The sequence below is a fragment of the Sinohyriopsis cumingii genome, chromosome 18, assembly GCF_028554795.1.
Source record: "Sinohyriopsis cumingii isolate HCF-2022 chromosome 18, ASM2855479v2, whole genome shotgun sequence".
NCBI lineage: Eukaryota > Metazoa > Mollusca > Bivalvia > Unionida > Unionidae > Sinohyriopsis > Sinohyriopsis cumingii.
The window spans coordinates 85,493,886-85,565,974 of NC_142978.1; the positions used below are offsets into that span (position 1 = coordinate 85,493,886).

The 72,089-nt window shown below is 37.2% G+C and overlaps 1 protein-coding gene and 1 long non-coding RNA gene across 3 annotated transcripts; one reads left to right on the top strand and one right to left on the bottom strand.

Annotated features, from left to right (window-relative positions):
* Positions 1–1,609: 1,609 nt before the first annotated feature.
* Positions 1,610–4,812, bottom strand: LOC149777209 (uncharacterized). The gene is made up of 2 exons (XR_016416165.1): positions 4,357–4,812; positions 1,610–2,908 (listed from the first exon to the last, which is right to left on the bottom strand). It is a non-coding gene; the product is annotated as an uncharacterized LOC149777209 (long non-coding RNA).
* A 5,458-nt stretch (positions 4,813–10,270) lies between these two features.
* Positions 10,271–28,551, top strand: LOC149777210 (protein PIF-like). Of its 2 annotated transcripts, none has more exons than XM_089942824.1 (9): positions 10,271–10,451; positions 10,961–11,045; positions 20,286–20,501; positions 21,369–21,575; positions 22,133–22,285; positions 24,327–24,706; positions 25,403–25,478; positions 27,557–27,645; positions 28,373–28,551. In XM_089942824.1, the coding sequence occupies exons 2-9, from the start codon at positions 10,961–10,963 to the stop codon at positions 28,427–28,429; spliced, it is 1,263 nt and encodes a 420-aa protein (XP_089798950.1). In that variant the 5' UTR covers positions 10,271–10,451; the 3' UTR covers positions 28,430–28,551. The 2 variants fall into 2 exon arrangements, with proteins under 2 accessions (XP_089798950.1, XP_089798949.1); XM_089942823.1 differs by having other exon boundaries at positions 10,272–10,451; positions 25,403–25,502.
* The last annotated feature ends 43,538 nt before the right edge of the window (positions 28,552–72,089 follow it).

Sequence of the window (72,089 nt, forward strand, 5' to 3'; positions counted from 1 at the left end):
TTTTTCAAGCTTGAATGTTCATCTTGTCACAAACATTAGGTCGAAAACAGGTTAGACTGAAGGCTGTGTGCTGAATTTGGTGTTACAAGGACAATGAGACTGCTTGTGAGTAGCGGACTTGAATATGTTTTTCCTGGTGATGAGACAACCTGAAAAAATACCAAACCAGAAGGCAGGGGTCTCTGTTGTAATAGATCACAATCTAGTTGTGGGGCAGTATGAGAACGCTCTCTCTAGATAACGTCTTCTGCCACTATAGAAAGATATTTACTTTGCGCTTGGTCTCGATGAGACTGATGTGCAAGGAGCGCTCTAAAGTCAAGCTTATTGTTTTAAACTTGGATAGAATGCGAGATCCTCTCTTCGGTTGTACTGGCGTCGATGCGTATAATGATTTCCTGATCCTGCAGAGAGATATCAGCCGTATGAGTCCTGCCATTAGCTGAAATGAGGCCTCCTGCAATTGATACGTGTTTAGGCTCTTATGAAAGGTGCCAAGAAAAAAGTGAAGACAAAAAGTTTTATAAAATTTAACAGATAATTTATTTCCCTAGAAAAACAAGGTAAAATGAAAAAAAGAACTCACGGTTTTACCAATCAAATCCAAAATTAATCCAAGAATTAAAAAAAAAGAGGTCCTATTATTAAAACGTACTAAATGAAACTGAGTTCAAATCCCGATGAAATCCGATATGGAAGAAGACGACGTCTGTTGTAACCTGTGATGTGCTGCAGTGTCGACAGTTTCTTGTTGAACCACAGAAAACATTATTCCAGTTTTTGAATTCTATATAAATTTCGATAAATGTCCTTGTCCAGGATTTAATTTAGAGCACTAGTATTTCCAGGGTAAAGAATCACTTTTCTTTAAAATAATTTGAAGAAAATAATATAATTAGCCCAAACTGGTCACAACATAAAACATCTGGTTGTCTCCATTGTTAAGGGACGAATGGCAATTCCTTCTCAAAACATTAGTAATAAGTCTAACTACAACACGAAACAAATTCCCGGACGGAGGTCAAGAGTTTATCCTTCTGGGAAAATCAAACGTTTGTAACAATAAACACATGTTATTTGTCACATACTCCCAGTATGGCTTTAACTGAAATCAATGGTTTTGCTCTTGGGGAAAAAAAATGTAAATTTGCGAGCAGAAATTTGACTCTCTGAGCGTATGGTAAATGTTCAAGGAGCGCTTTTGAGGCATACGTCTAGACAAGGTTCAAGAAGATTTTGAACTCCATGTCCCGGTGAATGACATGCTGAGATCGAATGAGACCTGATCTGTTCTTGTTGTCAATGAATCCAGGGTGATGCAAGCCATTGCTCAAGAAATACAACTGCATGATAAAAAGATCAGGACTAATAATAGAACAGAAGGGCATACTGTTTCTGCCAACATACATGTACTAAAGGTATTCGGAGGTAGTGAATGGCAAACAGTAGACGAGTATGAAGCTCATCCATAATCATTACCCTTCCCATTATTTCATAAGTTTACAATTATTACCTATCGTTTAACTTTTTCTTACGTTATTGCAATATTATCTGAGTAATTACCGACTCTATGACCTCGTCCATATAGGAAAAACAGAAGGCGATATCATCCACTTTGATTATTTTATTGAGGAATGCACAGTATACTACTTGATTTACATATGTTGTATCTCTTTCCAAAAATAAAGTGAAAAAATCGTTTTTATATTGTTATTGTACTTTTCAAATCTTGATTAATGATGAATTTAGCTTTTGTTTACAAAATGTTTGATTGCGAGTCTGTCTAAATAACGAGCCTTTTTTTCTTGTATATACGGGGACTTTTTATTAAACAATCAAATACAAAACTAGGATTCTGGCCATTCTCATATTAGGCAAACGTTGTTACAATTCATGTGAGTTTTTGGAAAAATATTCAATACACATTGAAACGTTATCAGGTTCGATGATCTTATTAAAAATATACTTTTTTGAAAATTTCTTCCCTATTCACGTGAAAAAATTCCATCATATTAAAACTGTCGGACTCTCCATCGCGTACTTGACGAAGTAAACGACATAACAGTGATCACTGTAGTACTTGTACATACAAAGTCCGAATATCTTCGGTTGTGTGCCTTCCTACTTCAATGACTACGAAACACCTTGGAAGTGATCTGGAGCCACATCAATATTGCAGTGAGGAATGGGACACTAATGCTTAAGTTGTTGTATTCTCCCATGCAAAAAACCTTAAAGGGCATCGTCAAGAAAAGGGAATGGGACAATGGTGTTATATTATTGTATTTCCCATGCAAAATACCTTAAAGCGCATCGTCAAAAAAAGGGAATGGGGCAATGGTGTTATATTATTGTATTTCCCATGTAAGATATCTTGTTATATTATTGTATTTCCCATGTAAGATATCTTGCAGTGTATCCTCGAAAATGGGGAATAAAATGGATATGTAAGTGTAACCTCCGCGATATATTCGTCACAAACAACCCTTTTCAGTGAATCGTTCTCTACCATGTCATAGCCCTGTTCCGCAGATTGATCTCCGTCCTTCGTAAGGTACACAAATGTTTTGTAACTTCCTATGAGAGGATTTTCGAAACCCAGGTACATATATACATCTTTTCCAACCACTTTAAACTTCCATCCACCTGATACACCTGCCAAAACACTTTTATTGGCTAAAAAATAAACGCAGCCCGAATGAGGCTGGACGTCACGGGGTTTCTCATTGCTGGCAAACATGCCTCCGGTGAAAAAGTAACTCTCAAGAAATACCAGGGCCTCAGAAGTTTGGTTGTTTATATATATTTCCAAAGATCTTAACTGACTTTTGAATTTCTGTATTGATGACGTGGAAAGGTCAGGAACATACAGTTGAAGATATCTCATCGCCATGTTCCTTGTCTCTACCTAAAAGAGATAATTTATGTACAGTATTTTGCAAATATTTCATATACAGAATGTGATTTTACTTTCTAAAATGTAATTCCATTTCTATATAAATGAAACATTAAACACCGAAATATTTAAGTCACGAAGTTAGTTTGTTTCGTTACGTTTTCAGCCTAACCTGGAAAAAGGAAAATCCCACGTGGTTTCGTTCTTGCATGTCCTGGCATAAAAGAACCCTTTGCTAAAGTTGTGTCTCCTTAGTTATCGAGCATACCAATTGGTATACACCATTATCTATACTTCCATAAACTCGTTTAAAATCATGCTATTTTCAAGATGACTTTTTAACAACATAAATATATTATACTTTCGACTAGTATTATGCTTTAGTAACCGTGGGTCTGATTTAATGTGCTATTGCGGATTTGTTATAATACTATTCACGTTCAAATCTCGCGCAATTTGCTTGAAAAATCGATTTTTAAATCACGCGAGATTTGGGCATCCTTATAGAACAACTATTTGTAATAAGAAAAGTCTGCACATTAACTCGCGCACCGGATGGAGTTAATATGATACAAAAGAAAACTAAAGGTGTTAATACGACAGAATAATATTATAAATGCACGGCCTGAAAGCGGTAATAAACTATAGCAAAGTCAAATGTAAGATTAGAAGAGAATGGAATAAAAATTTGTTTTTGACTCAGACCGTAAATAAGGACTACGAAGTAATTTCTTCAAACTGCTTGAGATAGTAGCTCAAAACCCGGTATACAGTCGTTTTCCACTTTAATCGAATAGATATGTGCGCAGTTTTCTTCCTATGTCAATATTCCTACTGTTCCTATAAAACCAAGGCCAATTAAATAAATGATCATACTGACTGGCAACAGCTTTCGTCCCCTCAAGTTATTGTTCTTCCTCATGGCCTCCCCCCACCTCTGGTCATACCGCCTCGGAAGGGAGAGGTCGTGGGTTCAAACCCCGGCCGAGTCATACCAAAGACTTACAAAAATGGTACTAACAGCTGCCTCGCCAGGAGCTCAGCATTAAGAGGTTAGTGTTAAGACTGGTTGGTCTCGTGTCAAGATAATGTGACTGGGTGGGACATCATGCTACATGTCTGCGGCATGATGCCCCATTGCTAGACATCACTATAAATTGTGACACTGCAGACATCTTAGCGATATGACTGAAAAATTGTTAAAGCTACGTTAAAAATCCAAAACATACACACACACACAGACACCCGGTCAACTTTTAAACAAGATTATCACTCTTTTTGTATTAAATCCGGCATTCAAAATTTTAAGAGATTACAGCCAAAGTGAGCGAGGAAAATCTGTACTAAACATCATCACAGATTACTCCCTTACCTATAAAATGTCATATTTTAATGATTTTCTTTCGCAGTGTGTAGTTTCATTGTAGAAACCGAAAAGTAAAGCTAAGACAATTACATACCTGTACTCAACAGTTTAGTATATTATCAACTAGACACAGATATAATGGTATAGTCATGGTCTCCACAACTTCTGCATACTTGCATTGTCGCAAGCGACCGGCAGACTATCTGCTTCGCTAGTATACTTAACAGCCTTGTCAAATCAATCGATATTGGACCAGACAACTTTATGTGTGTGGGATGTAAAATCACAGCTTTGTCCTCGAAAGGGAAACAGAATGGTATCTCACTTTAATCCTCTTTGAAATAAGTAAAAACATTACAGATTCACTTTTGGAACAAGCAGTTAATGTAACTTTCTCAGTCCAAAATGAGAGAAAATGGCATGCTAATGCTCGCAATGCCCCTACCGCTGATGTGCGTCAAACTTAAAAAGAAATGATGCATGTCTTGGTAAATGATATTTTTAAACACATCATATCCGTGTTCATTATACTTTATTTACGCGGTTAGGCCAACACGTACTTAAACATACCTGACAGGTAGAAGGTACATGTTTGTGAGATACCTACTCTTATAACGACCAGCAATCTCAATGTCAAGGTCATGCTGTCTCAAGAAGCCGACAGAGTTGATTTATGTTATACATTAGAGGGATCACGAATGATTGTTGTTGTTGTTGTGGGGTTTAACGCCATTTTTCAGCACTTGATTGGCTATACATGGCGGCCAGTATTAATGGTGGAGGAAGAACCTGGGAAAACCCAGGAAAGAACCACCGACCCACGAGAAGCTACTGGCAGATCACGAATGAAGACGACACGCTGGTTCATCCAATAAGACGGCCATTTGGTTTTTTGTATGAAGTTTCCAAATCTAAGAATATGATTTCCATCGTTGTTACAGTCCTTTTTCTATCTCGGGTCAGATTTGTCGAAATATTAAGATTTGGGGCTGCTATATCATGTGAACTGAAGCCATATCATTGTTCAAATTTCTTCTAGCTGATTATGCCATAGTTCGCAATTTAAGATACCTAACTTGGGGCACTCCATCCACTTTCCCATCTACAAAACCTACACGTGTATGTGTGTGCGTGTGTGTTTGTGCGTGCGTGCATCATGTGGACATCTCGAATGAGGAATCTAGTTACAGATCTCTTGAATGCTCACATTTTGTTACCTTGGCTATGGGCTGGTAGATTTGGTCTCTACGAATATGATGTATATATGAGCTTGGTAAAAGTATGTGAGACGACTAGGACATATTTGACCAAATGTGATTGTATCAGACACTGTAGTACGAGTTTTGTTTGTACATAAGTTTCATGTATAGTTTTAATATTCTCTCTTTTGAGATTGAAATATTTGATTGGTTGATTCTGAATCAAATGTATTATCCCCAGAAAAAGATTAGTAGTAGTAGTGGTGGTGGTATTAATAGTGGTAGTATAGAATATGCATAATCTATAATAGACCTATCTATAACACCTGAACTCTCGTATTTTATATCATATTTGATGTTTCACCACCGACACTGACACCATTCTTCGTATGTATAATTTGTTTCCGATGTAACGAAAGACGTGTGATGAACAGAACGAAGTACATTCCTAATATTTAAAAAAATTACATGCATACGAAACGTCCGTTTTATTTCGACAACCCGCTGTAAAGTATGCTTTCCTGATAGCTCTCGTGCATAACATTGCGCTATCCATGCGTGAGATTGGTGGACGAGTTCGAGAAATAAACTGAAGGTAGCAGCCAAACCCCCTTTGACTAAATATAGCAAAGTTAGAATGTGTTTTGATGCCTGTTACTATAAATATACTTCGGCCTAAAGCACCACCAAGGTTTTGGGTAATCTTGGTTCAGGTAGGGTCTAAAAATGAACCAGTTTGTTCTCATACGAACTGAGTTCGTAAACGCAATCGAACAATAATTACAGGTCAAACCATTTTGTTATCACAGCGTGAAAGCATATCTTTAGGTAACCTGACCTGAATCTATGAGGATTTGTCTGGTACAAGTTACTTTTGAAGTGGGCAGATGTTCAGAAAGATCCAATCATACATATACAACCCTCAAGAGCACTGTACTTTGTATGTGAGTGTGTGTATGATTTTGATTTTTAACGTAGCTTTAACAATTTTTCAGTCATATCGCTACGATGTCTGCAATGTGGCAGTTTATAGTGATGTCTAGCACTGGGGCATCATGCTGCAAACATGTAGCATGATGTCCCACCCAGTCACATTATCCCGACACTAGGCACACCAGTCCTAACACTAACCTCTTAATGCTGAACGCCAAGCAAGGCAGCTGTTAGTACCATTTTTGTAAGTCTCTGGTATGACTCGGCCGGGGATCGAACCCACGAGACTTTGTGTCGATGCTAAGCAGTGCATATTGAACTGATCGAGAACCATATCTTCTTTCTTTGTAATTATTGTTATGCATTTTAAATTTGTATTGTATGATTGACCTTTATTCGTAATTAAGGGTAGGAGATTGAACTTACCTGACTAATGTAATTTTTAGTGAACTTGTTTTTTTAACCTGAGTTCGAACATTCGTTTTCCCCTTGGAAATTCCTGGTCTAGCTGATATTTGACATGTTCTTTACAAAACTGTTTAATTATTCATTCCTATATTAACATATGCAGTGGAATCAGTCTTTTAGTTGCGTTCAGTTATTAATTGAGAGGGTTTATTTATTTAAATTATTCACTGAGCATACAATGTGTTTTTTGACGTTAAGATTAAGTCATTATTCTGCGAATAAAAGTGAATTCATTCAACGGCATTCTGGATTATATCATTGTGAGACAATAATATTGTTAGCACATAAGCACATCTAAGAATATTGGCACATTAGCACATTCAAGACTGGAATTCATTCCGTACATCACTGGAATTCATTTGGAACACTTAATCCTAAATCCTAAATTGACTACTCCGGTTGTTTAAGTGACTAGAACGTCTGCCTCGGATACGAGGTGAGTGGGCGCTGCTTCAAACCCCGGTCAAGTCATACCGAAACTTTTATTAAAAAATCTGGTTAAAGCAATTGCGTCGCTTTGGGCTCGTTATAAAGAGGTTAGAATTAGAACTGGTCGGCCTGATGTCAGGATAATGTTACTGGAAAGGAATAAGATAATCATTTTGGGGTTGGCACCAAGACAACGAAATCCCAGTTAAGTAGGTTACATTATTTATCAATCCCAGTCAAGTAGGTTACATAATTTATCTCCCCACGAGGCTGTGTCGAGTGGAGAGACAAATAATGTAATCCCGCGACTGGTGACATCCTTGTCTTGGTAAAACACCGATATAGATTATTTTTCTCACCCATTTTTTTCTTCTAGTTAAAATAAAATTACCCTGCACTTTTGCAATTTAGTTAACAGATGCGAAACACAGTATTATTCATCAGGTACTATTATTGCTCTCACTCTGTATAAAAGATCATCAGGTTTTGTACTCTTTTTATAAAATTTGAATAATTATCCAGGTAGAATCTAGCTATATATGCCTTCTTAGAAGTGGAAATAAATCAAGGAAAAAAGTTATAATTGTTAGGTGTTCGAAGTATTGCGCAACAAGCGCATCAATCCACGTACTATTGTTGTTCAAAATGTAGTACTACGCATTTATACGAATATGTTAATGAGGGCAATGGGGCGACATGTCGTCCCTAAGTAAACAAGTTCTCCGCATGAGAAAATAGTACATGAAAACCATCTGAAATTATTACTGTATTAACACATTGAATCGATGGGTGTCATGAAAATAGCAATAAGTACGTCATATATTTTATTCGGATAACTTTTAACTTTCATCAGTTCTGATTTGGAACAAAAAAGGTCTAGGGTAGGCAGCGGTTCGATGCATTACAATAGTGGGTACAGACAACCGTATTGATCTAAATATCTAATAACGGGGAGGTTTCTAATTCATAATATTTTTGGAAAATTAATATCTTCTTTCGTGGAAATATGGCAAGTGTTGCTATTACTAGTACAGTGATACGCTACCTGGAGATGTTCTTGTGGTATAGCGTGTGAACCGATTAATGAACCACTCTGATTGGCAACTGCAGGAATTTCTTTTATTTATAATGTTTAATTCAACTGGAGCTGTTGGGGGATTGTCAAAGTTTGAAGAAGGCAGTCTAATATAACATTTTTTATCTGTTGCGGTCTTTGCGGTAGCTCTTGAGAGAGTTTGGATTTTTCAATTTTGTAGTCAGTAATGTGTGTAGTCTGTGTGCCTGGAACAGTGCTTTCTGTCAAAGTTCGTTCCACACAGCATCGCTAAGTTTATCCTATCTGTTGCCCAGTAAAGTTTTATGTCAGCGTCGTTAAATGTAGCTAACAGAGTCTAATTCGTTTCACACGAAGTATTTGAAATTAATAAGGTAATTCTAGTTCAATTTAACGGCGCTGATCTAAACATTTGTTGAGTTAGGCCTTCATATAGAATAAAATTTACCTTGCTATGTGGAATGAACTATAGCTTCCAGCGTGATACCAAATAGCTCGACTTTGTGGGTGTGTGTGTGTCTGTCTCTCTCAAAATGTTTTATATGGTGTGTTCGCAAAGTTGGAAAGACCTTAAGTTACCATATGGATTGTCTGTGTTATACATGTGGTGTTGCAGTTGTTTTTTTTTTGTTTTAGTTTAGAACAAGTCTGTCAGGCACAGCAGAAGAAAATAAGGGTTTCTTGTTTTTAAAATTAGTTCCAAGCGAGTGGACGCCCATGTTCACTAGCTAAGGTTCTCATATGATGTCTCTATCTACACCTTGGCAGATCGAGCAGATATGTATCTGTACTTCGGGTCGGTGAATTTCATTGCAAGCGGCGGCACGCCACCGCAACCAATAAAATTTAAGTCGTTCAAATTTGAACACTGTTCCTACATGATCGAGACAAGGGGAGCACACAACTTGAATGGACTGATAAATAAGCAATTTTTCACTGCCGGTCCAAGTTTGTACAAATACCTTTCACTCAAACACACCTGTAATAGTTGTTCTCTAGTACGATGTCATTCTTTCGATGTTGAACTTATAAAGTATCCTTTTGAAGTCAACTGCCTCCAGTATTTTCGGCCGATTTACAATGCACAGCTTTACTACCTGTTGGTTTGCTGGCATTACCTTCTAAGGGAGGCAACTCATTAAATCCAATAGATGTAGTTAGGACAAAGCACTAAAATATCTTCTCGATCCGCCGAGAGAGGGCTAAAATATCGGAAGCTTGGATAGCGAAGATAGTGAACACCATGACTGAAAAGACTTGACCGAGACAACCATACTGAGACAAGAAAAGTAAGGTTAGTAAACAGCTAGATTTCTCTGACGCATGGGTGAGACATGATGCTACATGTCTGCGGCATGATGCCCTAGTGCTAGACATCACTATAAACTGCCACACGGCAGACATAGTAGCGAAATGACTAAAATTATCAAAGCTGCGATTTAAATATAAATCACACACACACACACACACACACACACACACACACACACTTAACATGAAAGATAAACGTGCTCTTTCTCATTTGTAACTTAGTATCATCATTACCTGCTCATTTTGCACTTAGAAACAAATCAAATCCCCAGGTTTTTGTTCCGTCCAAAGTTATTGTTATTCACTTTGAACATACCAGTCATAATGAGGAAAAGAGCAATTACGATAATAACATCCTTTTTTAAACGTCTTTTTAAAACACACACACTCTCTCTCTCTCTCTCTCTCTCTCGCGCGCGCGGGCGCGCGCGCTATCTATTTATCTGTCTGTATGTCTCATTGGATGGATGGAATTGGCAACATTTTCAAGGCCAGATCAGAACCGTACAATTTTTTATGATATTTATAATCGCATGCTACTTAATGCAGCCACGTATTGCTCGTGCAGCAAATAGAGGCTTACCTTAGTAAAAGCGATACGTAGTATTTGTACCTTGGGTTATTTTCCCCATCTTCACCCAGAAGACTTAAGGTATTGCAACGTATTTTATCATTCTTCGACATTGCATTTTCTATGTACACAGTGACTAGCAAATATTAATTTTCGGACATAATCTTGTTTATTCAGCGTATTCCAGATTATTGGGAGCTGTTGTGACCATAAAAAGGCTGAATGTAAGTAATATTATTTTACTGCATGCAAAAAAGTGCATATATTATTCTTTGCGTTAAAAACGTCACAATTCATGATGGAGAAGGCTGGACTTTCTTTCTAGTTTTATGGGGTAGAGTATTTAATGTCAGATTGATAACCTAATGTGTCATGCAGAATATGACGAAAAAAATAACGTCAACACGTCTTTAAATAAATGTTCGCCAGTACTTGACAGCAAATACGTGCATGTGTAGAGTTACTTTAGTAAAAGCGAGACGTACTATTATTGTTTATATTATTGTATACGTTTATTGCTCTAGATTACTTGAAGATAAATTGTACGCTGAAAATGTTTCTTTGTGACCACCAAGGAAAGGTGAGAGTGGGGGAACTATATTATCTATGAAAATAGCACTCAGTGATGAACTGCTTCGCATCAAAATATTGTTCCGATTAATCGGTCACGTGCTGTCTACCAAATCTGCATAATTTTGCAATCATTGATGTATATTTGTTTCTCTTTATACAGATGGAGACTGTGGCGCTCATTATAACCTTGACCTCGCTTTGTCTAGAAAGTAAAATCGGTTATTCTATAGGCACAGAAGAAGCAGGTATGGCTGGTTTACAAACGAGCTTAAATCAAATGTTCTATTAAATTTAATATCAACATGCTTGTATTGTTTTTCAACTGCAGTTATTTTGGCATATGTTAATTTTGCATAGGTAGAGAAACATAATTAGAAAATGGGATATAATTACTATAAGTATATTCAGATCTGATGGACGACATGCATGTGGAAGATGGGTTACAAAATGTCAATCTACATCGTCTTCAGATCTGATGGGCGATATATATGTGGATGATGGGTTACAAAATATTCCATCCTCTACATCGTCTTCAGATCTGATGGGCGATATATATGTGGATGATGAGTTATAAAATATCCATCCTCTACATCGTCTTCAGATCTGATGGGCGATATATATGTGGATGATGGGTTACAAAATATTCCATCCTCTACATCGTCTTCACATCAGATGGGCGATATATATATGGATGATGAGTTATAAAATATCCATCCTCTACATGTCTTCACATCTGATGGGCGATATATATGTGGATGATGGGTTACAAAATATTCCATCCTCTACATCGTCTTCTGATCTGATGGGCGATATATATGTGGATGATGGGTTACAAAATATTCCATCCTCTACATCGTCTTCAGATCTGATGGGTGATATATATGTGGATGATGAGTTATAAAATATCCATCCTCTACATCGTCTTCAGATCTGATGGGCGATATATATGTAGATGATGGGTTACAAAATATTCCATCCTCTACATCGTCTTCACATCTGATGGGCGATATATATGTGGATGATGAGTTATAAAATATCCAACCTCTACATCTTCTTCACATCTGATGGGCGATATATATGTGGATGATGGGTTACAAAATATTCCATCCTCTACATCGTCTTCACATCTGATGGGCGATATATATATGGATGATGAGTTATAAAATATCCATCCTCTACATGTCTTCACATCTGATGGGCGATATATATGTGGATGATGGGTTACAAAATATTCCATCCTCTACATCGTCTTCTGATCTGATGGGCGATATATATATGTGGATGATGGGTTACAAAATATTCCATCCTCTACATGTCTTCAGATCTGATGGGTGATATATATGTGGATGATGGGTTACAAAATATTCCATCCTCTACATCGTCTTCTGATCTGATGGGCGATATATATGTGGATGATGGGTTACAAAATATTCCATCCTCTACATCGTCTTCAGATCTGATGGGTGATATATATGTGGATGATGAGTTATAAAATATCCATCCTCTACATCGTCTTCAGATATGATGGGCGATATATATGTGGATGATGGGTTACAAAATATTCCATCCTCTACATCGTCTTCAGATCTGATGGGCGATATATATGTGGATGATGAGTTATAAAATATCCAACCTCTACATCGTCTTCACATCTGATGGGCGATATATATGTGGATGATGGGTTACAAAATATTCCATCCTCTACATCGTCTTCAGATCTGATGGGCGATATATATGTGGATGATGAGTTATAAAATATCCATCCTCTACATCGTCTTCAGATCTGATGGGCGATATATATGTGGATGATGAGTTATAAAATATCCATCCTCTACATCGTCTTCAGATCTGATGGGCGATATATATATGTGGATGATGGGTTACAAAATATTCCATCCTCTACATCGTCTTCAGATCTGATGGGCGATATATATGTGGATGATGAGTTATAAAATATCCAACCTCTACATCGTCTTCACATCTGATGGGCGATATATATGTGGATGATGGGTTACAAAATATTCCATCCTCTACATTGTCTTCAGGTCTGATGGGCGATATATATGTGGATGATGAGTTATAAAATATCCATCCTCTACATCGTCTTCACATCTGATGGGCGATATATATGTGGATGATGGGTTACAAAATATTCCATCCTCTACATCGTCTTCACATCTGATGGGCGATATATATGTGGATGATGGGTTACAAAATATTCCATCCTCTACATCGTCTTCATCTGATGGGTGATGTGCGTGTTGATGATGGGTTACACATATCTCCATCCGAGACATCGTATTTTAACATCCTCAACAACATATAAAGGTAATGTCTGTTAAGGTATATGTTCCAACTTAGTTCATTACACCATGTATAGTATCGATACGACTTTAACTGATCAATGCAAAGCTGTATGGGGCCCCGAGTGGCCGAGTGGTCTAAAGCGCTCTTCGTTACGGATCACTGCCATCTCACCTCTGTCTGCGGCGGTTCGAGTCTAAGATTCAGCTAATGTGGGCATGTGAGAAAGCTTGCCAGTAGCTTCTCGTGGGTCGGTGGTTCTTTCCGGGGTTTTTCGGGTTCTTCCTCCACCATTAATACTGGCCGCCATGTATAGCCTATCGTGCTGAAAAATGGCGTTAAACCCCACAACAACAACAACAACAACAGCAAAGCTGTATAAGACTAGGGTCGATTCTGACTGTTAGAAATACATCGATTACATTTTAATAATTACAATAAGGTAGAAATATGGAATTAACTACCATTATAACAAACAATTCATTTTTGTTTGATTTTAGTTTATAAAACTTCATAAACAATTGACTAGGTGCAAAACATTTACGTTCACCCAAAATATGTAGTTGTACAGTTGAGGTTGCTCACCCGCAGTATCAATTGCAATAAGTATGGTGTAAATCCGTATGATGTGATGAAACTTTATTTTCCGCATGTACTCTCCGCACATAGGCAAGGGTTGTTTTGAAAATGACTATCAAATGTTGTTAAGTTCCTTATTTTTAATGAAGTCTGAGAAACTAACAAAAAGTGAATTGTTTTTTTTCAGTGGCATTTTAGCAAATATTTCTACCTGTTATCAATACGACACCGTAATTTGCGTGCTGCTAGGAACCCAGGACCGGATCACCCACTGAGCAAACTAAACACCTGCTTAGGGCACAACCCAATAGGGGCACAAGGGAAAATTAAAATTAATTGTTGATGATAAAATTAAATGAATTATATATAACCATTTCGATCTGCATGTACAAGCAGTTTGATTTGGAATGAAGACAACACTTATTTTTCCACCTTTTTAGCCTTCAATAGTCTTTTTTTTTAGTTTCTCATTTGTAGCTTGGGGGGGGGGATACTATTTTCATTGCTTATGACCCTGAAAGGCCTTAATCCAGCGATGTAAGAATCAAAATGAATTATTATTATTATTAGTAGTAGTAGTAGTAGTAGTAATATTGTGTACGGGCAAGTTCATGAAGTTGGGTGTATGAAGCACACACTAATAAAAATAGGCTAGTTCACGTGTTACGTAAACAACATACTGTCGTTTACTCGTTGTTTTCTTTCACAAAATTTTCTGTTTCTGAGAAGAGTTTGGGCAATCTGTTAGGTCACTCGCCCCGAGGGGTCCCAAGTGGCCCTGAGTGGTCTAAAGCGCTCTCCGTTACGGATCACTGCCATCTCATCTCTGTCTGCATGGGTTCTAGTCTCGGAGTCTGTGAGTATGTGAGAAAGCTTGCCAGTAGCTTCTCGTGAGTCGGTGGTTCTTTCCGGGGTTTTCCCGCGTTCTTCCTCCACCATTAATACTGGCCGCCATGTATAGCCTATCGTGTCCTGAAAAATGGCGTTAAACCCTACAACAACAACAACAACAATACTCGCCCCGACTGACTCGCTTGTCCAAAATGCACACGAATATATTTGTGGGTTTTGCAAACAATGTACTAAGGAAACTGAAATCTGGCTGATTCCAGACGTACTTATAGAGAGGGAATGAATCGTAAATCCCCCTCATTTTTTAATTTTTCAGGTTTTCTTTTGCAGAACCCCAAAGGGACCCACTGCAAGATGACTAGTTCTTCAGTTTTGAAAGATCTTTCCCGGATCCCATGAGCTTATGGGACCAGTCTCGAGTCTCATCCTTTTAAACAGAAGCTGACTTTTAGTCGGCATAGATTCTTATGCTGACATCTTGTTGGTTACTCCATTCAGTATGCCGAAAGACACCCTACTGAATTCAACCGCTTTTCTCCCCGTTCTAGACATCCCGGTATTCACTTTCTGTCGCAATAGCTTTATTGTCGGAACGTCTGCATATCTGCTGTAACGTTGTGCTGAACTCGTCGAAAATCTTTATTAACCACATAATCCGAGACCCTCTTTGAATTGTTCGTCCCTACCGTGGCTTCATAAGGTTGGAATGATCATCTACATGTATCTCTAATACGCTTCTCGTCAATTGCAATAGGAGACATCCGCAAACTTCTTCAAGCAGATGCAGTTTCAATCCATCACGCAACATCAAATTAGACCTCATCGTCAGTCAGGTCCATGGCGCGAAAATTGAAGAGCAACTTAGATCAACCTCCCCAACCAGTCTTCATTTCCTAAGGAAGGATTTGGGACTGCCCTGTGGACTTGCATCCTCTCCTGCTGTGCATTCCTTTCCCAAACTTCACCGAAGGTACACGATTATGCCACTTTTCGGTGGCTTAGGCAGCTATCACGAACGAAGGGTGGGTCCTTCCTATCGTGAGTGTGAGTCACTGACTTCAGTTTCGGGAACAACCCCTTCAATCAATGACCCCTCGTGTTCTTTGACTAGTCCAATCTGGGAAAATTAAGGGAAGAGGTGTATACCCTTTGCAGAAAAGGGCAGTCGAGGGGGTTTTGAACTACCAGTTTAAAGCATTATACTCTTGGATATTCCTGGTCACCTAGAAACGCGGGATATTCGTATCTTAATCGATACATCTCCCCATTCAACCGTTTCTTCTGGACGAACATTCCAAGATGGAGACCACTTCCTCAATCCGAAACGCAATACATCTCACATATTGGGAGGTCTTTGTTGACCCTCAGGATACCTATTTGCTCATCCAGATATATCCTCCTGATCTAAAATAGCCAAGGTTTTGCTTGAACAAGGAAGTTTTTCGGATTCGTCTCCAGATCCAGAGTTCTCACCAGAGTTAGGCAAATATTATCGTCTTACTCCGATTACTTGTTTAGTCATTTGATTCCATATATCCAGATTCAAATACATTACCTTCATTTTGGAACAGAAAGAATTTTGTATAAAGGATATGTGTAAAAAGGATGTGATCCATTTTTGGCCAATTTGATCCATGTTCCGATACGTACATGTCAGTCTTAATTTCTTTATTAGACTCTAAGAACGAAGCCATGAAAACTTCATAAAACACAAAATGTCAATATCCTCTCGCTATTCATGATTATAATTAACGCTAAACTCTATCCACCTATCCCCCACCTACCACCCTAGTGTGCTTCCAGGTGAATGAATTCAAACTGAAGAACCCTTGAATGCACCACAACACCGCCCCTCAAAATTATACATAACGTTTAGGTTCCAGTCCAGTTTTGCATTTTGAATTTCTAATTAAAATGCGAATCCAGACATTTTTCTCGTGTGTAATTTAAAATCCAAGAATGCATAGGCTGGCGTGCATCTATTTTATGTAGGTGTTCAGTACGTACCAGACGTGTGTACCCAGCTCAGTATGACTACCAAAAGATTCCGGTGCGAAACCATGCCCTAGGAGTGGTTACCTGGTTCAAGAAAACAAAATTCTGTATTGTACCTTTGTAATAAAATTGAAAATGTTTAGCCAGTCAGATTTTCTTCATTTGGTTATCAGAAAGGCAAGTTGAAATATTTTAATCTCAGTATGAGTGAGCTTGTCAGAAACGTTTTGACATATTAAGGACAGGGGAAAAAGTTGTGAATTCTGGCCATTTAAGAAGCGTGTATGCTATTTCACAAGCTGAATTTAAATGGGAGCGGAGTGATTTAGGTTAAAAGATTCGATAAAATCCTCAGCTAGACAGAAACAAATTCTAATGTAGATCGTAACAAATCAAAATGTGTTTGTGTTGTGACATTTTCCACGCCAAAGGTGAACCTCGTGTGGACAATATGTATGTGTAAAGGTAAAACTTTGTAAAACTCTGGAGTGTACCCTTAAGGACCTAAAACGACTGGATTATAGGAATCATTTTGCTATTTTAGGTTTCTAGTTTCATATGTTTGCTATTTAGGATAAATTTAAGGCAATTGTTGTGCCCCACCCCTATCCCTGCCCAATTATCATTACGTGTCATAATGGTGGATTCAGAAAGGGAATTTACATATTTTACACTATAACCACGTATATTAAATACGAATTTGGCTTAAAATTTATATACATGGTATAAGTGTTTTCACTTTCGTCTTGGCATGGTTTAATTCCATGAAAGGTCAAGGTCTTGGGAGACGAAAGGTGATAATGAAAACACCACGGTACTGTAACAAAATGTTCACTGTAGACCACTGCATTTTAGAAGTTTTACACATTTAACACATTTAAGTTTTCATTATGTTCACGTTAAAGTTTCCACTGAAAGTACGTCATATCATTTCCTTTTCAAGGATTGATACAACTCTATGGAAGCATTGGACTGAGTGTATTTTCAGTGTAAAATTACCATCGTCTGGCAAAATCGCCAAATCGCCTAAGACGAATATTGTGTTTACAGAAATAATTTATCTTGTGTGTGTGTGTGTGTAAATAAAAAGGCAATTTTGAACCTTTTATCTGAAAAAACCCACAACAATAATAACAGAAAAATGAGAATAACAAAACACATCCATCAAGCTATATGGACTCTTAAGATTCCACCTTGCATCAGTGGCGTAATAAAGGGGGTGAGGGTGCGAGGGGGCGGTCCGACCCAACTTACTGCCAGTGGGGGGGGGGCCATCCGCAGAGTTAAAATGCCAGTACAAGTTTTCAAACCGAATGAAAAATTCGTCAAAGTAAACGTTATTTCCAATTTGCTCATGACACCACTGTACTGTTTAAAAATCTACTTGTAAACATAATTTTGTTTGTGTGTTTCCATTTTATATTTATTTGTGGTGGTGCCAAAGGAAGGATCCGCCTCGGGTGCCAAATATTGTATGTACGCCCCTGCTGTACAGTTTGTTTTTCACAATGTTGAATTTCTAATTAAAATGCGGATCACGACACATGACCTATGTATGGGATGTGTATTTTTAAAGTAGAATCCAGAAATATTTGTACTTGTGAACAAATTTCACCATATTTTCTTCTATTTTTCCAGCAAGTTTCCTTGTTTAAAATCAAAATTTAAACGGCAATCCCTTCATCAAAGTAGAAAAATCAGTTTTATATTGTAATGGATGAAACCTGTCGGAGTGTGGAGAAGTTTTAACCGCGAACATTGAACATCGTGCAAATGATACAAGTGTGAGAAAGTGAAAATTTTTTAAACTGCAGCGTAACCATGAAACCAATCTTGTGTTGTGAAGGAGTATAAATGAACGTATCAAATAAAGGGCAGGACGACTGGGCTTTTTGCATCGAAAACTAATGCGTACAAAACTCACTTGACCCGTCTATGTCGAGTGCTTTTTGGTCTTGCATCAAAAACTTAATCATTTTCTTTCAAATCTGATTCATCAATCCTTGTTTTATCACTTATGATAATCTCAGTTAAACATGGTAACTGTTTTCATATTTGGCGCGTAGCTGTTAGGCGTTTTCATCCCAAGTCTCTTTTAATTAGCAGACAACAAATGCAACAACCATCTTCCAAACACCTTTCTGAGCTTCAAAATGATTCCTCATTGTATTGAGAACCTCCAACGTATGAATGCCCTTACCAATAAAAATATATTCCACTTAGTATTGAACATCTTCATCAGTTGCCCATTTCACATAAGCCAGTTTATTCATGCCCAGAAATAGCAAAAAAAGATTTTCCAGTCGGCTTGTCATATTCATCGGCCATCTATAAAACAATGAATCCACCTAAAAATTGTAGAAGAACAGAGAATTGCATCCGCAGACTTCATCAGACTCGGCTCCGACGTAGTCGTAGAATACCGTAAGAGTGACTGAATTGTACAGTATGTTATTTACACAGCAACAAAATTGTTCTCCTCTCCAACATACTAAGGTCCCTGTTGTTTACCTTTGTTGCGTGACACGCATATAATTCAGTACGTATGCGTATTGCACGTGCAGGTGCAAACCATTTCATAGAAAGTCATTTTTTGTCTATCGGCATTCAGTGTAATAACTGGTTCAACAACAAAACAATGTAGTAACAAAATATTCAGAACTTTTTAAATACTCATCGCATAACAATGTTTCTAACAAGACACTAAACATAAGTGGAACACAGATTATACAGATTATGCCTTAGGGAACTCCTGGATGGACCGAGATATTACATGATTTCTCTCCTTGACGGATAGGCAGCTTATTTCACTTAGAAAGTCTGGAATCCAGTAGCAGATCCCTTTTTCTCATCTGTTATGTGTGATAATTTTTTTGGTGAAAATTGATTGACTGCTTTGGGAAAGTTCATGATAACAACTGTCTGCGCAATCTTTAACTGGAGTACGAGATCCTTTGGCATTTGAATGAGCTGATTTTCATTTATTTTAATTTTTACTTTTTAAATTGTACTGTTTCTACTTAAGGGGATGATGTTACAGGTCCTACCAGATCAAGAAAGGGCATTATGGTAGTAGCGATGATGTGTCCAAATTAAAATTCATTACGTCTTATTTGTCAGCTATTTAAAACTTAGCACACATCGGCATGTTTCCAATCCTATTGTTATTTGTCTGCAGATAAAGATTTCATTTAAAATTTATTCTGAAATTTGCCCAATGGATGATTTACATACATGAAAGATACATCCATGGATTTCGTCTGCTCCTGAAGTTTTGTTGGAGTATGTAACATCTTATATTCCACCCATTAGAGATGGAAACGTGTTACCGTTGATTATTATTTGGAAGACTTTTATATATGCAAGAAGCTTTTATAATTTTGGTTAGCTCCTTATGGGGAGGTCGGGTGGGTGGTTTGTGGGCGGTCAGTTGGAGTTAGTAACCATTTGATGACTCAGACATTGTATTGACATGGAACGGCACAGATAATGACGATGACAATGGGTTGAATGAAAGCTGAAATGGTACTAAGTAATGGATATGGGGACTTATTTTCTCGCAAAAGATCCTCGTGGTTTATTCAGTGGTCACAGTCCTCGTCATTATGAAAATTATGGACAGAAACACGGTATGGATGCAGACGGAGCTCAGGACTTGTCTTTGTAGCATCAACAAATAAACAAGATATATCAATGCACTCGTTTGTCATGTAGCAGTACACCGTGTATGAAGCTTTCTCTTGTTTTACTAACAGACTCTCAGAGGAACCATTTGCCAAAGGAATGCCAGGATGGTTGGATAATGGAAGAGCTCGCATTCAACTATAGTCCAGGAAAATGCCAGAATTACTTCCAGTGCTGGAGTGACGGCAATAACAAGATGAACGTAATGGAACGTTCGTGCGCTTACAACAGCTTCTGGTCTCAAAAACTGCTGACTTGCGTCAGACCCGAGGAGTCGGAATGTCCAGGTGAAATATTTGTACATTTTTGAGATAATCAAAAGTAAAACATTCCTTTAAGCCATACTAACACTTTACGTCCGATTTCTGTGATATTACGGGATTACGTGTAGACCTGTCAAGCAAGGTTTTCACACAGTAACTGAAGTTCTATCATTCAGATCACAGTGAATTAGTTTACGTGTTTCTCCGAACCATAAAATAAGCGCAAGGTCAATGTTACCGTTACTAAACAATGTATTCTTTGTTTGCATTTCATATGCTTAGATAGCAGTTCAAGGTCTATTTGACGGATTAAATGAAGTTCTGGTGCACAGAATTTTGTGTGTAGATCGAATGACGGGGTCATTCTTAATAGAAATAGAACGTGTATTTGAACCAGTTTTCCACACAATGACTTGAATTCTTGAAATGTATGGACATAATTTACATGCATGTGATACTGGTGTTCCCAATAGCCGAAGGATGAAGCTAGCCTGTCTTGGTGCTGGTGTGTTGGAGGACAAAATATCACGGATTCGATTCTACTCTGGAACACCTACAAATTTCACAAAATGTAGGATGTCTGTTCCATTTAGCTCAAGGTAAGAGCTTGCTGATTTTGCATCCGTTGCATAAAAGTCAGGGTCAAGGTTTCAACAATCACTGGAAAGGGGGACATTTTAAGACCTCTGACATTCTGTTAGTGTAGTACAATGTTGCGTTTCAGAGATTCTTGTTTTTTCTTGGTAAATGTTTCCTTAATGCCTTTATATGCTGAGTAGCACTGATGGTTCAGCAGCCTTCAAAACTATTTCATATCGAATCATTCATGTATATATTTTTACAGTCCTCCATTTGACATCTTGTATGGAAATTGTTTGTTAATACTTCCAGATCCCTGTTCTAATACAACCAAAATGGACGGGTACCGTTACGGGATGTTGGAAATATGTGGAGGATACTGGCAATGTGTAAAGGGGAAGTCTGTCGCCAACTGCTGCCCTGCCAAAGAGAAATATCATCCGGACCTGCATACTTGTATAACGGACACAAATCTGACCTGCAACAACACTAACTGCGGTGTATTAAAACCAGCGCAGGGTACGATAATAATAATAATAATAATAATAACTAAGCGCATCTTGATCCTCTTCAGAAAAATAGCAAACATGCACTAATAGCTCCTTACACATGTATTAATTATTTCACGCCAATTTTTTAAGATTAATATCATGTGCAATTCATATATCGCAGGTGGTTGTGTGATACAACACAAAAGATGGAGGAACCCAGAGAAAACCGATTAGCTATGAAAGCCTACACTAACATCCATGCATATCTAACCGGAGACAAACAGAAGTTCAAAGCTAACGTTTTGAGCTCTGAGCTCTTTAATAAAATTAAAAGAATGAAACTTATTCAGACATCAAATTGGAGAAACGTGGACGTAAAATAACATTATGGGTATGTCAGCATGGCAACAGAAGATATTGTTTTTGCTAAAGCCCTTGAATTATTGGTAGCCATCGGTACCTAAAATGGAAACGAATTCCATTTCTTTCGCAAGGATAGAAATACAGATACTGATCAGAGCGGAAAAATAGCGTTCTGTTCACATAAAATCTTCTTCTAGGTTCCATTATGAAATTTTCTTACAGAATGCAGACACACCGCCAAGGTGGACTCGAGGACAGAGTTTCAGGAAGTGGTTGATGGCACGACATTCACCTTCCAGTGTCCCCCAGGAACTGCGTTTCTGCAGGAGATCTGCTCGTGCACGTTCGATAAAGAAAAAGTGGTTGTGGTGCCTGGTACGTAAATCTTAAAGCAGGTTCTTTCATGACATTCTAAACGAAAATCTTCAGACATGCGCATAAAACACCATGTGTGCTGGAAATTCCATAATGCTTTCCATTCTAAGAGTTAGTGACAGATTACCAAGAGTCACGTATTTGCCATTAGAATCGAGTCAATTGATATTTATTTTAAATTAAAATAGTTCCTGGACCAATTTTATCTCGATTTGTTTGAAGCATTTGTGATATGTGCTGAGCTTGCCTGACCAGGACAGCATTTTTTACTGATAGTCTGACACACGTGTAATTTTGCACCAAAAACGTTGCAGAATCCTAATGTTACAACTTGGTGATCTTTCCTTAAATTGCTTCTTTAACTAGGCAATATTTATTTTACAAAACAAGGCTTGTTTTTAAACATTACGCTATGCCACTTAAAATCGTACGTGGCTAATGTAGCACTAACAGTTCCTCACGTCTATATAGTGAGAGAGAGACTGACTGACAACACGCATAAATCTATTGTATGAGTAGATAGAACCGCAGTAATTCGGTGGTTACCGTGTCAAAAGTGCGACCAAAAGGATATAGGTTCAAATCCTGCCATCAGATTATCCCAGGTCGTCTGCCATGCTTTGACTCCGGGCAAGGCATTTGACTTGACTTACTTCGGCACACAAAAAACACCGACTGTTTATGTTGTTTAAAACACAAAAAAAAACCCCAAACCAAATCAGTGTCGCAATAATTCCTAATAAAACCTCGAAAGCAGACAAAAATTTAGACGAGTGTATACTCGTGCGGTGGGGAGCATGCGCTTGCACTGAACGTCACGTTCTCTGCATGGTATTGAAAACTCGGACGTCACTCGTGTTGCACAAGAGATATGGTTGTCGATCCCTATCCCACCAAAACAACCTCGTCTTGTATAAGATTATGTGGTATTATTCTCAGTCAGGTGTTCGACTTAAAGCGTGTAGGTCCAAGTTTAATGAAGAGGCTGAAGCTCGAGCTGTATCGAGAATTGTGTGTTCTGGAGCGGCTTTGCGCACGTATTTAATCCGTTTTCTTCTTTGATTTACCGAGTACTTGTTCAAAACGTTACGAATACCTTCGACTTTCATTGGTTAATAATTAGAACTTGTGTAGTGCCTTTCATTCTCAAGCAGTTCGTGTATGGAAGCTAGATAACAAGAAATACATGTTATTTCATTTAAAGGTGAATTTTCGCAAAACGGAAATAATTATATGCCTAACTACTTTTATTCTCACTCGGCTTCTAGCAACGTTCCGGAATGTCAGATGTTTATACCACGTGGCTTCTAGCAACGTTCCGGAATGTCAGATGTTTATACCACGTGGTTTCTAGCAACGTTCCGGAATGTCAGATGTTTATACCACGTGGTTTCTAGCAACGTTCCGGAATGTCAGATGTTTATACCACGTGACTTCTAGCAACGTCCCGGAATGTCAAATGTTTATACCACGAGAAGTCCGAATTTTATGCTAGATAAGTTTTAGTAAAACAATCCAAGACTTTTGAACGGGCTAGTGATTTCTGTAAATTTGTCGAGTTTGCTTTGCGGCAAGTATTTTGACGCAGCGTTTCCAGTTTTAAATTTAAGCTTCCATCCAAAGACTTCCAAGCGAGCATCGATCATTTCGTGGTTGTACTTTATGGTTTTGTTTGGTTTTCGTTTCTTCTTTACAATGCATCAACACACCTAGGTTATTTAGTGCAGAGGTGACTGGAGTAAAGTGTCTTGCCCAAAGACATAACTCGGAATCATAAATAGACTGACCCAATGGCAGGATTCTAACCCGCACCCTTTCTGTCCACTCTGCCATCGCGATTCTCGTCTCCTTTATTCGTCTCTTAGGCATGCAAGAGCCCACTGCAACTGAGAAATTTAAATACCCACGCATAAATTCGATCGATTAGGTAGAAATATTTAACAGTTTATAATTATATTTTCACAGCTTGAAAGGAGTAATATCCCGAAGCTATAATTATGTGAACTGTATCGTATTTTATGCCACCGTGGTGTAATTTCAGGCTGCAAACCAAGTGCCTACTCGAGTTTTGATTCCATTATTCCTGAGGAAGGCATTCAGTGCTACGGAGTTGAAATGATTAATGACGGCGGAGACCATGCACGTGCTAAATACATATATCTCAATGGTTCCTCCTACGTCAACATAGTGACACTTAGCAACAGTTACTACACGAAGACACTTGCTATCTCGTTTTGGATTAGACCAGACGGGAATTTCAACCATACACAAACGATTCTGACAAATCACATGCAAATCAGAAGGAACTGTAAGGATTTAAAGTGCGAGGGCTCAGTCGAAATTAGGCTCCGTCCAAACAATAAACTGTTTACCTTCGTCGTCTCTGAAAACAGGAGACTAAAGCTTATCACAAATATCACGGTAAGGAAATGTGTAGCTTCAAAATATTCTTATTTCAGACAAGAAAACTATGCTTATGTTACTTACCTTAGAACGCGTGTCTCCACGTTATATTGTTTTACTTTAATAACTTAATTTTAAAAACGGACATAAGTTAAATAATAGGATATTAAGTAATAATGGTAAACCTGTTATGCCTTTGATATCAGTTTTAGTTGTAGGACTATGGTCTTTTTCTTATTATTTTCTCCGTTTGTTTGAAATAGATTTAAGTTTAGACCACCATAGATGGGCATTCGCCTTCCCTTAATAGTCGTCTATGTTTTTAAAGGATAGAATCAACCATTTTTATGCTTGAAAGATATGTATATTCCCGGGAACATGACACCGGCTTAAAGTGCATGAAATAAGGGTTGTATCTTATTAGATGATAGGAAGTTAAGCAGTAAGTATAATATGTGTCATTTGAAACGAAATCTGAATATGTACAAAACAATATTTTACTTGTCACTTGCGAAACGTCGAGTAGTAACTACCATTGTTGCAAATTAACAATTTAAACGTTTCTGTAAAACAAGGGTTGATTAAAAAAAATGGTTATTTCTATCTCGGGGTGATTTTAAAATAGTTCTGCTATGTCATCTTCAGAGTCAGAAAGAACGACATGGTATTGGATGGTGTCTATGGATTACCACCTCCATCATTTTACATTTTCAGTTTGGAGAATGGAATCACGTATGGTTTGTGTACGAGTCTGAGAAAGTAGGAGTGTTTGGAGTGAAATCTGGCAACAGTGAGTCTTACATCATCCACAACGGTAATATTGTCAGATATATGTTCCCCTGTACTTGTATTTGATTGCACACTAAACATCATCCACAAAGGCAATATTGTCCGATATGCATTCTCCTGTACTTGTATTTGATTGCACACTAAACATCATCCACAAAGGCAATGTTGTCCGATATGCATTCTCCTGTACTTGTATTTGATTGCACACTAAACATCATCCACAAAGGCAATATTGTCAGATATGCATTCTCCTGTAGTTGTATTTGATTTCACACTAAACATCATCCACAAAGGCAATATTGTCCGATATGCATTCTCCTGTACTTGTATTTGATTGCACACTAAACATCATCCACAAAGTCAATATTGTCCGATATGCATTCTCCTGTGCTTGTATTTGATTGCACACTAAACATCATCAACAAAGTCAATATTGTCCGATATGCATTCTCCTGTATTTGTATTTGATTGCACACTAAACATCATCCACAAAGTCAATATTGTCCGATATGCATTCTCTTGTATTTGTATTTGATTGCACACTAAACATCATCCACAAAGTCAATATTGTCCGATATGCATTCTCCTGTGCTTGTATTTGATTGCACACTAAACATCATCCACAAAGGCAATATTGTCCGATATGCATTCTCCTGTACTTATATTTGATTGCACACTAAACATCATCCAGAAAGATAATATTGTCCGATATGTGTTCCACTGTACCTGCATTTGATTGCACACAAAACGTCATCCAGAAATGTAATATTGTCCGATATGTGTTTCCCTGTACTTGTACTTAATTGCACACTAAACATCATCCAGAAATATATTGTTCGATATGTGTTCCCCTGTACTTGCGCTTGATTGCACAATAAACATCATACAGAAAGGTAATATTGTCCGATATATGTTCCCCTGTACTTGTACTTGATTGCACACTAAACATCAACAAAGGCATTATAATCCGATATGTTGTACTTGCACTCGCACACTAAACATCATCAACAAATGTAATATTGTCCGATATGTGTTCTCTTGTACTTGTAGTTCATTGCACACTTAACATCAGCAAAAAAGTTAATATTGTTTCTCAGCATATGCATTTCTATAAAAATGTATTCGCTTCCGACTTTACACACATGCTTTAACAGTCCTCACAGTTTATAAGGAACACTCTTTAAAACCAAGCAAAGAGGCGTACATCAGTTTAAATTTTACGAAGTGAAAACTACCTCTGCGTTTGAATGCTATGTACCAGGACTTAAAACAAGCTACACAGGGATAAGAACGCAACTATTCATAAGCAACTGGCGATACTATTGGACATCTTCACAGTAAGTCGATTGATTAATAGCTATAAAGTGCCAGTTTTTTTTTTAAATATCTGCGACCGTCATTATACCTGTCCTATCTCCGCGTCCAAAGCAAAACATCGTTTCAAAAAGACGTTGGTCCTGGCCATTCATATTTTTCCATGTATAGTCTTTATTTAACAAGGATCAAGTTGGTCTTGAGTTTAGCAACTGTTAGGGATGTGACGACCGTCTTGTGTGTGCATTTTACTTGGCAACAAACTCTGGCTATCATATGCATCAATAAATATCTTAACATGTAATCAGTTAGTTTGAATATTGTAACAAGAATGATATCGTGAAAAAATAGGTACATGCGACAACTTGCACAAAAATGAGATTTTTGTCTTATGTTTTTTGAAATCTTTTGATGTAAAATCATCGCTTTTTACTAATGGATTTAGATCGGGTGCAGATAAATATCGAAAACGAGAGAGAGAGAGAGACCGCTGGTCTCACCTCAATGGTATCAACTGACATTTTTTAAATTTAATTTATCCTCAGCCAACATAAATTTTGATTTGATATTCTGACCACGATGACGAGAAGATTTGACCAATGTCGTTATTTAACAATCTTTGCACGGACAAGTCAGTGCAAAGGGTGGGGAAATTTTGGTATATGGTCAAAAGGCCGAGAAGGTCCACCTTCATATTTTTTTCTCCAATACATGTTGAATATGTTGCTGTTGAAAATGCCATTTTACTTCTTTTTCTTCCTCCAGGATTCATAGATCAACGAATGTCGGGCCTGATTATTGGACGGCCATCTATTACCTGGAGAAGTGACTACTTCACTGGAGCAATTGACGAGGTAGGATTCAAAAGCATGTAAAACAAGTTTCTTAGCAAGTGTAGGTATTGTCTTCATTTCAGTATATGCACAAGTTCTGCCTCCATCTCTTCCGCGGTGTCTCTCCTTTTTGTAATTTGTCGCCCTCTTTCTGATGGCATTTCCATTATTTCATCTATTTTTATATGTCTGAAAGAATCTTACATGACAATTGTTTACTTGTAAAATACTAATGTTTTGAGTTAATGACATTTTTATTAGAAAGCTGCGATATGGTTGATTTTCATTAACAGAATCTAAACATAAGAAATCGTTTGATATTACTCTATTGAACTTGGCTGAAATATATTTTCTTACATCAGTATAAAAGTGTAACGATTCTTCTGGAACAATATCATATATGCATTGCCCATGTTTGGAGAGATGTGAAATTTTGTTCACCCAAGGGAAAAGCTCATTGGAACATCACTTCTTGCCGGCGAACAAATCTATACATCTCCCCTTCCCAAGTGCAGTGCATTTGTTCACTATACCAAATCGTAAAAGACAAGGAAACAAAGTCATTTGGTTTATTCTGTAACCCGCGACATTCCGCCAATCATTGACTTATTTTTATGAGATATGGTAATAACAATAAATCCATCTGCACCTCTCCAAGGTACATTAGTTTTAAGTAATTTGAAGAATGTTGTTGAAACGGGTTCATTCGATGCAGCATAACGCCAAAATTTGTATTTTCTCCTTCCAGTTCAAGGTCTACAAATGTATCCCAGATGAAGCAAAGGAAGCGTTGTCCTTCATCTAGAAGGTCCTGCTAGAGAGAGTACAATTATTTCATCGTTTTATTTTAAATCTGCTGTTAAGATGATGTTGTAAATGTTTTGAATGTTGTTGAATCTCCATCAAGATTAAAAATCATATTTACTACGTGTTCTGCTATCGCGTTTATCAGTGATTTTGACGAGGTAGATACTGACATTGTATGCGAAAAGCTTAGCTGAATTCATCAAATTGTTCGTGTCCTCTTTTGAATCTAAACCCAGTTTTCTTTTCCCACCTTAATACCGTATTTTGACATTCTACAATGAAATTCATTTACAACAAGATCATTTCAAAATATTACAAATCTATTTTGTCTTGCCTTTTAAAATGGAGCAAAACAGTTAACTTTGATACCCCTTGATTGAAATATATGACATTACATTACTGCAAGATTTTAGCAGAAAAGTCATTTTTAGTCGGAAAACTGATCAGATTGAGCCTTGCAGTGGCGGATTAAAACTCCATATAATGCCCCAATCCAGTCTTCTCTAACAATAGGAAAATGTTCCGTGTTTCCCGCGTATATAAAACTGTAAACGTTAAGAATTGTATTTAAGAAAAATAACTCTTCAAAGAAGTTGGCACAGTAACCTCCACATATTCTCCAAGTGGCTACCCATAAACAAGGTTTATTCACTTGCGGCAAGTCCCTTGTATTACAAAATCTAAAGAAATGGACACTAATAATAATAATAATAATAATGTTGATTTTATAGTTCGAAAACGCAACACTATCGTCATCTGTATTACATTATTTTTTAACATGCAGGTATTTTTTTTTTTTGTAACCCCTAACTATTTCATTTGTCGATTCTCGTCCCAACCTTAATACGTATTAAATAATAGCAGAATGGTATACCACGCACGTGCTATGGAAAAGAATAGTGTGCCCGACAATATTGGACTTTATTGCCCATTGCTGCAAGGCACGGTTGTTATTTTAGAAAAATAGTGTACACGTCTCGCAGTGCCGGATTAAACCCTGTGGAGGCCCTTAGGCAGTCGAAATCTTGGGAGGCACCTCGCGAATTATCTCCTAATACGTTTGATCAATAATTTTTTGATTCGTTGTCGCGGGACCCCTAGGCCGGTGCCTACTCTGCTTATTTGGTAATCCGGCACTGACGTCTGATGAAGCTAAAAATGACGCACACAAAAATAAACGTTTTTGCCAATATCTCGAAATAGATTTGTGCAAATTTTCAGGATTAGAGCTAGCAGCTATAATTAGGGGCAACACTACAATGAACACTGCTAAATAATTTTCATTAATTTTACTTTTAATTTTGTTTTTTCTTTCTGATCTCAAACGTCGAAAAAGTGTGAAATTAAGACCGTGCTAAATGTTTACAGGCTGAAAGTTGCGTTCAAAGGGTAATGTTTATAAGGAGTTTTCACCTTCTTAAAATAAAGGGGGTCCCCGAGTGGTCGAGTGGTCTAAAGCGCTCTCCGTTACGGATCACTGCCATCTCACCCCTGTCTGCGCCGGTTCGAGTCTCGGGTTCTTCGTCCACGATTAATACTGGCAGCCCTTTATAGCATATCCTGTGCTGAAAAATGGCGTTAAACCCCACAACAACAACAAGTAAAACTCGACTACGAGTAGGCTAATGATTCATCCGTGCGTTGTCTTAGACCGAATAGTTTACAATAGAAAAATTGAGAACCCATTGTTGACCAATGTTCTCTTCAAAAATACTAAGCTGATTACCTCCCACAATATCGTATACTGCTGGCTACCTAGCCATGTTGGTATTAAAGGTAATGAAAAAGCAGATCGCGCTGCTAAAATGGCCCTGTCTCAAGAATTATCTGATTTTAAAATACCGTATACTGATTTTAAACCTAGCATCAAAGAGACTTTACGTCAGAAGGGGCAGGTATCGTGAAATGATGCAGTGAATAATAAACTTCATGCCATCAATCCAGTCTTAGGAGAATGGACTCCTTCCTACAGACCTATGCGTATGGAGGAGGTAGTCATTGCAAGAATTCGAATTGGTCATACTTATATAACCCACTCCCACATACTAAAAGGTGATGACCCACCAGAATGCGTTTCTTGCAATGAACCATTCACTGTTAAGCACTTTATGATAGTGTTTCGACCTGCAACCTACGCGCGATCAATATTACAATGTTCACGACTTGAAGGAACTGTTTGATACAATAAACATCACTTGTATTATAGAGTTCCTGAAAGCAGTGAACATTAACTCTAAACTTTAACTTTTATGCTATCACTAGTGCAGTTTTATGCAACATACATACCGTCCCTTTTTTAATACCTTTTCATCACTCTTCATTAACATACACCATTTAAATCCCACGTTGATCGGGAAGCTTTATTTTTCACTGTTACTATCTTATCGTTTTAATTTCAACTATTTGGTTTTGATATCGCTGGTCGATGTGAGACTTTTTATAATTTTTAAAAAGATTATACATGTAACATTTTGTTTGGCGCTAAATAGCTAAATAGCCTAACAGTGCTGATGCGCCGTTAGCCTAACAGTGCTGTTGTGCCGTTAAAACACAATCAGTCAGTCAATCGAGATGTTTTCGCGTTAATTTCTGTAGTAATAGAAGGCTATTTACTACTGTCGCAGATGGGATGAACTCACTTTAATGCACAGTAATATATTCTCAATGGTGTGAATCGGTTTTGATCCACAATATACAGAGCAATAGACAAAGCAAGTAATTTGTTGTGGAAGGAGACTGTGGTGGTCGTTCAGTATTATCCGACTGAACGTTTACTCTAGAATGCTCTCTCTCTCTCTCTCTCTCGTTATGATATATAAACAGGAATCACAGTCAACTTGAAGTATGTCGTATGTGTTCAATAGCATACATGTAGAAACAGCGAGTGAAGCCTTAACTCAGTTTCCAATACACTGTTACATGGATGGTTATGCAATCTTGTGTGCGCATTCACATTCATCACTCGTGTTAGCACCCATATAAAGTAAACTGGTTGTAATGATTTACTTTCCTTACTAAACTGACTGCCAGGATTTCGCATTATGTACAAAAAAGCTGAAGCACGCACGACGACATTGAACAGAATTTTATGTAACAGACCTTCAAAATTGTCAGATTATGAGTGTGAAAGAAGAGTGTTTCATTTGAATTGTATTTGCTTCATGCAATATTTCTCTCGCGTCTATCATCATCATCACCACCACCATCATCATCATCATCATTTCACGACGCGAACTAACCTATTGATTAATACAGTATCTCGACATGGAAACAATGCATGAGGCCATATTGGAAAAAGAGCAGCAACCGACATTTTGCTTCATCATTTAAGCTTTTTCCACTCGTTTTAAGCACTGATTTTGTGAGCAGTAACCAGGTTGTTTCTATTCGAATCACAGCTTCTTGACCGCCTTCTCTATATAAAAATACGCCTGAAGTTAATTTCGGATTACAAAAACCTCGTAGATGTTATGGTTGACTATCATAGAAGGCCCCAAGGTAGATCAGTTCTGTAACCGAGTTACCTTCTCTAAATAAAGTCATTATTATTATTATTATTATTATTATTATTCTGTACATTATTGAATAAGCCAATTGCGTGGGCAATACAAGATCTCCTGCCCCCACCCCCTTCACTAAAGATCTCGAAACTGTTTACCAAAATGAAGATTTTATGAAAGTCGTTTGTGTTGCTTAGAAGGTAGCGATGCCTTTGAAGAAATAAAAAATAAAAAACATTCCGCATGCATTAAGGATTAAATCAGTCTTTATTTTTCTTCGAAGGAGTCGTGCATTATCTCGTGAAGAAATGTTAAGAATGTGTGAAGTCCATTTTCCAAGACTGAAAAGGTTTGTGTGTTAAACTTCAAATGAGTGCTTGCGTATCACTTCATATTTCTCCACCTCTGACACAAATATTAACATTTATATAAACAGACTGATCATATCCGCCATCTTGGAGGACTGCAGGCGATTGGAGCTCATTAGGTGTGACATCACTTGTCATGTAAGGTCATCCATATTCGCACGGATTGTGGGTTCGGAGAATAGTGATATTAATCCTATGTATCTATCAAATCAAATTCCGTATTGAATGAAGGCAACTCACTGTGACTTATTTGCTTTGTGGTACACGTGTTTTGCTCCTTCAACATTAGTATATTTCCTATGACTCTGAAGCTGTTTGGATTTTAACAACAAAGGTACACTGGTTGTTAGAGAGAAGAAAGTTAATTGCTTTTTGAACGAACAGTAGTCGATGGGTTAAGAAATGGAGGCGAAAAAATCATTGGAAAAGGGGCGATAGTCTATGCAAATTCTTTATCGTTGTATAAGCAGTTTGTGTTTTGAACGTGGGAGTTCATCTGTTGAAATCAAATTTAATGAAAAGTTTACATTTTTAAAATATGGATTTAGAGGTCTATTCTGCCGATGTCGAACTACATCGTAGGAAACGTTTTCACCTCGCTCGAGATATGTTATTTTATGAAGATGGACGTGCTAGATTTATGAACAGACGTGGACAAATAACAGCCGACAAATGTTCATTGACAAAGACTGGATGCACTGATCTCATTGGCAAAGACTGGATGCACTGATCTAAACAAAATAAATGCTCATTAAGTATTCCTTGGCAAACACTGGATGAAGAGACCTAAAAACAAATGAAACCCGACAAGTATTTCCGGGCAAACATTGGATTGTATAAAGCAGGACAAGGTCAAATTACTAGTTTCGCGTGTAACGTCAAGGTCTCGTTATTGGGAGAGAACCGATGAACCTTGGGCAGAACATAGACCTTGTTTACCTGACTGTGCTACCTTGAAAACCATTGGTCACGGAGAACTGAAGAGCAACGAGAAACCAGACTCGAAGAAAGCCAACACGCAACTTGTGTCTAAGAGAAAGTCTAAACCAAATTCGAAGCGTCATTATGGAAATTTTTCTAATTTAAGAACAGAAAAAACCCTCAAAAGTCGCTTCTATTCATGATATAGATGAATAATTTAGCTGCATTTTAGACTGCACGATTATCTTGAATGCGTTACAATGGCGGATTGTCCAAGATGTAAATAAAGCAAGTCCTATTCGATCTAACACGAATACAAGGCTCACTCACCGCACTAGACTGAAAAAAAGTTTCATCAGATTTTTGGAAGATGTGGATGTAAAAAATTTGAGAGTATGGGTGGGGTGGAATTTTTCGCTCTAACCAGGATCTTGAATCATTTCTGCTTACACTTGTTTGTTGTCTACAATTTTATTTTAATCGTGAAAAATACCTTTCTGGTTCTTTATCTATTCTATCTTGACAAAACCACACAATTTTATACATTTTTGTTATTTTAACCTGTTGTTTTTTCGTATCTTTTTCTTTATCTGTAACCTAATCGTATAGATTGTTTGGCTTAGTGGGGTTTAACGCCATTTTTAACACCCGACACTTTGGTTATATATGGCGGCCATAATCTTATGAGGGGGAAGAACCACCGACCCAGGGTAAGTTAATGGCAAGCATTCTCACATACCCATGTTAGTCGAGCCCTCAAAAAATGTTGGGTACCAAATTACCCAGACAGTTTAGTTGACACGTTTGGATTTCTTTGGGCAAGACCTAAAAATAATGTTGAGTCGTGTATAGAGTACTCGTGGTTCATTTTGCTCTAGCGCCAAGAACCATGTTCAAGAACTGTCGAGAACCTCGATCTCGGGTTTAGAACCCAAACCACCCCAGAGGCGGGAGTAAAGAAAAATATGGAGGCTCCAGGTGGCCAAGTGACATAAGGCGATCGCCTTTGTAGATCACTGACATCATTCTATCCGCGTAGGTTCGAGTTTCTGGCTCGTCCAACGTGGGTATGTGAGAAAGCTTGCCAGTCCCTTATCGTGGGTTGTTGGTTATTCATCCACCAGATATACTGTCTGGGATATATTGCCAATCAGGCACTGAATCTCATCCATCGATGAACACACTTCGATTCTGATTTAAAGACGATCATTAACATATAACCTATCAATATATAATTATGTACTTGCTGTTTGTTAACCCAGCAAAGGCAACTATGATGTGCGAGTGCAAAGAACCGTTACAGACTACTCTTTACCGATGGATGAAAAAAAATCGTAATTTTCGTTATACTTCGACAATAGTTTGTTGGAAACTCTTAATCCAGACCTCACCGGTGTTTGAATCATCGTATATACAGCCTTTACGTATTTAAAGAAACCAAAGCAAGCAAGAAACCATACAAAACGATACTCTTGAAGTATGGTATCCCATTATACAAAACGATACTCTTGAAGTAAGGTATTCCATTATACAAAATGATACTATTGAAGTTAGGTATTCCATTATACAAAACGATACTCTTGAAGTAAGGTATTCTATTAATCAAAATGATACTCTTGAAGTAAGCACTCTCATTATACAAAGCTATACTCTTGAATAAGGTATTATATTACACAAAACGATACTCTTGAAGTAAGATATTCCATTATACAAAACGATACTCTTGAAGTATCCCATTATACAAAACGATGCCCTTGAAGTAAAGTATTCCATTATATAAAACGATACTCTAAAATTATCCCATTATAGAAAACGATACTCTTGAAGTAAAGTATCCCATTATGCAAAACGATACTCTTCAAGTATCCTATTATACAAAACGATACTCTTGAAGTAATGTATCCCATTATACAAAACAATATACTCTTGAAGTAATGTATCCCATTATACAAAACGATACTCTTAAAGCAAAGCATCCCATTACACAAAACGATACCTTTTAAGTAAGTCATCTCATTAAACAAAAACCAATACTTTTGAAGTAGGGTATTCCTTCATACCAAACGATACACCTGAAGTAAAGCACTCCAGTATACAAAACGATACTCTCAAAACAAAACATCACTTGTCATGTAAGGTCATCCATATTCGCACGGATTGTGGGTTCGGAGAATAGTGATATTAATCCTATGTATCTATCAAATCAAATTCCGTATTGAATGAAGGCAACTCACTGTGACTTATTTGCTTTGTGGTACCCGTGTTTTGCTCCTTCAACATTAGTATATTTCCTATGACTCTGAAGCTGTTTGGATTTTAACAACAAAGGTACACTGGTTGTTAGAGAGAAGAAAGTTAATTGCTTTTTGAACGAACAGTAGTCGATGGGTTAAGAAATGGAGGCGAAAAAATCATTGGAAAAGGGGCGATAGTCTATGCAAATTCTTTATCGTTGTATAAGCAGTTTGTGTTTTGAACGTGGGAGTTCATCTGTTGAAATCAAATTTAATGAAAAGTTTACATTTTTAAAATATGGATTTAGAGGTCTATTCTGCCGATGTCGAACTACATCGTAGGAAACGTTTTCACCTCGCTCGAGATATGTTATTTTATGAAGATGGACGTGCTAGATTTATGAACAGACGTGGACAAATAACAGCCGACAAATGTTCATTGACAAAGACTGGATGCACTGATCTCATTGGCAAAGACTGGATGCACTGATCTAAACAAAATAAATGCTCATTAAGTATTCCTTGGCAAACACTGGATGAAGAGACCTAAAAACAAATGAAACCCGACAAGTATTTCCGGGCAAACATTGGATTGTATAAAGCAGGACAAGGTCAAATTACTAGTTTCGCGTGTAACGTCAAGGTCTCGTTATTGGGAGAGAACCGATGAACCTTGGGCAGAACATAGACCTTGTTTACCTGACTGTGCTACCTTGAAAACCATTGGTCACGGAGAACTGAAGAGCAACGAGAAACCAGACTCGAAGAAAGCCAACACGCAACTTGTGTCTAAGAGAAAGTCTAAACCAAATTCGAAGCGTCATTATGGAAATTTTTCTAATTTAAGAACAGAAAAAACCCTCAAAAGTCGCTTCTATTCATGATATAGATGAATAATTTAGCTGCATTTTAGACTGCACGATTATCTTGAATGCGTTACAATGGCGGATTGTCCAAGATGTAAATAAAGCAAGTCCTATTCGATCTAACACGAATACAAGGCTCACTCACCGCACTAGACTGAAAAAAAGTTTCATCAGATTTTTGGAAGATGTGGATGTAAAAAATTTGAGAGTATGGGTGGGGTGGAATTTTTCGCTCTAACCAGGATCTTGAATCATTTCTGCTTACACTTGTTTGTTGTCTACAATTTTATTTTAATCGTGAAAAATACCTTTCTGGTTCTTTATCTATTCTATCTTGACAAAACCACACAATTTTATACATTTTTGTTATTTTAACCTGTTGTTTTTTCGTATCTTTTTCTTTATCTGTAACCTAATCGTATAGATTGTTTGGCTTAGTGGGGTTTAACGCCATTTTTAACACCCGACACTTTGGTTATATATGGCGGCCATAATCTTATGAGGGGGAAGAACCACCGACCCAGGGTAAGTTAATGGCAAGCATTCTCACATACCCATGTTAGTCGAGCCCTCAAAAAATGTTGGGTACCAAATTACCCAGACAGTTTAGTTGACACGTTTGGATTTCTTTGGGCAAGACCTAAAAATAATGTTGAGTCGTGTATAGAGTACTCGTGGTTCATTTTGCTCTAGCGCCAAGAACCATGTTCAAGAACTGTCGAGAACCTCGATCTCGGGTTTAGAACCCAAACTACCCCAGAGGCGGGAGTAAAGAAAAATATGGAGGCTCCAGGTGGCCAAGTGACATAAGGCGATCGCCTTTGTAGATCACTGACATCATTCTATCCGCGTAGGTTCGAGTTTCTGGCTCGTCCAACGTGGGTATGTGAGAAAGCTTGCCAGTCCCTTATCGTGGGTTGTTGGTTATTCATCCACCAGATATACTGTCTGCGATATATTGCCAATCAGGCACTGAATCTCATCCATCGATGAACACACTTCGATTCTGATTTAAAGACGATCATTAACATATAACCTATCAATATATAATTATGTACTTGCTGTTTGTTAACCCAGCAAAGGCAACTATGATGTGCGAGTGCAAAGAACCGTTACAGACTACTCTTTACCGATGGATGAAAAAAAATCGTAATTTTCGTTATACTTCGACAATAGTTTGTTGGAAACTCTTAATCCAGACCTCACCGGTGTTTGAATCATCGTATATACAGCCTTTACGTATTTAAAGAAACCAAAGCAAGCAAGAAACCATACAAAACGATACTCTTGAAGTATGGTATCCCATTATACAAAACGATACTCTTGAAGTAAGGTATTCCATTATACAAAATGATACTATTGAAGTTAGGTATTCCATTATACAAAACGATACTCTTGAAGTAAGGTATTCTATTAATTAAAATGATACTCTTGAAGTAAGCACTCTCATTATACAAAGCTATACTCTTGAATAAGGTATTATATTACACAAAACGATACTCTTGAAGTAAGATATTCCATTATACAAAACGATACTCTTGAAGTATCCCATTATACAAAACGATGCCCTTGAAGTAAAGTATTCCATTATATAAAACGATACTCTAAAATTATCCCATTATAGAAAACGATACTCTTGAAGTAAAGTATCCCATTATGCAAAACGATACTCTTCAAGTATCCTATTATACAAAACGATACTCTTGAAGTAATGTATCCCATTATACAAAACAATATACTCTTGAAGTAATGTATCCCATTATACAAAACGATACTCTTAAAGCAAAGCATCCCATTACACAAAACGATACCTTTTAAGTAAGTCATCTCATTAAACAAAAACCAATACTTTTGAAGTAGGGTATTCCTTCATACCAAACGATACACCTGAAGTAAAGCACTCCAGTATACAAAACGATACTCTCAAAACAAAACATCACTTGTCATGTAAGGTCATCCATATTCGCACGGATTGTGGGTTCGGAGAATAGTGATATTAATCCTATGTATCTATCAAATCAAATTCCGTATTGAATGAAGGCAACTCACTGTGACTTATTTGCTTTGTGGTACCCGTGTTTTGCTCCTTCAACATTAGTATATTTCCTATGACTCTGAAGCTGTTTGGATTTTAACAACAAAGGTACACTGGTTGTTAGAGAGAAGAAAGTTAATTGCTTTTTGAACGAACAGTAGTCGATGGGTTAAGAAATGGAGGCGAAAAAATCATTGGAAAAGGGGCGATAGTCTATGCAAATTCTTTATCGTTGTATAAGCAGTTTGTGTTTTGAACGTGGGAGTTCATCTGTTGAAATCAAATTTAATGAAAAGTTTACATTTTTAAAATATGGATTTAGAGGTCTATTCTGCCGATGTCGAACTACATCGTAGGAAACGTTTTCACCTCGCTCGAGATATGTTATTTTATGAAGATGGACGTGCTAGATTTATGAACAGACGTGGACAAATAACAGCCGACAAATGTTCATTGACAAAGACTGGATGCACTGATCTCATTGGCAAAGACTGGATGCACTGATCTAAACAAAATAAATGCTCATTAAGTATTCCTTGGCAAACACTGGATGAAGAGACCTAAAAACAAATGAAACCCGACAAGTATTTCCGGGCAAACATTGGATTGTATAAAGCAGGACAAGGTCAAATTACTAGTTTCGCGTGTAACGTCAAGGTCTCGTTATTGGGAGAGAACCGATGAACCTTGGGCAGAACATAGACCTTGTTTACCTGACTGTGCTACCTTGAAAACCATTGGTCACGGAGAACTGAAGAGCAACGAGAAACCAGACTCGAAGAAAGCCAACACGCAACTTGTGTCTAAGAGAAAGTCTAAACCAAATTCGAAGCGTCATTATGGAAATTTTTCTAATTTAAGAACAGAAAAAACCCTCAAAAGTCGCTTCTATTCATGATATAGATGAATAATTTAGCTGCATTTTAGACTGCACGATTATCTTGAATGCGTTACAATGGCGGATTGTCCAAGATGTAAATAAAGCAAGTCCTATTCGATCTAACACGAATACAAGGCTCACTCACCGCACTAGACTGAAAAAAAGTTTCATCAGATTTTTGGAAGATGTGGATGTAAAAAATTTGAGAGTATGGGTGGGGTGGAATTTTTCGCTCTAACCAGGATCTTGAATCATTTCTGCTTACACTTGTTTGTTGTCTACAATTTTATTTTAATCGTGAAAAATACCTTTCTGGTTCTTTATCTATTCTATCTTGACAAAACCACACAATTTTATACATTTTTGTTATTTTAACCTGTTGTTTTTTCGTATCTTTTTCTTTATCTGTAACCTAATCGTATAGATTGTTTGGCTTAGTGGGGTTTAACGCCATTTTTAACACCCGACACTTTGGTTATATATGGCGGCCATAATCTTATGAGGGGGAAGAACCACCGACCCAGGGTAAGTTAATGGCAAGCATTCTCACATACCCATGTTAGTCGAGCCCTCAAAAAATGTTGGGTACCAAATTACCCAGACAGTTTAGTTGACACGTTTGGATTTCTTTGGGCAAGACCTAAAAATAATGTTGAGTCGTGTATAGAGTACTCGTGGTTCATTTTGCTCTAGCGCCAAGAACCATGTTCAAGAACTGTCGAGAACCTCGATCTCGGGTTTAGAACCCAAACCACCCCAGAGGCGGGAGTAAAGAAAAATATGGAGGCTCCAGGTGGCCAAGTGACATAAGGCGATCGCCTTTGTAGATCACTGACATCATTCTATCCGCGTAGGTTCGAGTTTCTGGCTCGTCCAACGTGGGTATGTGAGAAAGCTTGCCAGTCCCTTATCGTGGGTTGTTGGTTATTCATCCACCAGATATACTGTCTGGGATATATTGCCAATCAGGCACTGAATCTCATCCATCGATGAACACACTTCGATTCTGATTTAAAGACGATCATTAACATATAACCTATCAATATATAATTATGTACTTGCTGTTTGTTAACCCAGCAAAGGCAACTATGATGTGCGAGTGCAAAGAACCGTTACAGACTACTCTTTACCGATGGATGAAAAAAAATCGTAATTTTCGTTATACTTCGACAATAGTTTGTTGGAAACTCTTAATCCAGACCTCACCGGTGTTTGAATCATCGTATATACAGCCTTTACGTATTTAAAGAAACCAAAGCAAGCAAGAAACCATACAAAACGATACTCTTGAAGTATGGTATCCCATTATACAAAACGATACTCTTGAAGTAAGGTATTCCATTATACAAAATGATACTATTGAAGTTAGGTATTCCATTATACAAAACGATACTCTTGAAGTAAGGTATTCTATTAATCAAAATGATACTCTTGAAGTAAGCACTCTCATTATACAAAGCTATACTCTTGAATAAGGTATTATATTACACAAAACGATACTCTTGAAGTAAGATATTCCATTATACAAAACGATACTCTTGAAGTATCCCATTATACAAAACGATGCCCTTGAAGTAAAGTATTCCATTATATAAAACGATACTCTAAAATTATCCCATTATAGAAAACGATACTCTTGAAGTAAAGTATCCCATTATGCAAAACGATACTCTTCAAGTATCCTATTATACAAAACGATACTCTTGAAGTAATGTATCCCATTATACAAAACAATATACTCTTGAAGTAATGTATCCCATTATACAAAACGATACTCTTAAAGCAAAGCATCCCATTACACAAAACGATACCTTTTAAGTAAGTCATCTCATTAAACAAAAACCAATACTTTTGAAGTAGGGTATTCCTTCATACCAAACGATACACCTGAAGTAAAGCACTCCAGTATACAAAACGATACTCTCAAAACAAAACATCACTTGTCATGTAAGGTCATCCATATTCGCACGGATTGTGGGTTCGGAGAATAGTGATATTAATCCTATGTATCTATCAAATCAAATTCCGTATTGAATGAAGGCAACTCACTGTGACTTATTTGCTTTGTGGTACCCGTGTTTTGCTCCTTCAACATTAGTATATTTCCTATGACTCTGAAGCTGTTTGGATTTTAACAACAAAGGTACACTGGTTGTTAGAGAGAAGAAAGTTAATTGCTTTTTGAACGAACAGTAGTCGATGGGTTAAGAAATGGAGGCGAAAAAATCATTGGAAAAGGGGCGATAGTCTATGCAAATTCTTTATCGTTGTATAAGCAGTTTGTGTTTTGAACGTGGGAGTTCATCTGTTGAAATCAAATTTAATGAAAAGTTTACATTTTTAAAATATGGATTTAGAGGTCTATTCTGCCGATGTCGAACTACATCGTAGGAAACGTTTTCACCTCGCTCGAGATATGTTATTTTATGAAGATGGACGTGCTAGATTTATGAACAGACGTGGACAAATAACAGCCGACAAATGTTCATTGACAAAGACTGGATGCACTGATCTCATTGGCAAAGACTGGATGCACTGATCTAAACAAAATAAATGCTCATTAAGTATTCCTTGGCAAACACTGGATGAAGAGACCTAAAAACAAATGAAACCCGACAAGTATTTCCGGGCAAACATTGGATTGTATAAAGCAGGACAAGGTCAAATTACTAGTTTCGCGTGTAACGTCAAGGTCTCGTTATTGGGAGAGAACCGATGAACCTTGGGCAGAACACAGACCTTGTTTACCTGACTGTGCTACCTTGAAAACCATTGGTCACGGAGAACTGAAGAGCAACGAGAAACCAGACTCGAAGAAAGCCAACACGCAACTTGTGTCTAAGAGAAAGTCTAAACCAAATTCGAAGCGTCATTATGGAAATTTTTCTAATTTAAGAACAGAAAAAACCCTCAAAAGTCGCTTCTATTCATGATATAGATGAATAATTTAGCTGCATTTTAGACTGCACGATTATCTTGAATGCGTTACAATGGCGGATTGTCCAAGATGTAAATAAAGCAAGTCCTATTCGATCTAACACGAATACAAGGCTCACTCACCGCACTAGACTGAAAAAAAGTTTCATCAGATTTTTGGAAGATGTGGATGTAAAAAATTTGAGAGTATGGGTGGGGTGGAATTTTTCGCTCTAACCAGGATCTTGAATCATTTCTGCTTACACTTGTTTGTTGTCTACAATTTTATTTTAATCGTGAAAAATACCTTTCTGGTTCTTTATCTATTCTATCTTGACAAAACCACACAATTTTATACATTTTTGTTATTTTAACCTGTTGTTTTTTCGTATCTTTTTCTTTATCTGTAACCTAATCGTATAGATTGTTTGGCTTAGTGGGGTTTAACGCCATTTTTAACACCCGACACTTTGGTTATATATGGCGGCCATAATCTTATGAGGGGGAAGAACCACCGACCCAGGGTAAGTTAATGGCAAGCATTCTCACATACCCATGTTAGTCGAGCCCTCAAAAAATGTTGGGTACCAAATTACCCAGACAGTTTAGTTGACACGTTTGGATTTCTTTGGGCAAGACCTAAAAATAATGTTGAGTCGTGTATAGAGTACTCGTGGTTCATTTTGCTCTAGTCCAAGAACCATGTTCAAGAACTGTCGAGAACCTCGATCTCGGGTTTAGAACCCAAACCACCCCAGAGGCGGGAGTAAAGAAAAATATGGAGGCTCCAGGTGGGCCAAGTGACATAAGGCGATCGCCTTTGTAGATCACTGACATCATTCTATCCGCGTAGGTTCGAGTTTCTGGCTCGTCCAACGTGGGTATGTGAGAAAGCTTGCCAGTCCCTTATCGTGGGTTGTTGGTTATTCATCCACCAGATATACTGTCTGCGATATATTGCCAATCAGGCACTGAATCTCATCCATCGATGAACACACTTCGATTCTGATTTAAAGACGATCATTAACATATAACCTATCAATATATAATTATGTACTTGCTGTTTGTTAACCCAGCAAAGGCAACTATGATGTGCGAGTGCAAAGAACCGTTACAGACTACTCTTTACCGATGGATGAAAAAAATCGTAATTTTCGTTATACTTCGACAATAGTTTGTTGGAACTCTTAATCCAGACCTCACCGGTGTTTGAATCATCGTATATACAGCCTTTACGTATTTAAAGAAACCAAAGCAAGCAAGAAACCATACAAAACGATACTCTTGAAGTATGGTATCCCATTATACAAAACGATACTCTTGAAGTAAGGTATTCCATTATACAAAATGATACTATTGAAGTTAGGTATTCCATTATACAAAACGATACTCTTGAAGTAAGGTATTCTATTAATCAAAATGATACTCTTGAAGTAAGCACTCTCATTATACAAAGCTATACTCTTGAATAAGGTATTATATTACACAAAACGATACTCTTGAAGTAAGATATTCCATTATACAAAACGATACTCTTGAAGTATCCCATTATACAAAACGATGCCCTTGAAGTAAAGTATTCCATTATATAAAACGATACTCTAAAATTATCCCATTATAGAAAACGATACTCTTGAAGTAAAGTATCCCATTATGCAAAACGATACTCTTCAAGTATCCTATTATACAAAACGATACTCTTGAAGTAATGTATCCCATTATACAAAACAATATACTCTTGAAGTAATGTATCCCATTATACAAAACGATACTCTTAAAGCAAAGCATCCCATTACACAAAACGATACCTTTTAAGTAAGTCATCTCATTAAACAAAAACCAATACTTTTGAAGTAGGGTATTCCTTCATACCAAACGATACACCTGAAGTAAAGCACTCCAGTATACAAAACGATACTCTCAAAACAAAACATCACTTGTCATGTAAGGTCATCCATATTCGCACGGATTGTGGGTTCGGAGAATAGTGATATTAATCCTATGTATCTATCAAATCAAATTCCGTATTGAATGAAGGCAACTCACTGTGACTTATTTGCTTTGTGGTACCCGTGTTTTGCTCCTTCAACATTAGTATATTTCCTATGACTCTGAAGCTGTTTGGATTTTAACAACAAAGGTACACTGGTTGTTAGAGAGAAGAAAGTTAATTGCTTTTTGAACGAACAGTAGTCGATGGGTTAAGAAATGGAGGCGAAAAAATCATTGGAAAAGGGGCGATAGTCTATGCAAATTCTTTATCGTTGTATAAGCAGTTTGTGTTTTGAACGTGGGAGTTCATCTGTTGAAATCAAATTTAATGAAAAGTTTACATTTTTAAAATATGGATTTAGAGGTCTATTCTGCCGATGTCGAACTACATCGTAGGAAACGTTTTCACCTCGCTCGAGATATGTTATTTTATGAAGATGGACGTGCTAGATTTATGAACAGACGTGGACAAATAACAGCCGACAAATGTTCATTGACAAAGACTGGATGCACTGATCTCATTGGCGAAGACTGGATGCACTGATCTAAACAAAATAAATGCTCATTAAGTATTCCTTGGCAAACACTGGATGAAGAGACCTAAAAACAAATGAAACCCGACAAGTATTTCCGGGCAAACATTGGATTGTATAAAGCAGGACAAGGTCAAATTACTAGTTTCGCGTGTAACGTCAAGGTCTCGTTATTGGGAGAGAACCGATGAACCTTGGGCAGAACATAGACCTTGTTTACCTGACTGTGCTACCTTGAAAACCATTGGTCACGGAGAACTGAAGAGCAACGAGAAACCAGACTCGAAGAAAGCCAACACGCAACTTGTGTCTAAGAGAAAGTCTAAACCAAATTCGAAGCGTCATTATGGAAATTTTTCTAATTTAAGAACAGAAAAAACCCTCAAAAGTCGCTTCTATTCATGATATAGATGAATAATTTAGCTGCATTTTAGACTGCACGATTATCTTGAATGCGTTACAATGGCGGATTGTCCAAGATGTAAATAAAGCAAGTCCTATTCGATCTAACACGAATACAAGGCTCACTCACCGCACTAGACTGAAAAAAAGTTTCATCAGATTTTTGGAAGATGTGGATGTAAAAAATTTGAGAGTATGGGTGGGGTGGAATTTTTCGCTCTAACCAGGATCTTGAATCATTTCTGCTTACACTTGTTTGTTGTCTACAATTTTATTTTAATCGTGAAAAATACCTTTCTGGTTCTTTATCTATTCTATCTTGACAAAACCACACAATTTTATACATTTTTGTTATTTTAACCTGTTGTTTTTTCGTATCTTTTTCTTTATCTGTAACCTAATCGTATAGATTGTTTGGCTTAGTGGGGTTTAACGCCATTTTTAACACCCGACACTTTGGTTATATATGGCGGCCATAATCTTATGAGGGGGAAGAACCACCGACCCAGGGTAAGTTAATGGCAAGCATTCTCACATACCCATGTTAGTCGAGCCCTCAAAAAATGTTGGGTACCAAATTACCCAGACAGTTTAGTTGACACGTTTGGATTTCTTTGGGCAAGACCTAAAAATAATGTTGAGTCGTGTATAGAGTACTCGTGGTTCATTTTGCTCTAGCGCCAAGAACCATGTTCAAGAACTGTCGAGAACCTCGATCTCGGGTTTAGAACCCAAACCACCCCAGAGGCGGGAGTAAAGAAAAATATGGAGGCTCCAGGTGGCCAAGTGACATAAGGCGATCGCCTTTGTAGATCACTGACATCATTCTATCCGCGTAGGTTCGAGTTTCTGGCTCGTCCAACGTGGGTATGTGAGAAAGCTTGCCAGTCCCTTATCGTGGGTTGTTGGTTATTCATCCACCAGATATACTGTCTGCGATATATTGCCAATCAGGCACTGAATCTCATCCATCGATGAACACACTTCGATTCTGATTTAAAGACGATCATTAACATATGACCTATCAATATATAATTATGTACTTGCTGTTTGTTAACCCAGCAAAGGCAACTATGATGTGCGAGTGCAAAGAACCGTTACAGACTACTCTTTACCGATGGATGAAAAAAAATCGTAATTTTCGTTATACTTCGACAATAGTTTGTTGGAAACTCTTAATCCAGACCTCACCGGTGTTTGAATCATCGTATATACAGCCTTTACGTATTTAAAGAAACCAAAGCAAGCAAGAAACCATACAAAACGATACTCTTGAAGTATGGTATCCCATTATACAAAACGATACTCTTGAAGTAAGGTATTCCATTATACAAAATGATACTATTGAAGTTAGGTATTCCATTATACAAAACGATACTCTTGAAGTAAGGTATTCTATTAATCAAAATGATACTCTTGAAGTAAGCACTCTCATTATACAAAGCTATACTCTTGAATAAGGTATTATATTACACAAAACGATACTCTTGAAGTAAGATATTCCATTATACAAAACGATACTCTTGAAGTATCCCATTATACAAAACGATGCCCTTGAAGTAAAGTATTCCATTATATAAAACGATACTCTAAAATTATCCCATTATAGAAAACGATACTCTTGAAGTAAAGTATCCCATTATGCAAAACGATACTCTTCAAGTATCCTATTATACAAAACGATACTCTTGAAGTAATGTATCCCATTATACAAAACAATATACTCTTGAAGTAATGTATCCCATTATACAAAACGATACTCTTAAAGCAAAGCATCCCATTACACAAAACGATACCTTTTAAGTAAGTCATCTCATTAAACAAAAACCAATACTTTTGAAGTAGGGTATTCCTTCATACCAAACGATACACCTGAAGTAAAGCACTCCAGTATACAAAACGATACTCTCAAAACAAAACATCACTTGTCATGTAAGGTCATCCATATTCGCACGGATTGTGGGTTCGGAGAATAGTGATATTAATCCTATGTATCTATCAAATCAAATTCCGTATTGAATGAAGGCAACTCACTGTGACTTATTTGCTTTGTGGTACCCGTGTTTTGCTCCTTCAACATTAGTATATTTCCTATGACTCTGAAGCTGTTTGGATTTTAACAACAAAGGTACACTGGTTGTTAGAGAGAAGAAAGTTAATTGCTTTTTGAACGAACAGTAGTCGATGGGTTAAGAAATGGAGGCGAAAAAATCATTGGAAAAGGGGCGATAGTCTATGCAAATTCTTTATCGTTGTATAAGCAGTTTGTGTTTTGAACGTGGGAGTTCATCTGTTGAAATCAAATTTAATGAAAAGTTTACATTTTTAAAATATGGATTTAGAGGTCTATTCTGCCGATGTCGAACTACATCGTAGGAAACGTTTTCACCTCGCTCGAGATATGTTATTTTATGAAGATGGACGTGCTAGATTTATGAACAGACGTGGACAAATAACAGCCGACAAATGTTCATTGACAAAGACTGGATGCACTGATCTCATTGGCAAAGACTGGATGCACTGATCTAAACAAAATAAATGCTCATTAAGTATTCCTTGGCAAACACTGGATGAAGAGACCTAAAAACAAATGAAACCCGACAAGTATTTCCGGGCAAACATTGGATTGTATAAAGCAGGACAAGGTCAAATTACTAGTTTCGCGTGTAACGTCAAGGTCTCGTTATTGGGAGAGAACCGATGAACCTTGGGCAGAACATAGACCTTGTTTACCTGACTGTGCTACCTTGAAAACCATTGGTCACGGAGAACTGAAGAGCAACGAGAAACCAGACTCGAAGAAAGCCAACACGCAACTTGTGTCTAAGAGAAAGTCTAAACCAAATTCGAAGCGTCATTATGGAAATTTTTCTAATTTAAGAACAGAAAAAACCCTCAAAAGTCGCTTCTATTCATGATATAGATGAATAATTTAGCTGCATTTTAGACTGCACGATTATCTTGAATGCGTTACAATGGCGGATTGTCCAAGATGTAAATAAAGCAAGTCCTATTCGATCTAACACGAATACAAGGCTCACTCACCGCACTAGACTGAAAAAAAGTTTCATCAGATTTTTGGAAGATGTGGATGTAAAAAATTTGAGAGTATGGGTGGGGTGGAATTTTTCGCTCTAACCAGGATCTTGAATCATTTCTGCTTACACTTGTTTGTTGTCTACAATTTTATTTTAATCGTGAAAAATACCTTTCTGGTTCTTTATCTATTCTATCTTGACAAAACCACACAATTTTATACATTTTTGTTATTTTAACCTGTTGTTTTTTCGTATCTTTTTCTTTATCTGTAACCTAATCGTATAGATTGTTTGGCTTAGTGGGGTTTAACGCCATTTTTAACACCCGACACTTTGGTTATATATGGCGGCCATAATCTTATGAGGGGGAAGAACCACCGACCCAGGGTAAGTTAATGGCAAGCATTCTCACATACCCATGTTAGTCGAGCCCTCAAAAAATGTTGGGTACCAAATTACCCAGACAGTTTAGTTGACACGTTTGGATTTCTTTGGGCAAGACCTAAAAATAATGTTGAGTCGTGTATAGAGTACTCGTGGTTCATTTTGCTCTAGCGCCAAGAACCATGTTCAAGAACTGTCGAGAACCTCGATCTCGGGTTTAGAACCCAAACCACCCCAGAGGCGGGAGTAAAGAAAAATATGGAGGCTCCAGGTGGCCAAGTGACATAAGGCGATCGCCTTTGTAGATCACTGACATCATTCTATCCGCGTAGGTTCGAGTTTCTGGCTCGTCCAACGTGGGTATGTGAGAAAGCTTGCCAGTCCCTTATCGTGGGTTGTTGGTTATTCATCCACCAGATATACTGTCTGCGATATATTGCCAATCAGGCACTGAATCTCATCCATCGATGAACACACTTCGATTCTGATTTAAAGACGATCATTAACATATGACCTATCAATATATAATTATGTACTTGCTGTTTGTTAACCCAGCAAAGGCAACTATGATGTGCGAGTGCAAAGAACCGTTACAGACTACTCTTTACCGATGGATGAAAAAAAATCGTAATTTTCGTTATACTTCGACAATAGTTTGTTGGAAACTCTTAATCCAGACCTCACCGGTGTTTGAATCATCGTATATACAGCCTTTACGTATTTAAAGAAACCAAAGCAAGCAAGAAACCATACAAAACGATACTCTTGAAGTATGGTATCCCATTATACAAAACGATACTCTTGAAGTAAGGTATTCCATTATACAAAATGATACTATTGAAGTTAGGTATTCCATTATACAAAACGATACTCTTGAAGTAAGGTATTCTATTAATCAAAATGATACTCTTGAAGTAAGCACTCTCATTATACAAAGCTATACTCTTGAATAAGGTATTATATTACACAAAACGATACTCTTGAAGTAAGATATTCCATTATACAAAACGATACTCTTGAAGTATCCCATTATACAAAACGATGCCCTTGAAGTAAAGTATTCCATTATATAAAACGATACTCTAAAATTATCCCATTATAGAAAACGATACTCTTGAAGTAAAGTATCCCATTATGCAAAACGATACTCTTCAAGTATCCTATTATACAAAACGATACTCTTGAAGTAATGTATCCCATTATACAAAACAATATACTCTTGAAGTAATGTATCCCATTATACAAAACGATACTCTTAAAGCAAAGCATCCCATTACACAAAACGATACCTTTTAAGTAAGTCATCTCATTAAACAAAAACCAATACTTTTGAAGTAGGGTATTCCTTCATACCAAACGATACACCTGAAGTAAAGCACTCCAGTATACAAAACGATACTCTCAAAACAAAACATCACTTGTCATGTAAGGTCATCCATATTCGCACGGATTGTGGGTTCGGAGAATAGTGATATTAATCCTATGTATCTATCAAATCAAATTCCGTATTGAATGAAGGCAACTCACTGTGACTTATTTGCTTTGTGGTACCCGTGTTTTGCTCCTTCAACATTAGTATATTTCCTATGACTCTGAAGCTGTTTGGATTTTAACAACAAAGGTACACTGGTTGTTAGAGAGAAGAAAGTTAATTGCTTTTTGAACGAACAGTAGTCGATGGGTTAAGAAATGGAGGCGAAAAAATCATTGGAAAAGGGGCGATAGTCTATGCAAATTCTTTATCGTTGTATAAGCAGTTTGTGTTTTGAACGTGGGAGTTCATCTGTTGAAATCAAATTTAATGAAAAGTTTACATTTTTAAAATATGGATTTAGAGGTCTATTCTGCCGATGTCGAACTACATCGTAGGAAACGTTTTCACCTCGCTCGAGATATGTTATTTTATGAAGATGGACGTGCTAGATTTATGAACAGACGTGGACAAATAACAGCCGACAAATGTTCATTGACAAAGACTGGATGCACTGATCTCATTGGCAAAGACTGGATGCACTGATCTAAACAAAATAAATGCTCATTAAGTATTCCTTGGCAAACACTGGATGAAGAGACCTAAAAACAAATGAAACCCGACAAGTATTTCCGGGCAAACATTGGATTGTATAAAGCAGGACAAGGTCAAATTACTAGTTTCGCGTGTAACGTCAAGGTCTCGTTATTGGGAGAGAACCGATGAACCTTGGGCAGAACATAGACCTTGTTTACCTGACTGTGCTACCTTGAAAACCATTGGTCACGGAGAACTGAAGAGCAACGAGAAACCAGACTCGAAGAAAGCCAACACGCAACTTGTGTCTAAGAGAAAGTCTAAACCAAATTCGAAGCGTCATTATGGAAATTTTTCTAATTTAAGAACAGAAAAAACCCTCAAAAGTCGCTTCTATTCATGATATAGATGAATAATTTAGCTGCATTTTAGACTGCACGATTATCTTGAATGCGTTACAATGGCGGATTGTCCAAGATGTAAATAAAGCAAGTCCTATTCGATCTAACACGAATACAAGGCTCACTCACCGCACTAGACTGAAAAAAAGTTTCATCAGATTTTTGGAAGATGTGGATGTAAAAAATTTGAGAGTATGGGTGGGGTGGAATTTTTCGCTCTAACCAGGATCTTGAATCATTTCTGCTTACACTTGTTTGTTGTCTACAATTTTATTTTAATCGTGAAAAATACCTTTCTGGTTCTTTATCTATTCTATCTTGACAAAACCACACAATTTTATACATTTTTGTTATTTTAACCTGTTGTTTTTTCGTATCTTTTTCTTTATCTGTAACCTAATCGTATAGATTGTTTGGCTTAGTGGGGTTTAACGCCATTTTTAACACCCGACACTTTGGTTATATATGGCGGCCATAATCTTATGAGGGGGAAGAACCACCGACCCAGGGTAAGTTAATGGCAAGCATTCTCACATACCCATGTTAGTCGAGCCCTCAAAAAATGTTGGGTACCAAATTACCCAGACAGTTTAGTTGACACGTTTGGATTTCTTTGGGCAAGACCTAAAAATAATGTTGAGTCGTGTATAGAGTACTCGTGGTTCATTTTGCTCTAGCGCCAAGAACCATGTTCAAGAACTGTCGAGAACCTCGATCTCGGGTTTAGAACCCAAACCACCCCAGAGGCGGGAGTAAAGAAAAATATGGAGGCTCCAGGTGGCCAAGTGACATAAGGCGATCGCCTTTGTAGATCACTGACATCATTCTATCCGCGTAGGTTCGAGTTTCTGGCTCGTCCAACGTGGGTATGTGAGAAAGCTTGCCAGTCCCTTATCGTGGGTTGTTGGTTATTCATCCACCAGATATACTGTCTGCGATATATTGCCAATCAGGCACTGAATCTCATCCATCGATGAACACACTTCGATTCTGATTTAAAGACGATCATTAACATATGACCTATCAATATATAATTATGTACTTGCTGTTTGTTAACCCAGCAAAGGCAACTATGATGTGCGAGTGCAAAGAACCGTTACAGAATACTCTTTACCGATGGATGAAAAAAAATCGTAATTTTCGTTATACTTCGACAATAGTTTGTTGGAAACTCTTAATCCAGACCTCACCGGTGTTTGAATCATCGTATATACAGCCTTTACGTATTTAAAGAAACCAAAGCAAGCAAGAAACCATACAAAACGATACTCTTGAAGTATGGTATCCCATTATACAAAACGATACTCTTGAAGTAAGGTATTCCATTATACAAAATAATACTATTGAAGTTAGGTATTCCATTATACAAAACGATACTCTTGAAGTAAGGTATTCTATTAATCAAAATGATACTCTTGAAGTAAGCACTCTCATTATACAAAGCTATACTCTTGAATAAGGTATTATATTACACAAAACGATACTCTTGAAGTAAGATATTCCATTATACAAAACGATACTCTTGAAGTATCCCATTATACAAAACGATGCCCTTGAAGTAAAGTATTCCATTATATAAAACGATACTCTAAAATTATCCCATTATAGAAAACGATACTCTTGAAGTAAAGTATCCCATTATGCAAAACGATACTCTTCAAGTATCCTATTATACAAAACGATACTCTTGAAGTAATGTATCCCATTATACAAAACAATATACTCTTGAAGTAATGTATCCCATTATACAAAACGATACTCTTAAAGCAAAGCATCCCATTACACAAAACGATACCTTTTAAGTAAGTCATCTCATTAAACAAAAACCAATACTTTTGAAGTAGGGTATTCCTTCATACCAAACGATACACCTGAAGTAAAGCACTCCAGTATACAAAACGATACTCTCAAAACAAAACATCACTTGTCATGTAAGGTCATCCATATTCGCACGGATTGTGGGTTCGGAGAATAGTGATATTAATCCTATGTATCTATCAAATCAAATTCCGTATTGAATGAAGGCAACTCACTGTGACTTATTTGCTTTGTGGTACCCGTGTTTTGCTCCTTCAACATTAGTATATTTCCTATGACTCTGAAGCTGTTTGGATTTTAACAACAAAGGTACACTGGTTGTTAGAGAGAAGAAAGTTAATTGCTTTTTGAACGAACAGTAGTCGATGGGTTAAGAAATGGAGGCGAAAAAATCATTGGAAAAGGGGCGATAGTCTATGCAAATTCTTTATCGTTGTATAAGCAGTTTGTGTTTTGAACGTGGGAGTTCATCTGTTGAAATCAAATTTAATGAAAAGTTTACATTTTTAAAATATGGATTTAGAGGTCTATTCTGCCGATGTCGAACTACATCGTAGGAAACGTTTTCACCTCGCTCGAGATATGTTATTTTATGAAGATGGACGTGCTAGATTTATGAACAGACGTGGACAAATAACAGCCGACAAATGTTCATTGACAAAGACTGGATGCACTGATCTCATTGGCAAAGACTGGATGCACTGATCTAAACAAAATAAATGCTCATTAAGTATTCCTTGGCAAACACTGGATGAAGAGACCTAAAAACAAATGAAACCCGACAAGTATTTCCGGGCAAACATTGGATTGTATAAAGCAGGACAAGGTCAAATTACTAGTTTCGCGTGTAACGTCAAGGTCTCGTTATTGGGAGAGAACCGATGAACCTTGGGCAGAACACAGACCTTGTTTACCTGACTGTGCTACCTTGAAAACCATTGGTCACGGAGAACTGAAGAGCAACGAGAAACCAGACTCGAAGAAAGCCAACACGCAACTTGTGTCTAAGAGAAAGTCTAAACCAAATTCGAAGCGTCATTATGGAAATTTTTCTAATTTAAGAACAGAAAAAACCCTCAAAAGTCGCTTCTATTCATGATATAGATGAATAATTTAGCTGCATTTTAGACTGCACGATTATCTTGAATGCGTTACAATGGCGGATTGTCCAAGATGTAAATAAAGCAAGTCCTATTCGATCTAACACGAATACAAGGCTCACTCACCGCACTAGACTGAAAAAAAGTTTCATCAGATTTTTGGAAGATGTGGATGTAAAAAATTTGAGAGTATGGGTGGGGTGGAATTTTTCGCTCTAACCAGGATCTTGAATCATTTCTGCTTACACTTGTTTGTTGTCTACAATTTTATTTTAATCGTGAAAAATACCTTTCTGGTTCTTTATCTATTCTATCTTGACAAAACCACACAATTTTATACATTTTTGTTATTTTAACCTGTTGTTTTTTCGTATCTTTTTCTTTATCTGTAACCTAATCGTATAGATTGTTTGGCTTAGTGGGGTTTAACGCCATTTTTAACACCCGACACTTTGGTTATATATGGCGGCCATAATCTTATGAGGGGGAAGAACCACCGACCCAGGGTAAGTTAATGGCAAGCATTCTCACATACCCATGTTAGTCGAGCCCTCAAAAAATGTTGGGTACCAAATTACCCAGACAGTTTAGTTGACACGTTTGGATTTCTTTGGGCAAGACCTAAAAATAATGTTGAGTCGTGTATAGAGTACTCGTGGTTCATTTTGCTCTAGCGCCAAGAACCATGTTCAAGAACTGTCGAGAACCTCGATCTCGGGTTTAGAACCCAAACCACCCCAGAGGCGGGAGTAAAGAAAAATATGGAGGCTCCAGGTGGCCAAGTGACATAAGGCGATCGCCTTTGTAGATCACTGACATCATTCTATCCGCGTAGGTTCGAGTTTCTGGCTCGTCCAACGTGGGTATGTGAGAAAGCTTGCCAGTCCCTTATCGTGGGTTGTTGGTTATTCATCCACCAGATATACTGTCTGGGATATATTGCCAATCAGGCACTGAATCTCATCCATCGATGAACACACTTCGATTCTGATTTAAAGACGATCATTAACATATAACCTATCAATATATAATTATGTACTTGCTGTTTGTTAACCCAGCAAAGGCAACTATGATGTGCGAGTGCAAAGAACCGTTACAGACTACTCTTTACCGATGGATGAAAAAAAATCGTAATTTTCGTTATACTTCGACAATAGTTTGTTGGAAACTCTTAATCCAGACCTCACCGGTGTTTGAATCATCGTATATACAGCCTTTACGTATTTAAAGAAACCAAAGCAAGCAAGAAACCATACAAAACGATACTCTTGAAGTATGGTATCCCATTATACAAAACGATACTCTTGAAGTAAGGTATTCCATTATACAAAATGATACTATTGAAGTTAGGTATTCCATTATACAAAACGATACTCTTGAAGTAAGGTATTCTATTAATCAAAATGATACTCTTGAAGTAAGCACTCTCATTATACAAAGCTATACTCTTGAATAAGGTATTATATTACACAAAACGATACTCTTGAAGTAAGATATTCCATTATACAAAACGATACTCTTGAAGTATCCCATTATACAAAACGATGCCCTTGAAGTAAAGTATTCCATTATATAAAACGATACTCTAAAATTATCCCATTATAGAAAACGATACTCTTGAAGTAAAGTATCCCATTATGCAAAACGATACTCTTCAAGTATCCTATTATACAAAACGATACTCTTGAAGTAATGTATCCCATTATACAAAACAATATACTCTTGAAGTAATGTATCCCATTATACAAAACGATACTCTTAAAGCAAAGCATCCCATTACACAAAACGATACCTTTTAAGTAAGTCATCTCATTAAACAAAAACCAATACTTTTGAAGTAGGGTATTCCTTCATACCAAACGATACACCTGAAGTAAAGCACTCCAGTATACAAAACGATACTCTCAAAACAAAACATCACTTGTCATGTAAGGTCATCCATATTCGCACGGATTGTGGGTTCGGAGAATAGTGATATTAATCCTATGTATCTATCAAATCAAATTCCGTATTGAATGAAGGCAACTCACTGTGACTTATTTGCTTTGTGGTACCCGTGTTTTGCTCCTTCAACATTAGTATATTTCCTATGACTCTGAAGCTGTTTGGATTTTAACAACAAAGGTACACTGGTTGTTAGAGAGAAGAAAGTTAATTGCTTTTTGAACGAACAGTAGTCGATGGGTTAAGAAATGGAGGCGAAAAAATCATTGGAAAAGGGGCGATAGTCTATGCAAATTCTTTATCGTTGTATAAGCAGTTTGTGTTTTGAACGTGGGAGTTCATCTGTTGAAATCAAATTTAATGAAAAGTTTACATTTTTAAAATATGGATTTAGAGGTCTATTCTGCCGATGTCGAACTACATCGTAGGAAACGTTTTCACCTCGCTCGAGATATGTTATTTTATGAAGATGGACGTGCTAGATTTATGAACAGACGTGGACAAATAACAGCCGACAAATGTTCATTGACAAAGACTGGATGCACTGATCTCATTGGCGAAGACTGGATGCACTGATCTAAACAAAATAAATGCTCATTAAGTATTCCTTGGCAAACACTGGATGAAGAGACCTAAAAACAAATGAAACCCGACAAGTATTTCCGGGCAAACATTGGATTGTATAAAGCAGGACAAGGTCAAATTACTAGTTTCGCGTGTAACGTCAAGGTCTCGTTATTGGGAGAGAACCGATGAACCTTGGGCAGAACATAGACCTTGTTTACCTGACTGTGCTACCTTGAAAACCATTGGTCACGGAGAACTGAAGAGCAACGAGAAACCAGACTCGAAGAAAGCCAACACGCAACTTGTGTCTAAGAGAAAGTCTAAACCAAATTCGAAGCGTCATTATGGAAATTTTTCTAATTTAAGAACAGAAAAAACCCTCAAAAGTCGCTTCTATTCATGATATAGATGAATAATTTAGCTGCATTTTAGACTGCACGATTATCTTGAATGCGTTACAATGGCGGATTGTCCAAGATGTAAATAAAGCAAGTCCTATTCGATCTAACACGAATACAAGGCTCACTCACCGCACTAGACTGAAAAAAAGTTTCATCAGATTTTTGGAAGATGTGGATGTAAAAAATTTGAGAGTATGGGTGGGGTGGAATTTTTCGCTCTAACCAGGATCTTGAATCATTTCTGCTTACACTTGTTTGTTGTCTACAATTTTATTTTAATCGTGAAAAATACCTTTCTGGTTCTTTATCTATTCTATCTTGACAAAACCACACAATTTTATACATTTTTGTTATTTTAACCTGTTGTTTTTTCGTATCTTTTTCTTTATCTGTAACCTAATCGTATAGATTGTTTGGCTTAGTGGGGTTTAACGCCATTTTTAACACCCGACACTTTGGTTATATATGGCGGCCATAATCTTATGAGGGGGAAGAACCACCGACCCAGGGTAAGTTAATGGCAAGCATTCTCACATACCCATGTTAGTCGAGCCCTCAAAAAATGTTGGGTACCAAATTACCCAGACAGTTTAGTTGACACGTTTGGATTTCTTTGGGCAAGACCTAAAAATAATGTTGAGTCGTGTATAGAGTACTCGTGGTTCATTTTGCTCTAGCGCCAAGAACCATGTTCAAGAACTGTCGAGAACCTCGATCTCGGGTTTAGAACCCAAACCACCCCAGAGGCGGGAGTAAAGAAAAATATGGAGGCTCCAGGTGGCCAAGTGACATAAGGCGATCGCCTTTGTAGATCACTGACATCATTCTATCCGCGTAGGTTCGAGTTTCTGGCTCGTCCAACGTGGGTATGTGAGAAAGCTTGCCAGTCCCTTATCGTGGGTTGTTGGTTATTCATCCACCAGATATACTGTCTGGGATATATTGCCAATCAGGCACTGAATCTCATCCATCGATGAACACACTTCGATTCTGATTTAAAGACGATCATTAACATATAACCTATCAATATATAATTATGTACTTGCTGTTTGTTAACCCAGCAAAGGCAACTATGATGTGCGAGTGCAAAGAACCGTTACAGACTACTCTTTACCGATGGATGAAAAAAAATCGTAATTTTCGTTATACTTCGACAATAGTTTGTTGGAAACTCTTAATCCAGACCTCACCGGTGTTTGAATCATCGTATATACAGCCTTTACGTATTTAAAGAAACCAAAGCAAGCAAGAAACCATACAAAACGATACTCTTGAAGTATGGTATCCCATTATACAAAACGATACTCTTGAAGTAAGGTATTCCATTATACAAAATGATACTATTGAAGTTAGGTATTCCATTATACAAAACGATACTCTTGAAGTAAGGTATTCTATTAATCAAAATGATACTCTTGAAGTAAGCACTCTCATTATACAAAGCTATACTCTTGAATAAGGTATTATATTACACAAAACGATACTCTTGAAGTAAGATATTCCATTATACAAAACGATACTCTTGAAGTATCCCATTATACAAAACGATGCCCTTGAAGTAAAGTATTCCATTATATAAAACGATACTCTAAAATTATCCCATTATAGAAAACGATACTCTTGAAGTAAAGTATCCCATTATGCAAAACGATACTCTTCAAGTATCCTATTATACAAAACGATACTCTTGAAGTAATGTATCCCATTATACAAAACAATATACTCTTGAAGTAATGTATCCCATTATACAAAACGATACTCTTAAAGCAAAGCATCCCATTACACAAAACGATACCTTTTAAGTAAGTCATCTCATTAAACAAAAACCAATACTTTTGAAGTAGGGTATTCCTTCATACCAAACGATACACCTGAAGTAAAGCACTCCAGTATACAAAACGATACTCTCAAAACAAAACATCACTTGTCATGTAAGGTCATCCATATTCGCACGGATTGTGGGTTCGGAGAATAGTGATATTAATCCTATGTATCTATCAAATCAAATTCCGTATTGAATGAAGGCAACTCACTGTGACTTATTTGCTTTGTGGTACCCGTGTTTTGCTCCTTCAACATTAGTATATTTCCTATGACTCTGAAGCTGTTTGGATTTTAACAACAAAGGTACACTGGTTGTTAGAGAGAAGAAAGTTAATTGCTTTTTGAACGAACAGTAGTCGATGGGTTAAGAAATGGAGGCGAAAAAATCATTGGAAAAGGGGCGATAGTCTATGCAAATTCTTTATCGTTGTATAAGCAGTTTGTGTTTTGAACGTGGGAGTTCATCTGTTGAAATCAAATTTAATGAAAAGTTTACATTTTTAAAATATGGATTTAGAGGTCTATTCTGCCGATGTCGAACTACATCGTAGGAAACGTTTTCACCTCGCTCGAGATATGTTATTTTATGAAGATGGACGTGCTAGATTTATGAACAGACGTGGACAAATAACAGCCGACAAATGTTCATTGACAAAGACTGGATGCACTGATCTCATTGGCGAAGACTGGATGCACTGATCTAAACAAAATAAATGCTCATTAAGTATTCCTTGGCAAACACTGGATGAAGAGACCTAAAAACAAATGAAACCCGACAAGTATTTCCGGGCAAACATTGGATTGTATAAAGCAGGACAAGGTCAAATTACTAGTTTCGCGTGTAACGTCAAGGTCTCGTTATTGGGAGAGAACCGATGAACCTTGGGCAGAACATAGACCTTGTTTACCTGACTGTGCTACCTTGAAAACCATTGGTCACGGAGAACTGAAGAGCAACGAGAAACCAGACTCGAAGAAAGCCAACACGCAACTTGTGTCTAAGAGAAAGTCTAAACCAAATTCGAAGCGTCATTATGGAAATTTTTCTAATTTAAGAACAGAAAAAACCCTCAAAAGTCGCTTCTATTCATGATATAGATGAATAATTTAGCTGCATTTTAGACTGCACGATTATCTTGAATGCGTTACAATGGCGGATTGTCCAAGATGTAAATAAAGCAAGTCCTATTCGATCTAACACGAATACAAGGCTCACTCACCGCACTAGACTGAAAAAAAGTTTCATCAGATTTTTGGAAGATGTGGATGTAAAAAATTTGAGAGTATGGGTGGGGTGGAATTTTTCGCTCTAACCAGGATCTTGAATCATTTCTGCTTACACTTGTTTGTTGTCTACAATTTTATTTTAATCGTGAAAAATACCTTTCTGGTTCTTTATCTATTCTATCTTGACAAAACCACACAATTTTATACATTTTTGTTATTTTAACCTGTTGTTTTTTCGTATCTTTTTCTTTATCTGTAACCTAATCGTATAGATTGTTTGGCTTAGTGGGGTTTAACGCCATTTTTAACACCCGACACTTTGGTTATATATGGCGGCCATAATCTTATGAGGGGGAAGAACCACCGACCCAGGGTAAGTTAATGGCAAGCATTCTCACATACCCATGTTAGTCGAGCCCTCAAAAAATGTTGGGTACCAAATTACCCAGACAGTTTAGTTGACACGTTTGGATTTCTTTGGGCAAGACCTAAAAATAATGTTGAGTCGTGTATAGAGTACTCGTGGTTCATTTTGCTCTAGCGCCAAGAACCATGTTCAAGAACTGTCGAGAACCTCGATCTCGGGTTTAGAACCCAAACCACCCCAGAGGCGGGAGTAAAGAAAAATATGGAGGCTCCAGGTGGCCAAGTGACATAAGGCGATCGCCTTTGTAGATCACTGACATCATTCTATCCGCGTAGGTTCGAGTTTCTGGCTCGTCCAACGTGGGTATGTGAGAAAGCTTGCCAGTCCCTTATCGTGGGTTGTTGGTTATTCATCCACCAGATATACTGTCTGCGATATATTGCCAATCAGGCACTGAATCTCATCCATCGATGAACACACTTCGATTCTGATTTAAAGACGATCATTAACATATGACCTATCAATATATAATTATGTACTTGCTGTTTGTTAACCCAGCAAAGGCAACTATGATGTGCGAGTGCAAAGAACCGTTACAGACTACTCTTTACCGATGGATGAAAAAAAATCGTAATTTTCGTTATACTTCGACAATAGTTTGTTGGAAACTCTTAATCCAGACCTCACCGGTGTTTGAATCATCGTATATACAGCCTTTACGTATTTAAAGAAACCAAAGCAAGCAAGAAACCATACAAAACGATACTCTTGAAGTATGGTATCCCATTATACAAAACGATACTCTTGAAGTAAGGTATTCCATTATACAAAATAATACTATTGAAGTTAGGTATTCCATTATACAAAACGATACTCTTGAAGTAAGGTATTCTATTAATCAAAATGATACTCTTGAAGTAAGCACTCTCATTATACAAAGCTATACTCTTGAATAAGGTATTATATTACACAAAACGATACTCTTGAAGTAAGATATTCCATTATACAAAACGATACTCTTGAAGTATCCCATTATACAAAACGATGCCCTTGAAGTAAAGTATTCCATTATATAAAACGATACTCTAAAATTATCCCATTATAGAAAACGATACTCTTGAAGTAAAGTATCCCATTATGCAAAACGATACTCTTCAAGTATCCTATTATACAAAACGATACTCTTGAAGTAATGTATCCCATTATACAAAACAATATACTCTTGAAGTAATGTATCCCATTATACAAAACGATACTCTTAAAGCAAAGCATCCCATTACACAAAACGATACCTTTTAAGTAAGTCATCTCATTAAACAAAAACCAATACTTTTGAAGTAGGGTATTCCTTCATACCAAACGATACACCTGAAGTAAAGCACTCCAGTATACAAAACGATACTCTCAAAACAAAACATCACTTGTCATGTAAGGTCATCCATATTCGCACGGATTGTGGGTTCGGAGAATAGTGATATTAATCCTATGTATCTATCAAATCAAATTCCGTATTGAATGAAGGCAACTCACTGTGACTTATTTGCTTTGTGGTACCCGTGTTTTGCTCCTTCAACATTAGTATATTTCCTATGACTCTGAAGCTGTTTGGATTTTAACAACAAAGGTACACTGGTTGTTAGAGAGAAGAAAGTTAATTGCTTTTTGAACGAACAGTAGTCGATGGGTTAAGAAATGGAGGCGAAAAAATCATTGGAAAAGGGGCGATAGTCTATGCAAATTCTTTATCGTTGTATAAGCAGTTTGTGTTTTGAACGTGGGAGTTCATCTGTTGAAATCAAATTTAATGAAAAGTTTACATTTTTAAAATATGGATTTAGAGGTCTATTCTGCCGATGTCGAACTACATCGTAGGAAACGTTTTCACCTCGCTCGAGATATGTTATTTTATGAAGATGGACGTGCTAGATTTATGAACAGACGTGGACAAATAACAGCCGACAAATGTTCATTGACAAAGACTGGATGCACTGATCTCATTGGCAAAGACTGGATGCACTGATCTAAACAAAATAAATGCTCATTAAGTATTCCTTGGCAAACACTGGATGAAGAGACCTAAAAACAAATGAAACCCGACAAGTATTTCCGGGCAAACATTGGATTGTATAAAGCAGGACAAGGTCAAATTACTAGTTTCGCGTGTAACGTCAAGGTCTCGTTATTGGGAGAGAACCGATGAACCTTGGGCAGAACATAGACCTTGTTTACCTGACTGTGCTACCTTGAAAACCATTGGTCACGGAGAACTGAAGAGCAACGAGAAACCAGACTCGAAGAAAGCCAACACGCAACTTGTGTCTAAGAGAAAGTCTAAACCAAATTCGAAGCGTCATTATGGAAATTTTTCTAATTTAAGAACAGAAAAAACCCTCAAAAGTCGCTTCTATTCATGATATAGATGAATAATTTAGCTGCATTTTAGACTGCACGATTATCTTGAATGCGTTACAATGGCGGATTGTCCAAGATGTAAATAAAGCAAGTCCTATTCGATCTAACACGAATACAAGGCTCACTCACCGCACTAGACTGAAAAAAAGTTTCATCAGATTTTTGGAAGATGTGGATGTAAAAAATTTGAGAGTATGGGTGGGGTGGAATTTTTCGCTCTAACCAGGATCTTGAATCATTTCTGCTTACACTTGTTTGTTGTCTACAATTTTATTTTAATCGTGAAAAATACCTTTCTGGTTCTTTATCTATTCTATCTTGACAAAACCACACAATTTTATACATTTTTGTTATTTTAACCTGTTGTTTTTTCGTATATTTTTCTTTATCTGTAACCTAATCGTATAGATTGTTTGGCTTAGTGGGGTTTAACGCCATTTTTAACACCCGACACTTTGGTTATATATGGCGGCCATAATCTTATGAGGGGGAAGAACCACCGACCCAGGGTAAGTTAATGGCAAGCATTCTCACATACCCATGTTAGTCGAGCCCTCAAAAAATGTTGGGTACCAAATTACCCAGACAGTTTAGTTGACACGTTTGGATTTCTTTGGGCAAGACCTAAAAATAATGTTGAGTCGTGTATAGAGTACTCGTGGTTCATTTTGCTCTAGCGCCAAGAACCATGTTCAAGAACTGTCGAGAACCTCGATCTCGGGTTTAGAACCCAAACCACCCCAGAGGCGGGAGTAAAGAAAAATATGGAGGCTCCAGGTGGCCAAGTGACATAAGGCGATCGCCTTTGTAGATCACTGACATCATTCTATCCGCGTAGGTTCGAGTTTCTGGCTCGTCCAACGTGGGTATGTGAGAAAGCTTGCCAGTCCCTTATCGTGGGTTGTTGGTTATTCATCCACCAGATATACTGTCTGCGATATATTGCCAATCAGGCACTGAATCTCATCCATCGATGAACACACTTCGATTCTGATTTAAAGACGATCATTAACATATGACCTATCAATATATAATTATGTACTTGCTGTTTGTTAACCCAGCAAAGGCAACTATGATGTGCGAGTGCAAAGAACCGTTACAGACTACTCTTTACCGATGGATGAAAAAAAATCGTAATTTTCGTTATACTTCGACAATAGTTTGTTGGAAACTCTTAATCCAGACCTCACCGGTGTTTGAATCATCGTATATACAGCCTTTACGTATTTAAAGAAACCAAAGCAAGCAAGAAACCATACAAAACGATACTCTTGAAGTATGGTATCCCATTATACAAAACGATACTCTTGAAGTAAGGTATTCCATTATACAAAATGATACTATTGAAGTTAGGTATTCCATTATACAAAACGATACTCTTGAAGTAAGGTATTCTATTAATCAAAATGATACTCTTGAAGTAAGCACTCTCATTATACAAAGCTATACTCTTGAATAAGGTATTATATTACACAAAACGATACTCTTGAAGTAAGATATTCCATTATACAAAACGATACTCTTGAAGTATCCCATTATACAAAACGATGCCCTTGAAGTAAAGTATTCCATTATATAAAACGATACTCTAAAATTATCCCATTATAGAAAACGATACTCTTGAAGTAAAGTATCCCATTATGCAAAACGATACTCTTCAAGTATCCTATTATACAAAACGATACTCTTGAAGTAATGTATCCCATTATACAAAACAATATACTCTTGAAGTAATGTATCCCATTATACAAAACGATACTCTTAAAGCAAAGCATCCCATTACACAAAACGATACCTTTTAAGTAAGTCATCTCATTAAACAAAAACCAATACTTTTGAAGTAGGGTATTCCTTCATACCAAACGATACACCTGAAGTAAAGCACTCCAGTATACAAAACGATACTCTCAAAACAAAACATCACTTGTCATGTAAGGTCATCCATATTCGCACGGATTGTGGGTTCGGAGAATAGTGATATTAATCCTATGTATCTATCAAATCAAATTCCGTATTGAATGAAGGCAACTCACTGTGACTTATTTGCTTTGTGGTACACGTGTTTTGCTCCTTCAACATTAGTATATTTCCTATGACTCTGAAGCTGTTTGGATTTTAACAACAAAGGTACACTGGTTGTTAGAGAGAAGAAAGTTAATTGCTTTTTGAACGAACAGTAGTCGATGGGTTAAGAAATGGAGGCGAAAAAATCATTGGAAAAGGGGCGATAGTCTATGCAAATTCTTTATCGTTGTATAAGCAGTTTGTGTTTTGAACGTGGGAGTTCATCTGTTGAAATCAAATTTAATGAAAAGTTTACATTTTTAAAATATGGATTTAGAGGTCTATTCTGCCGATGTCGAACTACATCGTAGGAAACGTTTTCACCTCGCTCGAGATATGTTATTTTATGAAGATGGACGTGCTAGATTTATGAACAGACGTGGACAAATAACAGCCGACAAATGTTCATTGACAAAGACTGGATGCACTGATCTCATTGGCGAAGACTGGATGCACTGATCTAAACAAAATAAATGCTCATTAAGTATTCCTTGGCAAACACTGGATGAAGAGACCTAAAAACAAATGAAACCCGACAAGTATTTCCGGGCAAACATTGGATTGTATAAAGCAGGACAAGGTCAAATTACTAGTTTCGCGTGTAACGTCAAGGTCTCGTTATTGGGAGAGAACCGATGAACCTTGGGCAGAACATAGACCTTGTTTACCTGACTGTGCTACCTTGAAAACCATTGGTCACGGAGAACTGAAGAGCAACGAGAAACCAGACTCGAAGAAAGCCAACACGCAACTTGTGTCTAAGAGAAAGTCTAAACCAAATTCGAAGCGTCATTATGGAAATTTTTCTAATTTAAGAACAGAAAAAACCCTCAAAAGTCGCTTCTATTCATGATATAGATGAATAATTTAGCTGCATTTTAGACTGCACGATTATCTTGAATGCGTTACAATGGCGGATTGTCCAAGATGTAAATAAAGCAAGTCCTATTCGATCTAACACGAATACAAGGCTCACTCACCGCACTAGACTGAAAAAAAGTTTCATCAGATTTTTGGAAGATGTGGATGTAAAAAATTTGAGAGTATGGGTGGGGTGGAATTTTTCGCTCTAACCAGGATCTTGAATCATTTCTGCTTACACTTGTTTGTTGTCTACAATTTTATTTTAATCGTGAAAAATACCTTTCTGGTTCTTTATCTATTCTATCTTGACAAAACCACACAATTTTATACATTTTTGTTATTTTAACCTGTTGTTTTTTCGTATCTTTTTCTTTATCTGTAACCTAATCGTATAGATTGTTTGGCTTAGTGGGGTTTAACGCCATTTTTAACACCCGACACTTTGGTTATATATGGCGGCCATAATCTTATGAGGGGGAAGAACCACCGACCCAGGGTAAGTTAATGGCAAGCATTCTCACATACCCATGTTAGTCGAGCCCTCAAAAAATGTTGGGTACCAAATTACCCAGACAGTTTAGTTGACACGTTTGGATTTCTTTGGGCAAGACCTAAAAATAATGTTGAGTCGTGTATAGAGTACTCGTGGTTCATTTTGCTCTAGCGCCAAGAACCATGTTCAAGAACTGTCGAGAACCTCGATCTCGGGTTTAGAACCCAAACCACCCCAGAGGCGGGAGTAAAGAAAAATATGGAGGCTCCAGGTGGCCAAGTGACATAAGGCGATCGCCTTTGTAGATCACTGACATCATTCTATCCGCGTAGGTTCGAGTTTCTGGCTCGTCCAACGTGGGTATGTGAGAAAGCTTGCCAGTCCCTTATCGTGGGTTGTTGGTTATTCATCCACCAGATATACTGTCTGCGATATATTGCCAATCAGGCACTGAATCTCATCCATCGATGAACACACTTCGATTCTGATTTAAAGACGATCATTAACATATGACCTATCAATATATAATTATGTACTTGCTGTTTGTTAACCCAGCAAAGGCAACTATGATGTGCGAGTGCAAAGAACCGTTACAGACTACTCTTTACCGATGGATGAAAAAAAATCGTAATTTTCGTTATACTTCGACAATAGTTTGTTGGAAACTCTTAATCCAGACCTCACCGGTGTTTGAATCATCGTATATACAGCCTTTACGTATTTAAAGAAACCAAAGCAAGCAAGAAACCATACAAAACGATACTCTTGAAGTATGGTATCCCATTATACAAAACGATACTCTTGAAGTAAGGTATTCCATTATACAAAATGATACTATTGAAGTTAGGTATTCCATTATACAAAACGATACTCTTGAAGTAAGGTATTCTATTAATCAAAATGATACTCTTGAAGTAAGCACTCTCATTATACAAAGCTATACTCTTGAATAAGGTATTATATTACACAAAACGATACTCTTGAAGTAAGATATTCCATTATACAAAACGATACTCTTGAAGTATCCCATTATACAAAACGATGCCCTTGAAGTAAAGTATTCCATTATATAAAACGATACTCTAAAATTATCCCATTATAGAAAACGATACTCTTGAAGTAAAGTATCCCATTATGCAAAACGATACTCTTCAAGTATCCTATTATACAAAACGATACTCTTGAAGTAATGTATCCCATTATACAAAACAATATACTCTTGAAGTAATGTATCCCATTATACAAAACGATACTCTTAAAGCAAAGCATCCCATTACACAAAACGATACCTTTTAAGTAAGTCATCTCATTAAACAAAAACCAATACTTTTGAAGTAGGGTATTCCTTCATACCAAACGATACACCTGAAGTAAAGCACTCCAGTATACAAAACGATACTCTCAAAACAAAACATCACTTGTCATGTAAGGTCATCCATATTCGCACGGATTGTGGGTTCGGAGAATAGTGATATTAATCCTATGTATCTATCAAATCAAATTCCGTATTGAATGAAGGCAACTCACTGTGACTTATTTGCTTTGTGGTACCCGTGTTTTGCTCCTTCAACATTAGTATATTTCCTATGACTCTGAAGCTGTTTGGATTTTAACAACAAAGGTACACTGGTTGTTAGAGAGAAGAAAGTTAATTGCTTTTTGAACGAACAGTAGTCGATGGGTTAAGAAATGGAGGCGAAAAAATCATTGGAAAAGGGGCGATAGTCTATGCAAATTCTTTATCGTTGTATAAGCAGTTTGTGTTTTGAACGTGGGAGTTCATCTGTTGAAATCAAATTTAATGAAAAGTTTACATTTTTAAAATATGGATTTAGAGGTCTATTCTGCCGATGTCGAACTACATCGTAGGAAACGTTTTCACCTCGCTCGAGATATGTTATTTTATGAAGATGGACGTGCTAGATTTATGAACAGACGTGGACAAATAACAGCCGACAAATGTTCATTGACAAAGACTGGATGCACTGATCTCATTGGCAAAGACTGGATGCACTGATCTAAACAAAATAAATGCTCATTAAGTATTCCTTGGCAAACACTGGATGAAGAGACCTAAAAACAAATGAAACCCGACAAGTATTTCCGGGCAAACATTGGATTGTATAAAGCAGGACAAGGTCAAATTACTAGTTTCGCGTGTAACGTCAAGGTCTCGTTATTGGGAGAGAACCGATGAACCTTGGGCAGAACATAGACCTTGTTTACCTGACTGTGCTACCTTGAAAACCATTGGTCACGGAGAACTGAAGAGCAACGAGAAACCAGACTCGAAGAAAGCCAACACGCAACTTGTGTCTAAGAGAAAGTCTAAACCAAATTCGAAGCGTCATTATGGAAATTTTTCTAATTTAAGAACAGAAAAAACCCTCAAAAGTCGCTTCTATTCATGATATAGATGAATAATTTAGCTGCATTTTAGACTGCACGATTATCTTGAATGCGTTACAATGGCGGATTGTCCAAGATGTAAATAAAGCAAGTCCTATTCGATCTAACACGAATACAAGGCTCACTCACCGCACTAGACTGAAAAAAAGTTTCATCAGATTTTTGGAAGATGTGGATGTAAAAAATTTGAGAGTATGGGTGGGGTGGAATTTTTCGCTCTAACCAGGATCTTGAATCATTTCTGCTTACACTTGTTTGTTGTCTACAATTTTATTTTAATCGTGAAAAATACCTTTCTGGTTCTTTATCTATTCTATCTTGACAAAACCACACAATTTTATACATTTTTGTTATTTTAACCTGTTGTTTTTTCGTATCTTTTTCTTTATCTGTAACCTAATCGTATAGATTGTTTGGCTTAGTGGGGTTTAACGCCATTTTTAACACCCGACACTTTGGTTATATATGGCGGCCATAATCTTATGAGGGGGAAGAACCACCGACCCAGGGTAAGTTAATGGCAAGCATTCTCACATACCCATGTTAGTCGAGCCCTCAAAAAATGTTGGGTACCAAATTACCCAGACAGTTTAGTTGACACGTTTGGATTTCTTTGGGCAAGACCTAAAAATAATGTTGAGTCGTGTATAGAGTACTCGTGGTTCATTTTGCTCTAGCGCCAAGAACCATGTTCAAGAACTGTCGAGAACCTCGATCTCGGGTTTAGAACCCAAACCACCCCAGAGGCGGGAGTAAAGAAAAATATGGAGGCTCCAGGTGGCCAAGTGACATAAGGCGATCGCCTTTGTAGATCACTGACATCATTCTATCCGCGTAGGTTCGAGTTTCTGGCTCGTCCAACGTGGGTATGTGAGAAAGCTTGCCAGTCCCTTATCGTGGGTTGTTGGTTATTCATCCACCAGATATACTGTCTGCGATATATTGCCAATCAGGCACTGAATCTCATCCATCGATGAACACACTTCGATTCTGATTTAAAGACGATCATTAACATATGACCTATCAATATATAATTATGTACTTGCTGTTTGTTAACCCAGCAAAGGCAACTATGATGTGCGAGTGCAAAGAACCGTTACAGACTACTCTTTACCGATGGATGAAAAAAAATCGTAATTTTCGTTATACTTCGACAATAGTTTGTTGGAAACTCTTAATCCAGACCTCACCGGTGTTTGAATCATCGTATATACAGCCTTTACGTATTTAAAGAAACCAAAGCAAGCAAGAAACCATACAAAACGATACTCTTGAAGTATGGTATCCCATTATACAAAACGATACTCTTGAAGTAAGGTATTCCATTATACAAAATGATACTATTGAAGTTAGGTATTCCATTATACAAAACGATACTCTTGAAGTAAGGTATTCTATTAATCAAAATGATACTCTTGAAGTAAGCACTCTCATTATACAAAGCTATACTCTTGAATAAGGTATTATATTACACAAAACGATACTCTTGAAGTAAGATATTCCATTATACAAAACGATACTCTTGAAGTATCCCATTATACAAAACGATGCCCTTGAAGTAAAGTATTCCATTATATAAAACGATACTCTAAAATTATCCCATTATAGAAAACGATACTCTTGAAGTAAAGTATCCCATTATGCAAAACGATACTCTTCAAGTATCCTATTATACAAAACGATACTCTTGAAGTAATGTATCCCATTATACAAAACAATATACTCTTGAAGTAATGTATCCCATTATACAAAACGATACTCTTAAAGCAAAGCATCCCATTACACAAAACGATACCTTTTAAGTAAGTCATCTCATTAAACAAAAACCAATACTTTTGAAGTAGGGTATTCCTTCATACCAAACGATACACCTGAAGTAAAGCACTCCAGTATACAAAACGATACTCTCAAAACAAAACATCACTTGTCATGTAAGGTCATCCATATTCGCACGGATTGTGGGTTCGGAGAATAGTGATATTAATCCTATGTATCTATCAAATCAAATTCCGTATTGAATGAAGGCAACTCACTGTGACTTATTTGCTTTGTGGTACCCGTGTTTTGCTCCTTCAACATTAGTATATTTCCTATGACTCTGAAGCTGTTTGGATTTTAACAACAAAGGTACACTGGTTGTTAGAGAGAAGAAAGTTAATTGCTTTTTGAACGAACAGTAGTCGATGGGTTAAGAAATGGAGGCGAAAAAATCATTGGAAAAGGGGCGATAGTCTATGCAAATTCTTTATCGTTGTATAAGCAGTTTGTGTTTTGAACGTGGGAGTTCATCTGTTGAAATCAAATTTAATGAAAAGTTTACATTTTTAAAATATGGATTTAGAGGTCTATTCTGCCGATGTCGAACTACATCGTAGGAAACGTTTTCACCTCGCTCGAGATATGTTATTTTATGAAGATGGACGTGCTAGATTTATGAACAGACGTGGACAAATAACAGCCGACAAATGTTCATTGACAAAGACTGGATGCACTGATCTCATTGGCAAAGACTGGATGCACTGATCTAAACAAAATAAATGCTCATTAAGTATTCCTTGGCAAACACTGGATGAAGAGACCTAAAAACAAATGAAACCCGACAAGTATTTCCGGGCAAACATTGGATTGTATAAAGCAGGACAAGGTCAAATTACTAGTTTCGCGTGTAACGTCAAGGTCTCGTTATTGGGAGAGAACCGATGAACCTTGGGCAGAACATAGACCTTGTTTACCTGACTGTGCTACCTTGAAAACCATTGGTCACGGAGAACTGAAGAGCAACGAGAAACCAGACTCGAAGAAAGCCAACACGCAACTTGTGTCTAAGAGAAAGTCTAAACCAAATTCGAAGCGTCATTATGGAAATTTTTCTAATTTAAGAACAGAAAAAACCCTCAAAAGTCGCTTCTATTCATGATATAGATGAATAATTTAGCTGCATTTTAGACTGCACGATTATCTTGAATGCGTTACAATGGCGGATTGTCCAAGATGTAAATAAAGCAAGTCCTATTCGATCTAACACGAATACAAGGCTCACTCACCGCACTAGACTGAAAAAAAGTTTCATCAGATTTTTGGAAGATGTGGATGTAAAAAATTTGAGAGTATGGGTGGGGTGGAATTTTTCGCTCTAACCAGGATCTTGAATCATTTCTGCTTACACTTGTTTGTTGTCTACAATTTTATTTTAATCGTGAAAAATACCTTTCTGGTTCTTTATCTATTCTATCTTGACAAAACCACACAATTTTATACATTTTTGTTATTTTAACCTGTTGTTTTTTCGTATCTTTTTCTTTATCTGTAACCTAATCGTATAGATTGTTTGGCTTAGTGGGGTTTAACGCCATTTTTAACACCCGACACTTTGGTTATATATGGCGGCCATAATCTTATGAGGGGGAAGAACCACCGACCCAGGGTAAGTTAATGGCAAGCATTCTCACATACCCATGTTAGTCGAGCCCTCAAAAAATGTTGGGTACCAAATTACCCAGACAGTTTAGTTGACACGTTTGGATTTCTTTGGGCAAGACCTAAAAATAATGTTGAGTCGTGTATAGAGTACTCGTGGTTCATTTTGCTCTAGCGCCAAGAACCATGTTCAAGAACTGTCGAGAACCTCGATCTCGGGTTTAGAACCCAAACCACCCCAGAGGCGGGAGTAAAGAAAAATATGGAGGCTCC

Bases quoted from the DNA above. Each gene is read 5' to 3' on its own strand.
- LOC149777210 (XM_089942823.1), top strand. From the start codon at position 10,961: ATGGAGACTGTGGCGCTCATTATAACCTTGACCTCGCTTTGTCTAGAA. The intron at 21,576-22,132 runs GTACGATAATAA...ATTTTCTTACAG, and splicing joins TGTATTAAAACCAGCGCAGG to AATGCAGACACACCGCCAAG. The intron at 22,286-24,326 runs GTACGTAAATCT...GTGTAATTTCAG, and splicing joins AAAAGTGGTTGTGGTGCCTG to GCTGCAAACCAAGTGCCTAC.